Here is a 58,665-nt window from a genome sequence, read left to right as displayed (position 1 = left end):
AGTTTGACAGGATTCTTTATTGGACAAGGTAGAAACTCTTTATATGGCCTGATAATTTATAGTAAATATACTTTTAAACACAATAATAAAATACTTTTTTATAGGTAACAGGGTTTTCATCACATTGAACATTTGGTTTCCACAACCAAATTGCAGAATTTTACTGGAAATGCTCAACCATCTTTAAAAGAAGCATTGTTTCTTTAAAGCAGAATATACTGGAATATATTTTCTTTTCTTTGAGTAAAAATAGAAAGCCATATTGTAAATTGTACAAAATTGCCTCTGTGGACTCCCAAACTGTCATATAAAATTGGGAACAATGTGCCCTTTTCAATTTATGACCAACTTAATGATCTGGTGTTTATTGTATCTATCTGTCATAGTATATATGAACAACAATTGTGAGTATAAAAATAAAACGTGCCATACTTTTATTTTGTTATCTGAGCCAGATTTATAGCTGTGTGAATGTTGTAAGTTGGATGTTTCTCAGATTGACATAGAGTCTTGCTGCAATGTTTTCTGGCTACATGCCAGTCCAGCTGCAGTACTATTCGTCAGGATGTCGCGCACACATGGAGCCTGGACATTTTGCACTTTCATTGCCTACTGTGCCCACTAAAACGGAATTGCTTTGCTGCAGGGAATTTCATATTAAACTGTTAGTTTCCATTAGATCACTTCCTCGTGCAAAGGGGCTTCTGGTGTTTGCTGACCTATATTAGTCTGTGGATTGCAGTGTAATGTCTGTTGCCTTGTTTCAAGTGAGTAAGTGAGGTTGTTTTGTTTTAGTGTAGTTCTCCCAAGCAATACAATTGTTTAGTTGGTACACAGGGTAGCAGTTGGGGGGCATTTAAAACTTTCCTCAAAACAGCACACCAACTATATGAGTGCAAGGATGACGGGAGCACTGCTTAGTCAATCAAGAAAATTAAACCTTCTGTCGCACGTAACCTTTTTATTGCTTATACACAGCTGTATTCAAAACAGAATGACCACTTGGCTAGTTAAATAGACTAAACATTGGGAATGTGACCCAAGTGATTCCATTTACAAATTTAACGAGGTATATTATTTCCCAGATAGATGTACATTTATGCATTTTAAATACTACATCAGTGGATGCCTTAGTCCTTAACAACAGAGAGTAAGGGGTAAGTAACTTGTACAACAGTTTGGCTCAAAGAGTAAAAAACTCCTTGGTTTATAGCGACATTAAGTTGTGTTATTTGGCAGTAGCATTAAAAGGCAGTGCCAGTCATCATGGGAAATTTGAACTGCAACAATGTAGTCTTCTATATAGAAAGGGGGGTGAAAATTCTTGCAGTTTTAATATACACATTCTTTTTCCTTACCTCAACTTTTACGTTTCCATAAAATATGTAGGTAAAAACATTTAAAAGCATTCATGAAGGTACGTATAGCAGTTGCCTCCAGATGTTGAGTTCATTTTTGTAATTCTAAAATGATAACAATAATACCACAAATGTCAATACATGTTCAAAATTGTATTATCATAATGTAGTTGTTTAATTGATCTTCTATTTTATTATTTATTGTGTATTATAATGAAATCTTTCAACTTCATTAAACATCAATTTTAATGCAAAAGGATTATAAAATGTATTTTTTTTAATAATTTGGGCAACAAACAAACTGATGTGTGATTCGAGTCACTGCACAGTTGAATTTGTGGTTTAGTTTTCCTCTTTTGTTTTGCTCACAAAGTTATATCAAGAAATCCTAGACTGATGTGTAGTCACTGGGAGTAATGTGGTTCTTTCACTGAGTTGTTCCAGCTTGGGGAAAATACTAGTTCTCTTGGTGAAATAGTTATTGCCAGTAGTTATCAATCTACTGTACATGTGCCTGTTGATTTACCACCAAGTTGCTGTCTGCCACTCGCACAAAGAATTATCGGCTTCCATTTAACTTTATGTTTGAAGGTGAAGAAAGACACATAGGGTTTGCAGTTGCCAACCAGAGGAGCTTTTAAATGAAATGCTTTCCTTTCAGGTGACCCTTTCTTCACCCATCATGGTAGGTAAATAGATCTCTGACATCCCCTGACACTCTACAATGACCCTGATCAAAGACAGTGGTGATCCTTCACGGAAAGGCAGGTCAAGGTCACGACACTGCCTACATCTTTATCCTTAACATTGTCACCAACATCTGTCACAAAGAATGTAAATAAAGAAAGCCTTGTTAATCTCCTTTATTTAATCCTTATCAAGACAGAATTCCACTTCCTTACAGAGAGTCAGTTTAATACAATTTTTCATGACAACAAGGGAAGGTTCTTCCACCACATGTCAAAAACACAATCACCAAACATACAACAGTGCTTAGAATACTAAACAGAGAACATATCTACATCAGGAAGTGGCTTAGAAGAGAGCAAACAAGGAACGGTGTATGGTTGAATATTGTGCACATGTTTGTTTTACTCACACCTTATAATAAACAGACTAATTTCAAGATCCTGTTATCATAGATGAGCTTTTTATGGTTTAAAGACATGTAAACACATTTTTGAAACTCAGTGAAACAAATTGAACCTGAGAAAAGAGAAAATTACTAGTAAAATTAATAAATCTCTATTTCAATAAATCCTAAAGTGTAGGTTTAATAGGTTGCAGAAATATTATTGTCAATGTGGCACAAGTGTTTAGTGTGTCAGCTTCACAACTCTGGGGTCTTTGGTTCGATTCTAGGTCATGTCCATCTATGTGGACTTTGTATGTGTCCTCTGGTCTGAAGTCAATTGGGATAGGCTTCAGCACCTCCTGTGACCCTAATGAGGATAAAGCAGTTCAGAAAATCCCACTGTCACCATCTTTTTACATTAATTGGCTGAATCTTGGCTCATTAAAAAAAAAAAAACTTCAATCAAAGTCCATCTGTCTCAGTTTAAAGTGTGTTATTTCCAGACTGCACATTTCAACTCCTCCAAGTGATGTTCAATGAGATTTAAATCAGTATTGCAAGAATTCTACAGCGATTTGTTCTTGGCCTCTCACAAAACAAATGGCAAATGTTTTAATTGTAATAATCTAACATAATGGTGAAGGCATGTGGACTAGTTTAGCTTGAATTGCAAAAGATGAGGACATACTATGCATATCCAAACATAGATGTCAACTATTATTTAATGCAGCTGTGTATGCAGTACCTGCCCCCCCCAAACAGGAAGTTTCTGCGTACTACCACTTAGGCGACGCACCCATCTGCAAACAATGTGGGAGCATGTCATACACATGGTAAGTAAAAACCTGAAGGAAAAGCAAATAATGTGTTTGTTAACTCAACCAATATTTCCACTGAAGCAAACAATGTCAGATTTAAATGCTGAAGGATAGATTTGTTATATAAAAAATGTTTGTGTGCCTAGTCAACAGGAAGCTGTCAGTATTGAATTTTTTTCCTCTCAATTTAATGAAACATAATTTAGAGTCAAAATGGGCATCTTTACAAGTTAAGATCAGGGCAAGGAGTTATTTGTGATGCATTTTCACATGAACAACAAGAACAAAAAAATCTGTTGGTTTTCTGCAGTTTGGAGCCCACCTTGCAGCTCATCTCAAACAACAGGAAAATTCACACATCAGTCCACTTCCAACAACCTCCTACCTTTTATTCTCCTTTTTCTACCCTATCTCTAACAGCTGAACTGTTATCAAGTCATTGAGCTCAATGCACTTTTGCATGTAGTCCATGTAGTCTCCACTCAAACCCTGTTATCAATAATAATGAAATATAGCTAAATGCACAAAATCTCATTAAAATATTTGTCTGAATTGATTGTTATAGTTTTCAAAAAATGGTTCAGTTTCCGGAAAAATCAGGTAGCTTATGAGCAACGTGAAGATATATGCAAGGGAATTTGTTGAAAGGGAATATAAAAAAAACCCTGCTAATTGATGAAATTCATTTGCCGTTTTACACTTCAGTGAACAGTGTATCTACCTACCTTAGTGCTCATGAGGAACACAGTGTATTTATACCCAGGGGTCCCTAAACCGGCCATCAAGGGTTGCTGTTGGTCCTGTTTCTTGTCCTAAGTTATCCACTCTTTTGCTTGTGCAGACTTGCACCAGTCTAGATCAAGACCGTAGAGAAAAAGCCCTCCGGGCTGGATCGTCTTTAAAATCTAAAGGTTTCTTTTGAAACATGGATGACCCCTCTCTACTAGACAGGACACTATGTTCATATACCTAGTCTTGATATTGCAATAGTAAAACGTTCTCAATACAGATGTTCCCTTTTTCTATTTTAATATGGACATGGCCGTCTCTATTGTCTTGGTATTGACTGTTTCTGCTTGAGAAATAGTCTTGTGTAGCAGTAGAATGTATGTAGGTATTTGCCTGACAGGGCTACAGTGTGTTCTTCAGAAGCATTCTTTCATTCATTTTCCATACTGCTTATCCTCACAAGGGGGGGTCCTGATGCCTAGCTCAGCCAATTGCAGGGCACAAGGAAATGGACCATTTACGCTCGCACTCGAACCCAGGGGCAATTTGGAGTGTTCAACTAGCCTACCATGCATTTTTGGGGTGTGGGAGGAAACCGGAGTACCCAGAGAAAACTTCAATAGCAAAATGCACAAAAACCATTAATGCTGATAGAGAAGCTGTCAACTAGAAAGAAAAAGTGAGGCGTTTCATTTCCCTCATGTGCACCTGGAAAAATCTTACTGTAATACTGCGAACTTTCACATGATATTGCAATAATTAGCGTACAGTAGCAATAACAAACTGTGATAATCACATACCATTACATCCCTACCCACCACATACTTGCTCAGCAGTTTTTTTTGTGCACTCCTGCTGATTACCAAATACAAGATGGCAATAAAAACAAACTCCTAAGAGGTTCAGCTGATTGAAATAATAGTGACAAAAACATATACAAATGCACTCTGATTAAACGGTGTACTCCTTGTGTCAGGAAATTAAAAAGCTGAGGCTGTCAACATGAAAGTAATATGTCTGTTACTCAATACACATCCTTTAATTATATTCTAATTTGGCTGGTGGCTCATAACAACTGCAATGCTAATCTGAAGAGACAGGAAGACAATTGATAAGGTTAACACTGAAATGAAAGCATGAAAATTAGCAGGATGGACCTCCAGTTGTGTTCTCTCCCTGGCAAACGTAACATTCTATGCTGGTTATCTGCAAATGAAGAGGAAGGTGGGAGCTCCACTAAATGGAACACAGGGTGATAAAGGATTGAGATGTTGTTGACAGGTTGCTGCTCAGTCGGCCAGACTTTGTCTAGGAGGCCAGCTCAAGAAATAGTGTTGACATGTCTTGTTCTTTGAAGAGACAGCTTGGTTCCTGTGTTATGGTCGTTGGCTCTTGCTGTAAAGGAGTATTTGTCAGTGGTAGCAAGCTTACTCAAACACCTTTCTAATAGAAAATTAGAGAACTCTTTTGTTGTTCTTGATGTTGTTGTTTTATCTTCAAATTATAGTATTTTAAAACACCAGAAATATTGTCCTTATGCTGGCACAAGCCATGACAATGACCACAAATTATTCTTGGAGGTGACCCAAAGAAGGCGTCCGTTATTTGATGTACCCAAATCAGCCTACTTGCATTTCTAAATCTGTTGTGTAATCTACGTTATGTTTTTGTACTTCTATCTCACACATATCACAGTATTTGGGAAATTTCATTGTGGCAGCGGCAGGAAGGGGGGAAATACTTCATGCAACTCTAATGGGAATGCCATTGACCATTCACAAAGGTTGTACTGTACCTAATACTTAGGTAAACAGTTTCAACAATTCACCAAGAACAATGACGAACAAACCTATATGACTGGATCTTTTTTCCAGAGTGCCCTTAATTTCGGCTGATTTTTTACTACTGATGAATGTCAAGAAACACAATAGGGTTACACATTGGTGGGCACTGAGTGAAACAGTCAACACCAGGGTTTTAGGGTACAATGGAGCTTTAACACTTACAGTAATGCTCAGTTCTACTTCCTGCTTTAGATTCCATCTCTAGCTTTACTATTGTTACACGCATGCATGCACATAAACGCGCTTGCATGAACACATTTCTTCACTTTTCTAAGATTAGCAAACTATTCAAAACGCTTTAATTCATTCCTAATGCATTTTCGTCTTCTTTTTTTGTTGACATTGATTATTTTATTCTCTTTTGGATTCATATGTATTAGTTAATATTAGATTTTTAATTATATTTACATTATAATTTATTATATATTTCATTTGATATCTCTTTTTGTGAGCCTGGTCCAGATGCATAACCAAAGATTCTGGGGTGTCATATATTACCATTTTTGCAAAATCCAGCTGCATTTGTGGGGGGCTTCATTGATTGTAATTCCTCCCCTCAACACATTATGTACGGGACCACAAGAACAAGTTACTTTAGTTTATAAACAGATGCTAATTTAAATTTTGTCCACACAGTTATAGGAAGTTTACCATTTGTTGTCTTGTTGTGGTTATATTCCAAATTTCCCAGGTCAATCTACCCATTTAAATGGAGCACAAACTAGAGCACACAATAGAGTGGATGCAAGAAACAGGTTGGCGTTAGTGGCAGTATTCTGTGGCTCTCAGTAATAAAAGTTGAGCCGTATTTGAAAAGGCCCTATTGTAGCTTCAGTCTATTTTTCCACATGGGTAACATTCCTCCCAAATTGGACAAAAGAATTTTAATGGGGGGGACTAATGGACTGTGATTAGATACCAAGAGAGAATGAGAGCGAGTTAGAGAGAAAGAGTTCAGGACATTTTAGGTAGTGGTGAGGAGGAGTGTGTGGCTCTAAATGCTGTGATGGGAGTGCTTGAGTACCATTATTGGAAAGGGAGGGACACAGGAGATTACCCTGTTTACCTGCAACATTTGAGGGGACAGTGCGATATGATGCTTTGGAGTGGGGGTAGACTGCAAGGAGGCATATGGGATTCTAATCCAATGGTAAATTCATATATGTGGTAAAAACAGAGAGTGGAAAAACTTAAGCTTTCAACTTTAATATTGAAATCATGCATATATAATCCAGCGAATACAATCAACTAATCAACTTGAATGGACGTAAATATTCTTAAAGGTGGGTCGAATGACACAATTGGGATGTCAAGAGTTTTCAAACCACGCTCACAACCTCTTCACTAAAGTCAAAACATAATAGACAAGGACTCCAAGACGACTAGGCACATTACATTTTGAATAAGGATAAATAAAACATCCATTATTGGTTGCAAGAAGTTAAATGATGGTGACTCTTTGTCTAAAGCAACAATGCGTTCAAATTCAGGCATTTTTTTTATTAAACCCTGATAATGTATGATAAATGTTAATAATGTGGCATAATTCCTAAAGGAAGCTATTCTTGGTGGTGACCTTTTAGATGTGGAATGAATAATTGCATGAAAAATCAGTTCATGGAAGAAAAAACTATTTTGGAAACTACTATTTAAAACAAGTGCCACGTCATGAAATGTCTGTGACATGCTTTCAAAATATGCCATGATCAAGAATGAGATGCACATATTTTCAACATATGTCCTCAAACCATCTGACATACTGCGAGGCAGGCTTTCATGAAAGTGGAAACCAGTGCTTTGCAAAGATTAAAAAGCACATTTTACCATGATGCCTTTAAAATTTTTGTTTACATCTTTTTCTCTGTGGGCTGTAATTCTCGATGAGACGTGCACTTTTTGAAAGACATTTTGAAGGCACTTTGCATGAGGTAACTGCTTCATCTCTTTCATTTGCTTGTTTCAGTTCTTTTCCACACGTCAAATATGATTTATGTATGTACTCTTCAGAATATTATACTTTGATATTTTGGCTTTGTCAATTCAGGATTTTTGCTCGGTTCATTTCAGTTGATACACACAATTTTCTACCAGGTTTTAAACTTTTGACTCACGTTTTATAATGACCTTTTCCAACTAGTGTAAGTTGAGTGGAAGTCAACAGCCAAACCTGATGAGAATGTATTCCTCTTTCTTCTAAAACAGCACCCATTTTTATTCAAAATGAGCGGATCGCGTCTCTTTCCCAGCCAGATACGACATTTTCATTTCCATCTCGTCTATTTTGCCTGCCTGCCAATTTTGCATGAAAGAAATGACCAAATGTATTCAGTTCAACAACAGTCACGCACGCACGCATACACAATTGAACACACAACTCCACACTCAAATATACACACACTCTACTTGTACCTTCATCTCCAATGTAGATGAACTTCCCCAGCATACAAATACATGATGCCATTCTTTTCCAAATTGGATAGAGACACCGCAATGCGATTACACCTAAGTAATAGCAGCAGACTGCTCCAGGGGCCAGATGCTTCTATCTTCCAGTGTGGTATGGTAATTGCTATTTTGGCACACAGTTGCTACTTGTATATGCGTACACCAGTAGAACGTGCATACATGTGTGTATGTGAGTGTCGTCATAAAAAAAAGAAGATTTTACCCTTGTTTTTGCCATTCCATCCTCACTACCTACACTCGTAAATGAAGGTTTTGATGAGTTTTTGGTCCTCTGGGGTGTAGCACAAGCATCTGCGGCAGACAGCTTGATGTTTGGTGAAAGCTTACCACAGTTTGGTATGAACACATGCTGCAAGTGTGCTGCTGTGTTTTTGACCGTTGGCGTGACTGCATTTTTCTTATTGTTCTCTACTCACTCCCCATCTGTGTATTTAGCTGATTGTATGTCAATATGCAAGCAGATGTCAGAGTCAAATGTATGTGTCTCAATGGGTGTGCTTGAGTAAAATCGACTTAGTTTCGGTTCCAGCGATTGACTGACTATCAATACAATTATTTATCAAAACTCTCAGTGACTGCAACTCTAAGGAATAATAAGGGATACAAAGGTTTGAATGTACTGTATAGCACCCCTTTTGACTTAAATATTTTGAATGCAAACCCTGTGTTCCCTGAAATTGGCTGGCCACCAATTCAGGGTGTCGTCTAGTGCCCAAAACCCTTGTGAGTGGTTTAAAATTGAATGAATGATAGTTACATGTTTTCCAGTAAGAATCTTTCCTCACAAATAAGACCATCTGTATTTTATTTTGGTTGTCATTTTGAATCAAGGTTCACCTTTGAGTCATTATTTTGTTATGTTACATCAAGCTATAAAACTAATACTAAAAACATCCCTAGCCAAGAATGATAAGGCATACTGCGTTTGTTTTGTACTTTGTATAATTGTCAAGGCCCTCGACAGCTCGACAGCTCTCTCGCTTCATGCAACTCAATAAGGCCCCGCTGCTGTCACCGTGCAGCAATGAAACGCCATGGCAACCATCCCACCTATAGGTGATTAGCATACTCAGCCAACCCTTGTATCAGAAAATGAGGCAAGGAAGGTGGAGGAACGTGGGAAGATAAAAGAATAAGCATTAATTAAAGGGTATGACTGGATTGTTAAAGCTTGACATGTATTTCAAAGCAGACTGAGTCAAAATATTCAATTTCAATTTTCAATGTTTTATTTTGTCCCCTAGCGACTTGTGTTAACAATCATGACTAAGTAGACTAGACTTGAACCGGATCGTATTAAAACTATTTTGCACACTTAGCTATTAGTCAAATTCCACTTTGCTAATGCCCTGTCCCAATTGAGTTTCTGACGAAAGCAATCATAATTTAATTAATAATGGCATGATTACCGCGTTGGCCTGCCAGTTCTGAGATCAAGGGCTTGATCCTGGGTCCTTACTTTCCTTTATGGTGTATGCATGATCTCCTTGAGCTTGCATGGGTTTTCTCTGGGTACTCTGGTTTCCTCCCACATCCCAAAAACATGCACAATTTACTAATTGACCACTCTAAATTGTCCTTAGGTATGAATATGAGCGTGAATGGTTGTTTGTCTCCATGAGGTCTGAGATTGGCTGACTACCGATTCAGGGGGTCCTCAGCTGTTCCTTCTTTGCTGGGATCGGCTCCAGTACCCCCTGAATTAGATAATTCAACCAGGCTACCATGCATATTTTTTGGAATGTTGGCGGAAACTGGAGTACCCAGAGAAAACCCATGTAAACCCGGCGAAAACTCCGACCAAGAGGACCGACCTGGGATCAAACCCTGTACCCCATAATTGTGGTCCAAGACGCTAACTCAGGGTGTATATAATGACGATAGTTAACTGAGAGGCTCCAACATTTGACTTTGGTGTGGATAAGTGTCACAGAATATGTATGAAAGCACTCCAGTGTATTAGTTATGTTCTTACCACTCCCCGTGCTTATTTGTTGGCCATATCGATTTATTTAATTCAGTGCAGATTATGCCTACATGTACATACTTTACTGGCACAAGACGAGAATTAAAGGACTTCTGATACAGACATTTTTCACAGTCTTTAAATTTGTCGGCTCAGTGAACAAAAGTTTATTGGATTGCAAAGGTAAGAAGATTTGGATGACGTGCAGGGATAGAACCCACTGTTATACACAAAACAAGAGGGGGGCTTTGTATGCCGCTGTTCTATGTGTGTACTTCCAGTCCAGTAGATCTGATCTCATCTTGAACATTCTGCTTAATCATGTCTGTCCTGCGGGAGCTTTGATCTCCTCTCTTTTCTCTGCTGACTCCCACTTGCTTTGACCTCTGGGGACCGCCTTACTCATTGTGGAGTTAGGAACTCTGTGTGACGTTGTAGATCCGAAGGTGGTGGGTTGGGCTAGTAGCCTGGGGGTTGTGGACCAGCAGGACAGAGCTAGGGGCTTAAGAAAAACAATGTATGAGGACAAGGAGCTAGAACAGTAGATCTTACGTATGTGGTAATCAATGTGAGTGATTGGGTAACATTCCAGGAGCTTTTTGACCTATTCAGATATTCTATTGACAATATTCAGCCTAGTGTTTTCTTTTTTGCCTTTTGTGCTTATGTTACAATCAATATCACCATCTTTTAAACATTAATCCAAAAGGTCCTAATTTACTGCATAATTTAGTTGGTATAATATATATATTTTTTTTATTTGTTCCTGTGCTACATCATATTTAATTACAGAATAACTTCAGGCTTTGATTGTCCCTGGCTTTTAAAATTAAGAACCAAACCTGCACTATTCCCAAAAATAAATGCCGACTTCAGTGCCCAAACGAGTTATGGCGAGAATGAAAGAAAATAAGATAAACAGGCAGTTAAAAAAATAAACCTGCTGAAATTTGACTCTAAATTTTCTGTGAAGTTAAGGAAAATCAGGAAAACCGACAACTAGTTGATTAAAAAACAACTGCAGTTCTGATATCCGTTGATCTGATGTATTAATACACATAGTACTTGTATACTTCTCTTACTTTACAAGTTGGATTGTTACACATTGCAAGCAAAGTGAAAATACAAACAAAAATCACATTCATCCAATGGTTGAATGCAGCCTGAGGCTTGTGAGTTAATATGAAGACGCATTTGTGTGTATTGGTTCCAACAAAGGATTGGTAGTCAGTGTGTGTGATTGGCACACAATGCAGATGTGTAGGCTGCAGATGCCATCTGGAGAAACTGAGTGGGCTGCTAGAAGGAGAGTGTGCCCCACCATTAAAAAGATGCTTTGTCTGACAGGAAAATAAAGAAAGTGATGGGAGTGTAATCAATCAAAAACATCGTGACACAAACCTGTCCAATCGTGCTCTGTATAGACCACCTCAAGGGACCACCCCCTTGTATCAGCTGACCTTCAGCTTTAGTGGCCCAAGGCTTCCACTAATATTGTGGATTAAGAAAATTTGCAGAAATAATTGCTGTAGCATTGTCTAACTTTGTACATAAGTCACTTATTTCATCAACCTAGGTATGGTGATTTTACTAAGTTTGTTTTTTTACTATCCTGGAAGGAAGAGACTGAATGCCACATTCCCTGCACCGAAGCATCCACACATCCATCCATACAGGGTCATTTAAAGTAATTTCATGTTTACTAAAACTATTTTCCACTATTGGAGTCTCGAAAAAAAAGAAGAGGCTTTTAAAAGAAGAATTAAACCATCAGTAGAAATAAACACAACAGGGCCCAGTCTTAAAAGCTCAACTCAACTTACTGTACTATGCAAGTAGAAAAGGTAACCGTGTTTACCACAACAAACACACGTTCACGCTTCTGTTTTTAAGTAAAAAGGCATTTCTCACCTGTTCAATTTCAGCAAATTTCTCAGCTAAAAAATCATTTGTTGTTATCTTCAAATGTTGGAGCTAACAACATCAATCAGTCTGGATCTATTTTCATTTGGAAATTTCAATATACGTAATACAAGAAGGGGATCTATGTGATAAACTTTTAGAATGATTATACAGTGAGGCTCAGAGACCTTAGCAATCATATCTAATCTATTGCCGAAGAACACTCAAATGTTGATTATTTTCTTTTAAATTGCTGTATTCATGTGTTCAATAGGCACAACCCAGGAGGCCTTTGGTCTGATGGTGTGGAGAATTATCTGTAGTCAACATAACAGTGACAGACGGCACCCTGACTGCAATGGACACATTTCCTGGTAGCGGGAAGAGGACCACAAAAAGTCGGTTCACCACAGGTCAGAGCTTCCAAACCTGGACATAACATTTTTCATTTTTTTTAACAGTCTGATCATAAATCTTCTATTCTGTGCAGAAACTCATTCTGCACACTTTTTACATTTAAATTCAAACATATTCTGCAGTCTGCACATACCAAAACAAGTTTAACCACTACATATTACACTAATATTCAAGCTAAGCGCATGTTGAAAAGTTAAAATATGAGTTCATCCAGGTTGAAGTATTATCTCAGTAGTTGTTTTCTTTGATGGCAATCCCCTTTGCAAGTTAATTCTTTCTGCAAATGGTAGACTTTAATATTAATATCTTAGAATGGAAGTACTTCCTCCTTTAGTTTTGAATAATATAATTCCTAGGTCTTAAATCACTCAAACCAAGTGCAGTATATAATATTCATTCATTCATTTTCTTAACTGCTTCAATCTCACGGGCTAGAGGTGGGGGATACCCGGAATCGATGGCCAGTCAATCGCAGGGCACAGGGAGACCATGCATACTCGCACCCATACCTAGGGGCAATTTAGAGTGTCCAATCAACCTACCATGCATGTTTTGTGGAATGTGGGAGGAAACTGGAGTACCAGGCACAGCATTTGTATGCCGGCAAAATATTGCCGTGTTCTCGATTTAGTTTTGTCTCATCCTCTGCGTTACATCCACATGTCAGCAATACAACAACAACCTCCAGGCTTGATGCACCATATCTGTGTGTTTGAGTCAAATGACTAATGTATTATTTAAGCAAAAGTACAAAGTCCTTATGAAAGTTGCATTCTGACCGAAATAGGCTTCTGTGGGTAAACTCCTGCACGGTCGGTAACCTAGTGAAGTTGGAGTGTGAGTGAATACTTTATTTTTTTGTAAGATTGTGGAATAACGAAGCTTTGTATCATCGAAGAATGATTATTGACGGATAGTTGGGTTGAAAGGGAAAGAACCAGGATAAAATATTATCTTCAAAATCCATCTTATGCCTGATAACGTGAAATGACAGGAACAAAAACCACCCCGAAATAATTTCTTATTTAGTAACTTATATAATGCAGCTATTTAGGATGGATTGAAATTGGCTGTTATCAGTCAGTCAGTCAAGATCAATCAATCAATCATTGTACTGTAGCTGTCAGTCATGGTTGACCTTCTTGCTCTTTTTTTTTATCTGTAGTCACTCATAGAGGTTAAACAAACTAGTCAGGAGTACAAAATTACATTACGAAGAAAAACACAATGTCAGCCAAATACTAAAACACAGAAGCCCTACTAATCAACTTGTGATCTTTGCATTCCTCCACTAAGAGAATGACTAGTTTTGTCATGAATACTGCACAAACAAAATCTTGGGAATAGATGAAAAGAGTAGCAAGTAATCCAATAAAAACTCAAGTAATCGATCCTAAAATAGACATTGTCAATTCCTCAAAGTGCAATACCGTGTTATATTAAGGAGGTCAGGCTGATGCTTGTTCTTTAATAGAATTTTGCACATAGAACAAGCGTGAATATTCCCACTAGGTGGCGACCTTGATCCAATATGTCTCACCTTGGACCGTCGTCCCCGTTTGACAGCTACCAGACAGCAAACTGGATCAGCAAAGTCAACTACTACATTATATATTAGGCCTGTTACATCCATTTCAGGATTATACAGGCCAATATGCGTTTTTTTTTATAGTTAATGGGCTTCTGGCTACCCATTGCGTTTCCACTGTCAGCTTCAAAGTGAAATGCTTTGTTGACCACTGGGACAATACTCTGCACAGTTTATCCTTAAATGTCAGTCGGTGACCCACCGAATTTTATGATTGTGTGGGAAATGTCGCGTGGAAATGCCACCTCACTCCGTCTCCATCTCCTCTCTGCCAACTGGTGAAAAGAGAGTGACTGGGGGGCGTAAGTACGGATGGGGGCGAGCTGTTTGCGACCCCCCTCCTCATCTCATCCAGTTCCTATTTGGATTGACGGGGGGCGCAAGTCAGTGAAGACCCGCCTCCAGCCTTTGGTGCGCTCGTTGGTGTGTCCACGCTCGTGTCCGCGTTTCTCCCTTATTCCATTGGAGAAGCGGGTGAGGGAGGGTGAGAGAGAGTGAGAGAGAGAGAGTGAGAGAACGGGAGAACCGGAGAACCGGATCGGAGAAAGGAAGACTAGAAAACTAATAAAAGAAAGAATCAGAAGAGAGGGGGAAAACGGCACATTGACACAAATGGCACACATGGCGGAGATTTTGTTCACTCTTGCCTTCCTTGTTTCGGGGATTTCGACACTTGTTTCTCAGTCTCGGACATACCCGGCTAATGAAGGTAAGAGTCCCGCAGGGTTGAATTTTGCTTGAGAACTTGCGCTTGCTCGGATCACTGCAGAGAGTTTCATTGAGGAGAAATTCTTGATAACTTGCGCAGTGATTTTCTAGAGTAAAATGAGTACCACCAAAATAAGCTTATTTTAGGGATTTGCGATGGTTCGAGTCGGTGAGGATACTATATAAGAAATAGTGCGCGTTTGCTAAAATAATACGCATATTTCTCTTTTTTTAACAAGACGTATATTGACAGTTACACGGATTTATCCCAAGTATAACATGACCTATTTATTTTAGGCTTTGACCTCAATACCTTTGACTTTGCAGTTAGGTGCGTGTTTTGGTCATTGTGCGTAAAAAATATTGCCACTGAACAATTATCTGATTCGACAAATTGTGTTAGAATGTAAGGTGCACGCGCACGATGCATTGATAGATACATTGGGGATGAAAAAGAGAAGAATTCTGAAAGGTCCGCTGCCTCCCTGCACGGGTCCCGGGAGCCTTGCGTGGACTTTTAAAATGATAAATCTATGCATCACGCTCCAAACATTAAATGAAAAATAACATTAAATAAAAGAAGTTAATAAGATTATGGATTTTTTTCCACATTTCCCTTCGTACGGTTTAGTAGTCAAGCGCAACAAAGTAAATAAGTTAACATACGCATTGACAGAAATGTTTTTAGGATTTCCAAATTATTTAGATTTATGTTGGAAATAAATGTTGTTTTGTTTTTAGAATTTCATCATTGTTTAGATTAATGTTAGAAATAAATACACCTAAATCAGTTTGTCATTCTCATGAATGATTTACTGTTTTTGTTTTGTGTAAAATATGTTTTGGTCGGTGATTCAACCAGTTTATTACAAGCAAGCACTCAAAACGGAGAAATGGAGAACTGTTTTATTTTTTTTTAATGCTTAAATTTATATTTAAAATGGAAATATATTTTGGGAAAGATAATTACATTCAAAGAGTATGTATATATAATTGTGTACACATGTACAATATACTATGCAGCCTTTAAGTTATCATTATCTATTGTTAACTTTTATTAAAAAAAGAATACCCCCCCCCCCCTTAACCTTGCTTTAGTTCTATATCAGTTTGAATTCCCAAGTCAAGGCCAGAGTGTTTCCTTTCTCTACCCATGCCAAATCTGATGTGTATGACAAGACACAAAATGAATGCTTATTTCTCCTATTCCTGTTTTCTAGTCACGTTATTGGACTCCAGAGCTGCACAGGGAGAGCTTGGATGGGTCGCCAACCCAACAGAAGGAGGGGTAAGAACTGTGCCCTTGTTAGAAGTTTTTTTTTTACTCTTTTATTGACCAAAAAATGAGTCACTCCTGTTCATTAGAAAAAGGGTATTGAACTAGGCTACTGGAAATTATGAAGTGTTCAACATAATATGTGCCTCAAATTTTTAAGGTTTGTGTCGATCTTAGAATAAAGGCATTTTGTCTTGTATAATAGAAACTAAAATGATTAAAAACAGTTGTTTCACTTCCCAAGGCACTCAGGAACACCAGCTGTAGTTATCCCTTCAGACCCGGCTCCCTTTTTTCCTTGCTGCCCTTCTCTGTAATGGTCAGAGGGGCAATATGTGGGCGTCAGGTTTCCTGAATAGACGTTGAATTGAATCGCTCTTTTGTGGAGAAACTTTATATCCTTTTCTACCTGAAAGTAGAAGGAAAAAAGGGGGTTGGTTGATCTGGGATCCGAGCGACAGCGTCCTAAAGAACGAAGGAATACAGGAGAAAGCAGCATAAGGCACACTTTTCGCTATTTTATAAGGAGAATAAGCGTTGCTTTTCTAAAATATAGACATGGATAGGAAATTTTATGGAAGAAAATATAACTTGACAAAATAAAGTGGCATGAAAAGATAATATGGATAAAATATGGTGCATGAATAAAATTCAAACAGCACATTTCCCAATTATGGGACTACTAAAATTGATATTACATGTGCTTATCTGAACATTTTAATGTATATTCTCTTGCTGACTAGAATACGGTATAATCACTTGTCAGGTTTTAAGTGAAGGCTTTCATGTTTTCTGAAGATTAATTCAAATTAGTATATGTTATGTCATTTAATGAATATGAACCCAGGGGAAATGGAATTCCATATGGTGCAGCTGTTGCAGGCTCTGCTCAGAAGCTGTTTTCAATGAATTTGGCCGCTGCTCTGCTCATATTCCCATATTCCCCCACGGTACCCCCTTCCATTAGATCACAAATAAGTGATTGACAGTCCTAGCAGCTTTACCAAGCATGCAGACATCCTCTCATTATAGTTAATTGGTCTCCATACTCTATTGTTTCAATGTTGGGTGGAAAGGTGTGGCCTTATTTCAGTTCTTCTTCATTTCAAAATGTGCAGATAGTGGAATAGCCTGAAGATTTGAGAAATTATGGACATTTTCTGTGGTCATATACTCAGATATGTTTTGTATTAATGGTCCTGCAGCCACAAAATAGGTTGTTAATGGTTCAGCACCACAGAAATTCTTTAGGATTAGCTTGTTATTGTTTATCCCATTACTTGTGTTCTACTCTTGTTTGTCCCTCCTATCTTGCCGTTGTGCTCACACAGCTGAGCATCATTGTAGAATTAGTTCCTGTTTTCTCTATTTATTATGTCAATGGCTAGATTGTGTGCCTTATTTCCTCTGCCATGTGCCTTCGTTACCTCGTTCCTCGATTCGCCAGGTTTTCCCTAGTCAGGTTTGGTTTTGTGATTTGATTTCTAAGTCTTTATTATTTTCCAAGATCCTGTCAAAGTTACTAAAGTTTTGGTATGAGCACCACTTCCCTCATCCTTGCCTGCCTTGCGTCCTAATTCCTTGTATCCTTGCCTTGACGTCTTCCCAAAGACATAACAAAATTGGACAACAAAATGTTACACTGTTGGAAAGTTCATGCTGACAACAACAGTGAACACGTGTTTCTCTTTCCAACTTTCTGACACAAATTTTGATGTAAAACAGACATGCATCACTTTGATTCCAGATACCAGCCACATACATTTTTTATTGCGTGTGTTAGGAGTTATGAAGTGTATGAACATGCACATTTCCTCTCTCACAGTAGAGTAATTATTTATTATTATTCTTATGATTCTCACTGAGTATCTATTTGAACCTAACATGCCTGTTAGGTGCAATTCATAAAATATGCATAAAGTTTTGCCCACAATTAATAGTTGTACTGAGAGCGAAATATTGACTAATATCTCCAGTGTACTCTTTTGCAAGGTATATATATTTCTGGATACTGAGCAACGCATAGTCAAGTGCAAGGAATGCAAAATACATCCAATTAGTTGCACAGTATTTCAGTAATGTTTGTTAACTTTTTTATAAAAATAGACAAATTTCATGGAAGTTTTAATGAAAATAACTTAAGAGAAAATATTTGAATGTTTGAATGCCATCTTGTAACATTTATTGGTTGTGTGTTTTAACCAGTGGGAAGAGGTAAGCATTATGGATGAGAAGAACGTTCCCATCCGGACATACCAGGTGTGTAATGTTATGGAGCCAAACCAGAATAATTGGTTGCGCACGGACTGGATTCCTCGTGGCGGTGCTCAGCGAATCTACATCGAGATCAAGTTCACTCTCCGAGACTGCAACAGCCTTCCTGGGCTCATGGGAACGTGCAAGGAAACCTTCAATCTTCACTACTATGAGTCCAACAACGACAAAGAGCGATACATCCGTGAAAACCAGTTTGGCAAAATTGATACCATTGCCGCTGACGAGAGCTTTACTCAGGTGGACATTGGTGATCGCATCATGAAGCTTAACACAGAAGTGCGTGACGTTGGTGCTTTGACTCGGAAGGGCTTTTATTTGGCCTTTCAGGACGTGGGAGCATGCATTGCACTTGTGTCTGTTAGGGTCTTCTACAAAAAATGTCCTTTGGCAGTGAGGAACTTGGCCCAGTTTCCTGATACCATCACTGGGGCTGACACTTCCTCGCTTGTGGAAGTTCGTGGATCATGCGTGGATAATTCAGAGGAAAAAGAGATTCCAAAAATGTACTGTGGGGCTGACGGAGAATGGTTGGTGCCTATCGGAAACTGCCTGTGCAACCCTGGCTACGAGGAGCGAAATACAGACTGCCAAGGTAAGAAACTGAAACATCTAACATCCATTTAGCAATTAATCCACTTGTGCTCATATAGACATTTCATATATTATCTGCTTTCTCCCCACACTGACTTTGTTCTTAGGTTCCCTTGATCAAAACCGCTTCTTTGACTTGGCACTCTAACGGATATCTTTTGTCTCTTGAGTTCTCACGTTCTCGTCTCCTTTTCAGCGCTTGCTTGGGCAATGGATACAATAATGAGAGTAGATGAAGTAATTAGTGGACCTGCTGTGATGTGTAATGGGATTCGTCCCTTAAAAATTGGTGACTCTTAAGAGGAGGTAGGGAAGTACCTATGGAATATGTAGCAGAGTTCATTGTTTCGAGCAGGTTTGAAAAGATAGAAAATAAGCAAGCTTGAGATGGGGTTGAAAAAGTGATTTCTGGTTGTATTAGTCTTTTGAGGTCAATTAGTCCAGGCTGAACTTGCTGTTATGCTATAATGAGCTCTTTGATGGGGGTCAAAGGTCAGAGGAGGGATTCTCACCGGATTTTAACAAGAAGGGCAAAACTGCAAGCACGACACCAAAATATACACTAACTTTCCCACAGTCTTACGATTTCATTTGATTTCTGTTCATATAAAAAAATGTTGTGCATGTTTTTTAGTTAACGGGTTTCAATCATTATAGCTATGTTCACACTGCAGCCCGAATCTGATTCAACAACATGTATCAGATATTTCTCATGTTGTGAACAGTTCAGTTCAGATTATTTTCAAGTCAGATATTCTTACGTGGTATATATCGGATTGTTGTTACTTTCCTATGCTGCATGCAACTAATATGGCATAAAAAGGTGAAAAATCGTCATCTTTAGAGAAAACAGACAAGATGCAAATGAGAAATGGTATACAAAGTTGGATTTGCTATAGTACCATATGTGATACCATTGGGATAACAAGAAAGGTTGAGCCTTTGGCATTAAGCTCCAATACCTTGGCCTTCATCCCCCCGTAAGCCTGCACATGATAACTTTTTGAAATTGAATGAATTAATGCACTGGTTTCTTGTATTTGAGTAATATTGCGTTGCAGACAGTACAACAAACTTCAAGCCAAGACAAACTAATGCTGATTTTGTCACAAAAGTCTACTGGAACAGCAGGCACAACACCCACTAACTTGCTCAATAAGCAGAGGGCCTCAGCAGTGAGAGGTCATAGGCTGAGCATGGGTGATTAACAAGGGGGCAGACAACGACGCCTCTCCTTATTTATGGGAAGCCTTTATCTGGGACTAATTGCATGACAAACACGACTAGTGATTTAGTGGTAGAGCTAGCTGCTTGGGGAGCCCAGGAAAAGCCATCCAAGTGGTCACAGATGGTTCTGTGTGACTACATATGCTTGTGCTCACGTACAAAAACCAACTGATTTGAGTTGTCAGAAAAGCTGTGTTTCCACAGAGTGATGGATAGATGGAGAGGTGAAAAAGTAGACTTGTGCTGGTATTTAGTTACAGACTTTAAATGAAGGTGAAATAGCTTTTACTGGAATTTATTCAGTTCAAATCAAAATGAGAAACTCGGACCCCATCCCTAGCCCCACTTTGCTCACAGCCTCTAAATACAGTAAATCTCTTTAATTTCACTAGGAAAAAAAATACCATACACTCTAAAAGGCAATAAAGGATTTGGAAACCATGATCATATGAAGCATGTGGCCTCATTATATGGGTAATCTCTTTGCTGGCAGCATTGCTTTTCAAGCCAACATATCCATTAAAGCCAATATCTCTGCATTACTTTTAGTATATTTGAAGTAGCTTTGCCAATTTTTTGGACTCCTTATGTCAGACCAAGTGCATCTTTATGTTTTATTTAAGTAACCTAATATAGTTTGTATGCATTCTTCTTTGCAAGCGACAGAAAGGTTCAATAGGCATCACATGCATAGATTAGTTGTGTAATATATCACTAGAGCAACATTTCACTTCTATTTTACAGAAAGTTTGATATATGAAGGTTGTGAAATCAATTTAGATTGAACACCAACTTTATATTTGTGAGTGTTTGTTCTCAATCGTACTTCTGCTTTGTGTGTTCACCCGGATAATGTTAGTTCAGCTTCTGGTTCCCAGCACAGGATGAATGAGTTTTCCTCCATCTTTTTTTGTCGGCACTATCGGAGCCCAAATGTGGCTGGTGGTACTCATTTGTGTGTTGGGGTGTGCATGGGTGTGTGTGAGAGAGAGCGAGAGGGGGTAGTAGAGCATGTTGGGGTTGCATTCTCCACCCCTGGCAGAGGTCAAAGTTCATCCCTTCGTGCATCCATCTTAGCACTTTGTCTGACAGGGTTGCGGATTCACGATTGATTAAGACATCACGGTTTTGACAGCTGTGTAGAATGTGTGTCTGCATTTGCGGTGGGCCGAGGGTGTCGACTATAGACTAAAGCTAGAGGGGCAAGCAGGGCACCAAGGTCCAAAGGGCCCCTGATTAAAAAAGGAGAGGGCTCTGTATGTTTGCATTTGGGATCCCTTTCCCTCCTCTGTTGTGGAAAGCTTGGGGGTCAGGGTGGGCTCTCGCTCCTCATCTGGTGATGGGGTTCATACTTTCGGACGGATGTTGATGTGCTGATGGGGTGAGGGGAGATTAGTGGACTACATATGTCACTCTAGGCCCAGGGTAATTACAATTTGTCTCGTCAGGAGGAGAATGAATTGCTCTAGCAGCCATTTGGTTTCTTTACCACTCCATTCTTATGATTATATTCTATTTTGTTCATTTTTTAAAACAAATAAGGGGAATTTCTATGCTTATATTCAATCTATTTGTTCCATGTGTTTGTTGTGTACAAAGTGTACCCTTACCCTCGATTAACACATAGTATATACACTTGAGAGTTGTTGTACAAGTAATTTGGGAGTGTATAATAATGTAAATGCAAATATAAAAGTAAATTCCAGGAAGTTTTGTTGAAAATATGTTTGCTAATAAGAAGGGCATATTTTCACTCAAGACATCTGTTAAGAGGCTTAAGGATGGAGGTGCTGACTATACAGACTCTCTCCCTCCATGATGAAGGTGTTAAATATGCATTTGGGAGTATCAATCTAAATTCGCCTCAGAACTCTATTTCTTTTTGCTCCCTGGTGGCTGTATTCAAATAAACACCTCACCTCATCTATTTCCATCCCGTAATATTTATTCACACAAATTAACAATTGTGTCCTCCTTCTGTTTCCTGTTGCACCTTCTCTTTCTCGAGCATCGTTCCTTCCACACACTCTGTCCCAACTGTCCAGGTGATTAGCGTTTGTAAGATGGAAGTGGAAGCTGTATAATGTGATTGCCTTCATTGTTGGAGGAGAGACAAGACCATAGAACATCATTATCACCTGTCATTGTTTCCACAAACACAGTGTGGGAGCAAACTGTTAGATAATCCAAATGCCAGTCAAGTCATATTCAAATACTTATGCCTAAACTAACATCCACCCTTGCATATGTTAAAATGGCACATTGTATAATGTAGTCAACTACCCACATACTTGCAAATATGCACTGCGGACACACACATTAGTATGCGTTTGCACACCCGCAAACACACTGAGAGAAGGACGTGTACTCATCACTCACTCTGCCACCAGAGAGGCTCATTTTCTGCTGCTGAATAGACACAACGGATCAACTAAAAACGAGCAGGAAGTAACAACAGATGTTGAATGGAAGACAAAATGTTTTGCATATATGTTATTTTCCACTGCCGTGCAATTGCAGAAATAAATGTAATTGTAAAATTCATTTAAGTTATATACATGTATTCGACCCTCATGCACTTATATTTTCTTAACTAGTCAAGGGAGGAAGGGTGTCATAGGGTGGTGGTAATTCAACTATCATTAGCTGGGGTGCTGAAATGTTTTTCCTGCATGGGATGCTTCAGCATTTGTTTCCTTCACAGTTCTTGACACTCACCACCCTCTCTTTCTCCTAACGGTGCCCTGTTGAGGGCAGGAAGCCGTCAGTGATGGAGCGTGACCCGAGTTGATAGTTTTGTAGCTCCCGCAGTGCTTTCTATATAGCCTTGAATGTCCATATGCTGCCAACTATAAACCTATTATGCCACAAGTACATAAATTGATTTAAAACATGATTTAAAATAGCTGTTTGCAATGGAATTCATAAAGTGTATCTTCTAATCTTTTAAAACACATTGATGTACAGAGAGATCAATTCCAAAAGAAAGTGTGGCCATCACAGATGAGCAAAAGGTGATTGTTCAAACTTTAAAGGAATCGGGTCATTTGAAATAATCTGATTAAAAATTCAGTTCTATTCTCCCTAACTTTTAAATGAAAATTCAAGGGTATTTACCCTTGATAAATTGATTACTTGTAATAATATATTAATGTCTCAGGTAATTAGCAATGTGCGCACAATTAGTAGCTTACACACAGTAATACATTTCATATCAAACTGCTTTGAAACCCTGTGGTTTATAGTCCAGTGTGGGTATTTAATAGACCCTGTAATTTAGACAGTACTGTCCTAAAGTGCAACAACAGAGTAAAATGAAATATTTAATCACCTTAACTGGATTGATTAAACTTCTGGGAGTGTTTTTAAAGTAAACTTGTGAAATACAGATTGAAGATCTAATCATTCCCCAATAACAATTGACTGTCTTACTGTCATTCATTAGCATTGATGCTTGCATAATTTCCTGTCAGTCAACAGGACTAATTGGCAAAATATCATTTTTATGCTAAATAGTTGAGTCCACAAAGACTTATTAGCACATCAAAAATTTGACAACTTATATGATGGATGTTTTTACTCGAGCAGTAGCTCCGCATACAGTATGCTTGGGCAGGCTCAGAGGAGGTAGGAAACACGTCCAAATTTCACCCTCATTTCCTTTTCTCTCTCCCATCTTTTTTTGAAAAGCATCCTCTTTGAAGCTCATGATGGGAAGGGGGAGCGATTAAAGCAGTCAGCAAGCAAATTAGCATGTCAAAAGGCCCCGAATCAATACACCCGGCTGTACCATCACAACCCTGCAGTTCTTTCAATCCCCCTTCAATGCCGTTCCCCCATTCCTCCGGCTGTTTTCGTACTTCTCCCTCCATTTTATCCCGCACTTGTGCACACTCTCCTCCTTGCTCTCTTGCCCTTCTCTTTCTCTTTAGCTCACATTAAATTTCTCTTCCCCCTCCTCTGCTGAACCCTTTTCTCCCTAATTTGAAAGATGCCAAGCAAAGGTGGTGTTTATAAAGAGAGATGGACTGATGTATAGGCAGAGAAAGACGGACAGAGAGAAGTAAAAGTGGATCCTCTTCAATTTTTTTTTTTTTTTTAGAGAAAGGGCCTCTGCCCTCGTCTTTTTCGACAGGAGGAAGACAAGTCCAGGGAAAGCTGAGATGATGGAGGGAATTCTAGGGAGAAGATAGCTATTGAGACAAAGGGCAACAAAAATACAAAGGGCAAGTGAAGTGGAAAGTGATATACTTGAGTCTAACGACTGCACTTTTTTTGGTTCACTGTTACACCTGCTTTACCTGTTGTCGCCGTCAACATGTTACTTGAAGCTACTCTGTCCAATTGTTCAAATTTCAGCTCACACTGCATGAGTAAATCAATTTGGACAGAGAGTCAAAGCTAACGATTGACCAACGGAGAGCCATGACTTGAATGCTTACACTGTGCATTTGGGTCACTGCTGTTCTACTTTACTATTGCCTTCAGAGTAGTGGTCTCAAACCGATCCTGCAAAAGGCCGGAGTGGCTCCTGGCTTTTGTTCAAACCAATCCAGTGACAACACTTGAGCCAATGAGGTGTCTTCTAAAATAAGTAGCACCCAACTGCAATCAACTGATTTAATGAAAACCTGCAAGCACTCTGGCCACTTTTAAGGTTTGAGACCCCTGCTTTAGAGCATTATAACCTGTCACTTATATTGAAACAGCGTGAAAATAATGCATTTTAGTACAGTTATACATTATAATGAAAAGGAATTAATAAATTTGCGATTGAACTGATAACACCTGCCGTAAAAAGCTGTGTGCATCCACTTATCAAAAAGCTTGTGATGGCATAGAAGCCATAAGGTGATTGGTTATTATTGTTTACATTCAAAGTAGCAGGCATATCTCAAGATATAACATGAACTTCTACTAGTGTCGCAGCCGCACTGGGATCTGAGGCGGGAGACAAAGCAGCCCAGCAGCTCATCAGACGCATGGCCAAGTTTCACTCAGAGTCTGACAATAGGAGGGTGATTGCGAACACCTTGAAAATATTACATCACTCACTATTTCTTTCTTTGACTGATTTCTATCTTAAGCTCTCGCCATCCTGCCACGGTGATAAAGGTGGTCTTCGCTACTCTTCTGTTGTCATTCGTTTCTCTCCTGGGGCAAGATTCAGTGACCAAATCAAAGGCTGCTCTGTAGCAATCAGTTAGGTCTTATGACAAAAAAAAACTTGCTATAAAGGGCTACTCTGTAATCTGATGGGCTCTGGCACAGGACGTGGGATCCATTTTAATGAACTCGGACCCCATTTATAATCATGGAAGTGGTTGAAAATGGTCCATTGGTTAATTATACAAGGATTTGAATGCTAGACCGTTTTAAGATGCATTTCATAACCCCATGTAATCCCCCTTGTGATATCAGATGGCAAAATGCATGGGCATACTGGTCCTTTAACCTTTTAATCAGGTAAAGTAGATTTATTTTGTAATGACAAACATTTCAAATGGATTCCCATCTCTCACTAGCCAGGTGAGGCAGTATCCAATTCTATGTTTTTACCAAGCCAATCAGTGAAGATGCCTATACTAGTTATATAAAAATGACTAATCACCATATAACCAATTTTGCTGCAACTATAATTAATTATGCAAACTTTGATATAATTTTCTACCAGTGTTATTCAGCACTCCGTAACGAGCGAAACATTTTATGGTTAAATAAGCCGCTAACACCATGCACACTTCATGTAACATAGTACGTATATTTGTCTATGTAACATGGAAAACAGTTTTTCTCCCTAATCGTGACCACTAATCCCTCAATTATCCTTCCCCGGGGAAACTGATTGAATGACTGTTAAAAAAAGTATGAGTGTTTACTCTCCATGTACAATATACCAAGAAATACATACTATCCATACTAGACATTTATTTACTAGTAATAAATATGCATCAACCATTAACTTTTCTTTACAAGCTCGCTATAGAAAACCTGAACATGCAATATGGCAATGTGGAAGGCTTTCATCACTGGGGGTCCAAAGCTGCAGATCAGTGGCCAAAGGAAGAGGTGTGTCCATGTGGGGACACGTCTCCGGGATTAGAAACCATGATCCCTTCTGAGCCTCAGTGAGCTGTCAAATACTGCTGGAAGGGGAAGAGGAAAGCCACAATCCCTCATAGACTATGTAGTGTATAAGGAAGAAGGATAAGGAAAAAGGAAAAACTGATTGTGGTTGAGCATTAAAGAAAAAGAAAATGGATGTGAATACAAAAGTTGCATACAGATGTAGCCAAGCGGAAACAAAAATGTGTGCGATGGAGGAAGTCTGGCTAAGACAATGATGAATGGATTTGTGTCTAGTTGGCCTTGATAAATGGTGCGAGATGTGAAAGGTGAAGTGGGGGGGATATGGCTATTGATGGTGATTGCTTTCTGAACAAGCCTGCTGTAGTTGGGTCATGACCTGGGGTAACTGCGGACAATATTACTGTCACTACTGCTACCTGTACCTTAAAGTATATGTAGCATATGTTACATCTTATACAAAGTATTCTTATATCAATATTTTCTGAGCAATTTAACCACAAGTTTTATGTTTTGAGTTAACATCAGAAATACTTCCACTCCCATGCACGTATGCTAATCACTGCAGTCATGTTACAAAATCCATCCTGACACTTCAATGTTTTAGGTGGAAGAGAAAGATGGGCGGGCTGACTTCAAGAGAAGTCAAAGGTTAAAGCACTGACAGTGAATATTCATGTGGGTTGTCATAAACTTTTGATGAACTAGTGATCCAGAACAGTTTTTATGTACAATATGGAACACACACAAACACGCAAATGTGAATACGTGGAGACAAACACATCACAGTCACAATGGATTGCTAAGTGCATACACACACACATACACACACCCACACACACAATAGAAGGTGTTTTGAATCCCCAGACAGGCTGTCGTCTGGGTAGCTCCACAAAGATTACCTAGACAAGTATAAAAATTCACATTTTTCAGCTATAGATTTTACTTGTGATTACATCAGAGACATTGATGTTATTCATCTTTGCTCTCAGATAAAACACACACTCAATGTTTTGTTACGTTTTTCATCTTCCAGGTTTTTTATGTGGCATAATTGTATGATTTTATTCTATAGATTTTGCAGTTGCTACTTTCAAATTCACATTCTACCCGCTCTAACTGATACTTGTAATATTCTGATGTTGTTGATCTTTTAATTTGTTTTGAGTTTAATTAATTATCGATAAATATGGCAAGCAATTCTTTTTCTGAAAAGCTAATACTGGTCAAAAGTAGGTCACAGAATGAACATGTGGGACACATTATTGTACAGTAGGTCACATGAATCAATCATGTACCCATGATGGCCACACAGCAAGGGATAGTTAAAGTAGAAATAAAACTAATCAAAAGTTTGGACAATTGAGACTGTCCATCTACTGATCTTGTCTTTCTGATCTACAACACCCCACCCCACAGATGAGCATATACATATATGAGCATATTTAATCTAAACACAACAGAATCGTGTAACACTTATGTTCAGTTGGTCTTTTTACTCATGCAGGATGCATGCATTTACAGATTGACCAATCTAGATTTGTTTTATTATATAACATTTTAATTAGATATAATTACAATGTAGCCTCACGCAGTAGCCTTGTTAGTTGTGTCAAGTTTATTTAAGGGTCAAAATAAAACCATCCCATCGGTGAAGTCATTGTATTGAGGAGTATAGTTTTTTTTTTTTTGTAGTACAGCTCAACATGTGGCTTCTATTTGTTTACATATGAGGCCCCTTTGAAATGAGCTTTCTATCACTTCCTCTTTCCTTTACCTATTCTTAGTGTGTGATTGTCCATGTTCTAACACATCTTCCCTTTTCCTGGCCCATTATCCTTGACATGCTGTGAGGAGAGCATTTTGGTCGTCTCCATTGTTTGGTGGTCTGTCACAAAATATCTGTCCCCAAGCGTAACCATATTTGCAAACTCATCTACCTCTAACTTCTCTACTTTGTTTGTTTTTGATGAATTAAGATGAACCTTGTTTCATTGTAAACATTGCCAGGAAACCATTTACTTCAGATGCCTAATCAAACACAAATGCACATGTGCAGTCGTCTTTAACTCCCTGGAGCTCTTTTTTGTATGAAGAATTTGATGATAATGTGCCCTCCACTGCTGCTGCTGCGCTCGAATCATTGGTTTTACTGTAGGTGGCCTCCACACTCTCTGGTTATATGAAGTTGTGTAGACACTGTGTCAACACTATTACGCACATGGTCTTATCTTTCACTTGAGTTATAGTCTCTGAGTCATCAGCAGTTCATAAGACGTTTTTCTATAGTTGGCATTCAGCTTTTGGTGATATCCCCTGGAAGATTTACATGGAAGCAAATGTAAAAAATCAAAAAATAATGCTTCTGTTGAAGTGCTTTGAAAGAAGACAAATGTTATCCCTTTCTTCATTCATGTGTTGCTTTTTCTGTTTGTCACTCACGTAAACTTTTATGACCCTGCCTCAGATTTTAGGGTGCGGTCTCTCATGACCATTCTAAAAGAGGTTGGGTCGAATATTTCAGATTTTATGATAAGACTACTGTGCTCGTAATCTTTCTTAGGGCCAGGCTATAAAAAGTTCAGAAGGAAGTAATAAGTTATGGTCTACGTGTCAATACAAAGGTGGAGTTTTTGGTACACAGGAAGTGTTTTAAACAATATGTATTTGTATTTATATAAAAATAAGCATAACAATAGGAATTGGGTCACAGAGGAATTCAGAATTAAATGAAAATAAAATGGAGATTGATGAAGAAATGTTATGTCCACGAAGTACATGCTTCAAGTCAAAGATAACATAGAATCATCTACTTTTTGTTATTTTTATTCATATGCGCTCAATGGCTTCCGGGACTTTCATTAAAGCAGACTTTTTAATCAATCTTCTGAGTTGAACTGATCCTGCTGCAAACTCATTTAATAAAAATAAAATAAATCTAGGCACTAGTTGCTCATAGTGATGCTGACCACAATCAGCAAATTTGCAATAAACAGATACAAATATTGAAGTTGCCAACCTTACTGGGTATGTTGTGGTTGACCTTAGTTAGGGCTGATATTAATATCATCTACATTAATGACTCATTAATTTTGTATTTTAAGACGGCACGACTAATGGCAGGCATTTTCCGCCACTGGGTCAAGGTTAAGACGTGATGTAGAAACTATCATCAATCACGGTGATCAGTTTCGGTGACCGTGTGTCCCTCATTCATCACACTGATAGGTTTCGCTGGCCGTGTGGCTGCAAGTCGCTGTCAGGGCCGAGGCAATTAATAACCCCTAGTGACAGAATTAATGAGTTAACCTGCTCCACTGTCCTGCTGTTCCTGTGACGGATGCTAATACTCAGCAGCTAGTCATCCACACTAATCCCCGCTACCAACCAGCGGCTCGGGTCTATGGGTGTGATTGTTGTATGTCATCCATCTGTGTCGAAATAGACAGCACCTCGTTCAAAGATTTAGGAGAGTTTATTGAACCCAGACAGGAATTGCCATCAAAGGATAAACGGAAAGGAATCTCACCTGCTATAGACCTTTAGAAAAATTAATAGATGAGTTGCAAAGACAAAGATGGATATAGCATAAACAAGGCTTGAATGGAAAGTGGTGACTTCTCAAAAGGAGAGAACCAGTTTGCCCTCGGGTCTTGAAAGATGATCGTTCCACTTTTTTTCCTTTTTTTTTCTCTGAAAGAACAGCTTTGTATTTAGATGCTTCTGCCCTTATGCCTCTCTGAAGAACACTCACTGTCGGTTATGGCCTCCAAAAATAATGTGAACAGGTCTTCAACACCCTACAGAGATATCACAGTCATGAAAAAAGGAATGAAAACACAGCAGTTCAACTTACTATTCTTTTTCTCAACTCTGGTTTTAGTATGCCATGTGCTAGGTGTTAAATTCCAGAGTTCTTTTGTTGTATACTCTTGATCTCTACTGTATCCAGGACTTTGTTGTGTGGGCAGGAGAAAAGTTTAACTCTAATTTGCATGCAGGTCAGTCTTCGTGGGTTCCAATGGATGATTGTGTAGGTTGACGTCTTATTTGGAATGCATCACTGTTCAAAGCCTCATGTGTAGGCTGCCGCCACAAAGGAAAACTAGCTGGGTTATAATTGACTTGCTTGTCGATTCCTATCAACGTCTTCTTCTGTGTCTTTCATGTCCATGTGCTCTTGTCATGATATTTTTTTTCTTCTTGTGCATTGCGACTAATTAGCAGTGGAGAAATGGACACAACTTATTATTGAGTACCACAAACAGTGGCTGGCTCCCTTTCTCCCTTTATCTTACAAACAACTGGAATGTGGATGTGGTGGGAGAATGCATGACAAAAGAGAAAAGATGAAGACTGAAAAGGCTTCTAGGGTAGAAAGGGGGAAGAATGTGATGTCCCACACTATGAGGGATTCCATCTTTGCTTTTTCAGAATAGAATAAGTCGCAAGCCTTTTGTCCGCCTTTGATCTCTGAGCTTAGGGATTTGGTACCTTACAAACCGTCTCTATCTAAAAGGAGCCCTGTAGAGAAAATGCCTCAATATATTGTGAAAGTCAGACAATGACTTTGCAAAATGGTTTTATTAAAAACAAAATGTGTTTTGGATTTTCACAGGCAATGTGCTTGACCCAATCTTATGAAAAGTAAAAAATAAATAAATACAAGAGTGTTGTTGAAAGTTTTTATTTTTGCATGTGCATAGGTTGGCCATGTTGATCTGGACAGTAATAAATCCATTGGCTCTTAAGGGAGATTCCTCCCTAAAGCTGCGGTTTCCAAGACCACCCACTGCTTTAGTTCTCTTTCCTCACACACGTTCCCTCTCTTAATAGGAAGCAAATTTTTACCTTGGACATCAACATCGTTGCTCTTTCCACTGTTCTTTCCTGTAGGGCAGCCACTGCTGTAAACATACCCACATATGTTGACATCCCATTTTTAAACATGTTTAAAAATATCCAGGATTTTAAAACCATGGCAATCCAGTCCAAGTCAAATGGCAAACAGATTTTAAAGTTTGGCAAATAATTCCCAAATAGCCAGCCGGGAGTCAAGGATCAGCCTGGAACAGATTAATAACTGAAGAGCAAAAAACTAATCAACCGTGCACAGTTTGAGGTATCCTGTCTTAAAACTGTCTTTTTAAGCGACTCAAACCTGAAGTCTGTGAAGCATGGGACTCAATTAACTCGTTCTTGAGCTTTTAGCTGAGAGCCACCATTTCAAACAGCTGCTTGACCCAACTCGAAACTCAAGACACTTTTCTGCTCAGTGCACATTTACAAACTTTGAAAGCTGCAATGGCTTTTGTCACCTGAACTGTCCGCAACCCCTGGTATAACCAACAATTCCAAAGGCTCGTTATAGCTCCTTTAGTGTCGATCTTGGGCGTTAAAATAGATAACAAAAAAGTACCTCATGCCTAATCCCTCCTCTTTTTTTTGCAACTATGAAGAAAAGCAATACAAGCTTCACGCACCCCTGCAGCCCACAATCAAAGAAACTTTTTGCTCAACTCTAGCAGGGATTTACCCCCAATGAACTGTGTGGGAGTGGGCAAAGAATAGCTCAGCAGGTAGTACCTAACCCACCTCACCATCCTACGCTAATCCAGTAGTTGAAGAGAAGAACCAGCCCAATAGAGACTTTATTGCGCTCTCAAGAGAGGGTCTTTCCACAATTTTTGTTGTGTTAGTAGATGTAGTGTTCTAGTTCTATTTACTAGACATTTGTTATTGATAGAATTTTGTGGAGGGGTAGAGGAAGGGTTAAAGCGAACTTCTTTCCAATGGTGTAGATCCCAATGTAGATTTAGGGCAGCAGTGACTCACTCAGTAAGTACTTGGTTTAGCTCCACAGGCACACAAATCAAATCTTACTGTACTTAAAAAGGACATTTCAATTAGGTATTGAAGAAATTCTAGTCAACAAACCAGCCCAAATTACATGTACATACAATTTCTTAAATCCAAACCAGTAATCTTCTCTCAATACTCTCCGTTGCACATGGCAGCCTCCTGGATCGACAGGTTATTTGGTCCTATCGCTGTTGTGACTGTTTCTGCTGCACCTTTCAGAGAATTGTTCCTTTGTCCGCTGACTCTGGTGCAGCACTCCGGGTGAAATATAAGATCAGTTCACTCCTCCGGCCATCATACAAACTAAAAGACGATAGTGAACTCCTTGAAAGAAGAGCCTCCCACAATCAAAATGTCATTCAAAAGAAAGGACTGCACTGTCGCCAAATGGAGTGATACTTAACTAATCATGTGTGGTGCCTGATATATGAAAGCTGCCCAAGAATTGACAATTAGACATCATTGTCTTTTAATTTCTTGGTATATCTGCTAAAAAATGACTTCATAGCTACAAAACTATACAGTATGGCGTCAAAGGAAATGTATTTGCAACTGTTGCTCTGAAACATTTTGTCTTTTATTCTTACTTTGCTGATCTACTGTGTTGAATTGCATGGCTCAACTTCCATGTTATATTTATCTGTGAAGTTTTTGATTCTGTTTGACTAGATGTAAAACGACTACACATCATTCATAATATTTAACCATATACATTTTGTTCTTTCTTTTACAGCTTGTAAAATTGGTTACTATCGTGCTCTGGCCACTGAGGGGGCCTGTTCCAAGTGCCCACTCCATAGCTATTCTGTCAGGGAGGGCTCCACGTCCTGTGCCTGCGACAAGGGATATTTCCGTTCTGAAACAGACCCAGCATCCATGCCATGCACTCGTAAGTACAAATAATACATCCTTGTTGATTAAAGCATGCAAGATGTTGACCTAAATTATGAGATTAATGCTGTGGATATAAAGTTACACCGACAAGAATGCCTACTGTTGTTTGCAAACTATTCAATGCAATGTTAACCTGGTCCAGCCAATGACACATTGATGTTTCTGCATTAAAAAATATTCTGTCAGTCAAAGTATTCTATATCCCAATTGGGTACAGGCAGATACATTCCAGTGTTATTTTTCCACAGTTATTACAGGAGATAAGCCTTAGAGAGAGAGAGAGACAAACCAAGAACAAAGTAAAATAGATCCCTTTCTCCCTGTACGGTTCTTCATTTTTCTTGAAAAGGCAGCATGAGTCAGTTTTTGTTTTATTTCATGCCAAGCACACAATGATTGGCCTAATGTATATCACTGTAAATCATAAATTCTACTGATAGTCTTTTCTTTTGAGAGTTCTTTTCCCCACTGGCTCATGGCATGTGGGGTTCATATTGATAGAAAAGTACATGAAAAAAAAGTATCAACCCACAAAACAAATGACCTCTTTCCCTTGCTGTACAGGAAATAACAGCAATTTTACTTCAATGTGACAGATGTTTATGTGTAACTGAGTGCATATGTGTCATAAAACAATTTCTACCAACCAAAACATCTGTTAAGATGCTTTGCTCATAGCCGACTCAACATTAAGCCTTAACAACCTGTCAAGTTCCTGTGGATTCATCAGTCAGCTCAGCACTTTATTGGATCAGACAAAAGGCAGATTCCTATACTTTCCGAGCCAAAAAATGAAAATTAAAAAAATCACAATGCTTAAATTCTTGTCTGAATTGTAAAATCATATTTTGGGTCAAGGTAAATATCTATTCATATGTACGACTTATTACTTAAATGGTTTTTATATAAATGTACATTTTATAATGTTATACCTCAAAATGATTAAATGAATTCCGCAAATCTTTCAAAGCCAAATAAATGGCCTAGATTACTTTTAGCTTTACATTTGGCTGAGATCATCCCTATTGTCCTGTTAGTCAGTGTGGCTTTCTACTTTGGCTGCTGCGAGCAACAGCTGCCACGGCTAATTACTTGGATGCTTTTATTGGACCTAACAGCACAATCTTTGGTGTTCCAAACTGCATCCGACCTTTGCCCTCTGTTTCATTGGGTACTAGCCATTTGATCTTTGAACTAGCCATCCACCGTTTGTCTTCTGATCCGTTCCTCGTGCACTTGGGTGTTGCTTTTTAGCCCAATGGTTGGGCAGTGTAATTGCAGCTGTCACTCAAACTCTTCTCTACATCCGACAATTTGCCGCTTTCCTCTCAACGGTCACTCAGAATGATCTTTTTCCCCTACTATTGCTCTAACTGGGAAAACAAATGGACTGAGGATCTGTCAACCCAAAATGATGACACTGAATAGAGGAATATATTTTTTAATTAATTGCATTGCTGATATTTTAACATTTAACATTTTAGTACTGGCAGCAAATTAAATGACATTTTGTAATTCTTCTATATTGTTACTCCCAAGACATCCCTTTCTTGATAACCATTTGAAATGTAACAAGACAATACATTTGCCTTTCTTACATTAGTCTCCTCTCCAAAATAAACATTAAGTTGCTGTTGAGAAAAAAAACAGTTGTAGCAATGCTTAGAGTACATAGAAATGTACATAAAACTACACATATGACCGTCACAGGGCAGCAGTGAAGGCCGTAGACACTCAAGAGAGTTGGTTGTTCTGATGCCTGCTGGTTACAATGATTGGCGTTGTACAATTCAGAGTTTCTTTTGGCCCTTGATGTATTTCTCAGATTTTTCCTAGTTTTCTTACCGGTAGTTTGGCTTAAAAGAATGGAGTTGAATGGAGAATCCCCAAGGGGGGGAATTAAATACATGCCGGATAGGTTGCAGTAGTGGACTCTCGGCTCAATTTTACCCACACACTACCTTGGACCTGCATGACACTCAACCCGCAAATGCTGATTGGAAGAGACAAGTAAAAAAGTTAGACAGCAAAGAGAGGTAGGGGCATGTAAAGGGAGACATTTAAGAGTAAAAACGAGAAAGACAGATGAAGCATGGGCTGACAGGAAAGAAAGTACTAATGCTTGGAGAAAATTGCCTGCCCATAAACGGATGGAAAGGGGAGGAGGAGGAGGAGGGAGCCTCAGCCTAAACTTTATTTTAGCCAGACTTTACTTTTAAAAGTGTGACTATTCATGTTAAGATTTATTGAGTGGATGCTATTCCAAAATCCCATTCCTCACTCCTCACACTCTCTTGGGATTAATTATAAAGTGCCACTCACAGCCAGCAGCTCTCCCAGTCTCCCTTGCACCCATTGGTGCATTCTGAGAGAGCAACAGGTGTAGCTGAAGTTGGTTGAAATAGCATTTAGAAGAAGTGACATATGAAGCAAGAAACCCTACACATCTGTCCACTTCAAGTTGTAAAGTTCAGATTACAGTACTATCCATTCATTCATTTTCCATACTGCTTATTCTCATAAGGGTGGCGGGGTGCTGGAGCCAATTCCAGGCAACTCTGGGCACCAAGCTGGGGACACACTGACCACTCATAAACTGAGCTCCACCTACAGTGCTATTCCACCAAAATAAGTAGATAATTGAATAAGAAAGTTAAACAAGCTCACTACTAGGAATATTCACATTCGGATGTGGTGACCTTATTTTAGAAACAGCATCTCTAACTCTAACTGTGGTTAAGTAGTATAAGGGAATCGGAAATGTGCAATATTATTTTAATTTTATTTTTTGGTTGTTGCTTAAGGCAGCTGTTGAATTGATGAACAATTTCACTGATGCCGTTCTCTTCGATCCTTTTCCTCCACACATGGCCCAACAATATTGATTCATTTTCAAGCCCAGCACACACTGCCTGCTTTCGGCATTTGCTCAATTTTAGAACAAATTTTATGATGCAAATACCTTTACATTAGTCTTGTAAGTTTTTTATTCACTCAGCAATAATTGTTCACACATACTATAAACCCACTCGAGGCATTTATAGTCTCCCACTGTGTGTCTCAGTGACATCATTCATTGTCATTGTGCTACTCCAAAAATAACACTGATAATTAATTTCCTTTGCAAAATGATTAGTCTGCCAACTGACTAGATTTCATATTTCAGCATGCATCGATCCCCTCCAGTGCACTCGCCGGCGCTTCATTAGTCAGAGGGAGATGGAGCGAGGGCAGGGAGAGTTAAGTCAATTACAGAATCTTACATTTGAAAGCAACACACAAAAAACACATTCATTAAAGTAGAGCTGACATGTAAATTGAAATTGATGATAAGAGGAGTTTGTGCCAAATCTGCATTGCTGCTTGCATATAAAAGCAGAGTTTTTAGATTTAAGATCAAAGCAGTTGTGGTGATAGTAGGGGTGCTTAATAACATGGTCCAACACAAATATGCACTGCAGTTATTGTTGGCAGCCATAAAGGCAGTCCCTTAGATACAGACTGACTTTTTGCTGTCTGCTGCATATCCAATACAAAAAAAAATCATGGTGGATTGAATTTCATTCACAATGCAGGGTCAAAATTGGAAACCTTTTTGATAGAGCAGACATCAAAAGATATTTAAGATTTGTTGTAAAACAAATATTTCAACATTCCTATGTTTTTACTGTGATTTGTCATTGAATTTACCATTTATCAACTCTGAATATCACATAAAGTTCAACCCGCTAAATTAAAGCTAATTATTACAACCTATTTTTGATGGTGGTCGTAGTAGAATGGTACTGGAGGTTCCCGATTCCTGCAATAATACATCATTAAAACATGGTTATCTCCCTCACAAAGTCCCTCATATATTTAAAATTTTGAATACAGTTTTGTTCAAAATGTGTAACTACACGTGGCATGCTGATATATTATGAAAAATATTTTTCCCCAGCTTTCATGACTGACCATTGTGTTAACCTGATGAAACCATAAGGTGGCATGAATAATGTATTTTTTCCACTTTACCAATGGCCATAAGAACATTTTGCTGTAATTCAGAACCATCTTAGAATTTTGCAAATCATTGTTTGTTTTCATCACCAACGTTTTCCTTTTCCGCTGTAGGGCCTCCAACAGCACCGCTACACCTAATCTCCAATGTGAACGAGACTTCGGTTAACCTTGAGTGGAGTGTGCCAAGGAGTTCAGGTGGACGCCAGGATCTCACGTACAACGTAGTGTGTAAACGCTGCGGACCCGATGGGCGACGCTGTCAACCTTGCGGCAACGCCATTCACTATAGCCCCCAGCAATTGAGCCTAAAGGGAACCAGAGTGTCTATCAACGAGCTTCAGGCCCATACTAACTACACCTTCGAAGTGTGGGCGGTAAATGGCGTCTCGCCACAGAGCCCCGGGCCAGAACAGGCAGTGTCTGTGACCGTCACCACTAACCAGGCTGGTAAGATAATCAAATTTTCTCTGATTGAAGTTGTGGGAGGAGAATGTTATTAAAGAGCCACAGGGAAGTGTACACTCTGAGCAGTGGTATTAATGCGAGTACTATGATGTGTCAGCGTTGGGAGTTTGTGTCTGAAATATCCTGGCAGATTCAATGGAAAGTCAAGCAACATTGGCAGTTAGTATTTTACAGATTAAATCTATAAAAATACATTAAATATTATATCACCTATAACAGAGAGTACATCGAGTTTAGGAAAAGAACCTCCCAGCAGCGTAATTGGTAGTTCTGTAGTATATCTCATATTCAATCATTCTACATTTATTGGAATGTAATTTTGGATGGCAGTTGTCTGGTTTGGAACATGATTGCTTCCTTTTGGTGTGAACTTATTTTTTCTAGTTTTACACAAAAGTTTTGTATGATAAAGCAAGTGAAGCCAGCAATGAGGCAAATGACAGTAACATTTATATTGTAATATTGTGTTTATCCTTTGAAGTGTCATTATAAACACTGGTAGAAATTGTTTAGTGATTATGAGAGCTCAGTCCATTTGCAAAAAATCTTCTCCTGAGCACCAGGATGTTCCAGAGCTTCCCTTTGTTTAGTCATTTAGCCATATTGCAACTGGTTGTTGTGTAAATGGATTTTACGACCACGGTTCTCGTCATCCCTCCCTACTCTCCACCACTTAAAACTGATCATTACTTTGGCCTTCTTTACTGCTCTGCACTTGGGTGGCAAGCTAAGTGCCCTTTTTATGTCACTTTTTTTCACTGATTTCCATGCCTGGGAAAGCTGAATGCTTTGAATGCAGTTTAAACCAGCAACTTAAGGACACAGTGGTTTGATTTATCAGCCGGGTTCAGGAAAATAGAGATGAATGGCTGTGCTGCCTGTGGGAGAGCTGAGCACTGCCAGAGAGTCATGTGTAAGAGCTGTTATAGAGTGCACCTTGGAGTCAAGGCCACGGCTTCGCAATAATGTGACAGGGTGGTCGCTCTGGCGATGGTTGCTCTAAAGCAGTCCAAAAAGTTTGTTTTTACACGTGGAATTGAACTGAAGTGGCCAAAGGGACATGCCTGTGATTTAAGGAGAATCTGCTGCCTCCAGGTTTTACGATACAGGCGTTGCATTTGGCTTGTCACTGGAGCTTGTTCCACAACTGTTTCATAGAGGTTATATGGCACTTGAAGTTTGAAGTGTGTGTTTGTGCGGATGTGAATAGTAACATATAGAGTGTTTATACATTCAGAGACCATCCACATTTGCCCCGTGAACAATGTTGCCTATGTGTCCGTGTCTCTTAGTATGTGCGTGTGCCTGGGCCTGTGCCCATGTGTGTTAAAGAGGATATCTTGAGAATGATTGGATTTCTTTCTGCTAATGCTCACTAGAGGCTTTGGAATCTCTGGTTTCAGCCGCTGGTAATACAGCTCGTCATCTGCGGCTGTCCTTATCCCCGTGCTGCCTCCCCTCATCCAGACACGGTGGATTACGCATTTATTATGATAGATTTATTAGGATTTATAACTGCTGTGGAAAAGACAGCCCAGCCTCTGCTGCTCTCCATTAAAGTTCAGATTTCAGTCACAAAGGAAGGGGGAGTTGTGTGGGGGGGCTATGAAGTGCGGATTCAAGGAACTGTTCTGGATTTCTGACAATGATGAAAATGAAACACTAAAGGAAAATTAACACATTAACACTTTTGATCTCACGTGCCTGAATCTGTGTATGATTAAGTCTGTTTCTTTGCCTCAACATGACCACTTCCAGTGGCATAAATCAGTGGGAGTGTAACCCTATCACCCAAACCGAAGGAGGAGCAGGAGGCGAGGGTGGGGTTCAGTTGTTGGGGGGGAAGCTTTGAACTGACCCCTGGCTTTAAACGAAAGTGTTTTTCCCTTTTGTGGATCAAAAAAAATCTTTTTGAGTGTCCCTGCTTTGTGACAAAGAGAGAGAGAGAGAAACACCCATCTAAAATAAAGGTGTTTACAGATTTTGCAATGATACATTATTTGCAAATTTAGGTGACAAAATGTAAATGAGAGTATGAGAAAGTGTGCTTGAACGAGGTTTTTCTGTGAGTGAATATGTCTTTGAGTTTCTATTTTGCTAGCAAAACAGACATGTGCAAATGTGTTTGGGGAGATGGAAGAAGCCGTTGCATGGTGTGGGAAAGTCGGTTGTAAGCAGAAGTCGTTTTTTGACACTGTAAAATACAGCTCCCTCCCAAGCATTCTTTCCCCCCTTGGTCACAGAAAAAAAACTGAGGGAGTCCCGTGTGGGAGACGTACTTAAACGGGCAACCAAAATGTGTTTTTTATTATTATTTTTCTATAGGTAACAAAAGAAAAACAATTGACTGCTTTTTCACATGTGCCAACCACTTTGTATCCCTGATGCACAAACTACAAATGTTTAACATCGTTGCAAAATCAAATGCTCCCAAAACATAGTTTTGAAAAAGAAATAATTGAGAACAAATCCAGAGAAAACGAGAACGTCCCCTGTAATGTATCATTACTTATGTCAGGTTGTCTATGGCCTGGTCAAATTACTACCTGAAATCCAACTAACTTCTCTTTTGAGGAGCGTTGTGTTTGGGTTACATGTTTTTTTGTTTTTCTTTTTTCTTTCATTTGAAATATTTGCCTTCAATATGTCATGAAACATTGCTGTCAGGGCTGTATGTAAATTTGTGGTCTCATGTAAGGAAATCTCAAGAGGCAGCACTCAAAAGTTCAGTCATCTTCATCCTCGCATTAGTTGAGAGGGAAATAAAAGTGCTACAAGAGAAGCCGAACACAATTAAATTGCCATATCTGTCATCTTTGGAGGAAAGATGGATGTGCGGATTACCTGAGTGGAACGAAGGTCAGCGAACCTCCTGGGTTTTTTCTTTTGTAGCTGGAGTGTCCTCAATCAGTCCCGCGGGGGTTTCAAAATGGCCCTCTCTGGCTGGGCAAGATTGATCGAGGGATACAAATGGCTACTGCCTAATTGTTTAACAGAGATGCAACACATTAGGCCAACACAACCTTGGGTTAATCCATTTACCAAGCGATGTCTGCAATCCTATACCACTTCATCTCCATCTCAGTTCCCACCAGTCCCGTTGAAAATGCCCCCTCCTGCTTCTGCATCGCCCGCCTGAAATTCAATCTGCAACTGCTGCTTAAATTCCAGTCCCGTTTGAACTCAATCCGCAGCTAAAAGCAGGTTTTTGTTAGCGTAAGCTTAAATACTTGGTTCCCTGGAGCCTCTGGTCAAGGAGATGAGAATTCACATATATAATGTCATAGATAATCAAATTGTGATTGGTGGATTGTGAACCCCTCATTAATCACTCCTCTGTAATGTTTTAAAAGACAGATTGTCTGATGTCTGTCCAAATGGCTGAGGAACGCAGATACCAAAACTTATTCTCTCTAAACCTGTTTTGATGAAATACTGCCGAGGCAAAGAGAAGGACAGTTGAGTTGGCTGATGAAAAGTGGCTGAAATGTTTAATTTGCAATGTTAACACTTCTATTTATCTTTTTACAGTGGTAGTTTTTCAGTAATAATCATCAAGGGTTTGGGTGAAATTATATAGACATCGCAGATTTCATGTCTACTTTCATTGTATAGGTTGACCTCCATTGACGCTCTTTTGCATTTCTTTCCATTACTAAATACATATATTTCCACAAAGTGTGTACACAGCTCTTAAAGACTAGTTCTTTTATGGAACTGGAAAAAAGGGGACCAAGATAAATATTTAATATTTGCATATATTATTTAAATCATTAATATGACCTAGACTAGATCTTAACCTTAAAATTTGCTATCGAAACAAACTTAATATCCAAGGAAAGGCAATAAAACAGGTGTATACGCCCTTATCATAACTTATGATGTCTGTGTTAAATTAGAGTGAGCACACACACTTAGAACAATCTCAAGATTATATTTTATTAAGGGCCCTCCAACGAAATTTAATCTGATCAAGCGGGGTTTAACTATCATGTTTTCTTTCTACACAAGACTGAAGTCTTTTTTTAATCTACATTAATTAGTATTTTGGACTCTTCATAGTTTTTTTTTTTCACCTTAAGGCAGCAATCACATCTTGAAGAAAAATAACCTCAATGCATGATTGATGCTAAGAATGATGTGCTTTGGGTGATAAAATATAATTTTAGAAATACAGACACAAAGTCTTAAAAACCTATTGGCCAAAATTTGAGTTGGTGTTTTCTGCAGATAATGGATTTAACTAATAAAGTACATTTAAATCTAACTTTGTTACTTTTAAAAACAAGTGTTGTATTTTTCAGGCTATAAGGCACAAATTCCCTTATTCTTTTACCCAAAATTGACACTGTGCGGTGTGTAAATAAATTGATTAAGGGCTATGTAGCGATGACTACACTTGCACACGCAGACTTTTGGTTCATTGTTTTTTTAGGCCTGACTATAAATAGTTTTGTTTGCAATCAGTTGTGTGCTGTTTGAGTAGGAATAGCAGGAATAGGCATAATTACCAACTCCCATACAAATATTATAAACATTGCCACCACATTTTGTCAATTGTTTGCCTTTGCTAAAATAATATATCTTTCAATTGCGATGTTCTTGATGCAAGTCACACCAATGGTTACTTCTGAACTTAAAAAGATTTACCTTTGTCTCCCTTTTTTATATCCCTAAAAACACCTGGCATTTTAACGGTAGTGCAAAGACTTCTTATATCCGCTGAATGACCCAGTTTTAATGTTGGCACGCTCTCTGAAGATTGATTTGTGTGTCAGTGACATACTGAAGGGAGGGTTCTAAAGTGAGCCATTATCTGCGCTTTAACCTTCACATGTTAAATGCGGCCGAATGCACATAGTTCTGTTGCTTGAATTATGGCCTTATTATCAGCTGCTGCAGAAATGGCTCAGGATAAGATCGTTCAGTGGCGCTTTAATGAAAACCAATTGATTTGCTTTCTTACAGACAAAAAAGGCAAAAGCCTCGGGCTCATTTTTGTGCTTTTCTGGGGCATACTTTGTAGCTTTTCCCAAGGTGACCTGCAGATATGCAGAAAATCAAGGTTGTTATTACTTTGCCACCTCTAAGGCGTGAGTGTCATCTCGAGAAAATTTGGATCAGTTGTATGAATTTCAAGCATTGTACTGCTATATATTATTTTTCTAATCAAGCCATGTGTTTGCACAACATAACTTTTTCAATAAAAGCCACACACAAAGTGAATGCCTTGTGGTGCCCAGGATAAAAGAGCAGAAGATTTAAGAGGGGAACAGAAACAGACGTATTGTCTCCAAGGCTGCAGCGTTAAAGACAAGTAGAAAACAACAGTTCAAAATTGCTTTTTCTCTTGTATAGCTCCCTCACCGGTAACATCTGTTCAAGCAAAGAACATAACAAGACACACAATCTCGCTGGTGTGGCAACCTCCAGAGAGGGCCAATGGAGTGATCCTTGAATACGAGGTCAAGTACTATGAAAAGGTAAGTGGATGAAACATTGGCGAATTTCCCAGTATTGTTTTCTACTTGTTTCTCGTGTCTTATTGGACTTTTACGTGCAGGACCAAAATGAAAAAAGCTACAGGATCATAAAAACCTCATCCAGGAACGCAGACATCAAGGGTCTCACCCCCTTGACGTCTTATGTGTTCCATGTGCGTGCACGCACAGCGGCTGGCTATGGTGAATGCAGCGGCCCCTTTGAGTTCATGACAAACTCTGGTAAGTTGAACCACACCAACATTTTCTTGTGTTAGATTCCCATTTCAGAAAATCTTGCAATGATAGCATCTTTTCAGAGGTTCATTTATCAAAATAGCTGTTGTGTGTAAAATGACAAATGACACCATTGCCGGCGCACCTAACTTGCAATTTGAGGAGTCACCATTATTCACGATGACACTGGTCGCTGTGGGTAAACCAGTAAAAGTTCAATCTTTATGATATTTTTCATAAAAAAAATATTATTTTAAAATGTGTTGGTTGCTCGCAACCTTCTTGGGCAGACCTAAATGTAACGATATAGCCTCCAAAAGTCAAACTGAACCTCAAAGGTACATTCACCAAACCCAATTAATTTATATCTATATGTGTATATGTATAGATATCTATATAAATATATATTGATTTATTTTTTATTCTATTCATTTTTGCGGTCAATGTTTTTATAATTAATCAGATTACGTGTACATGAATTAATCTAATTACTGTTTTTTATAATGATTCGACAAAAGCAATTTGGTTAAGGAAGATATGTTGTACTTTTGCATACTGATGAAATCAAAAAGCTAGCAGTTTTTATTGCTTCCTGAGTATTTCAAGTTTGACAATGATATAGTCAATAAAATGTTCTACATACATATTATAGCTACAAGTAGGAACTCTCTCCATAATAGTTGAAATTATTTATTATATGTATATATTTTTTCCAGTGGCCTAGCGGCCAAGTGGTTAGCACTTTTCCCCACAGTTCTGGGCTCATGGGTCCGATCCCTGGTCGGTCCCCCTTTGTGTTCTCCCTGGGCTTGCATGGGGTTTCTCCGGGTACCCGGTTTCCTCCCCCAACCCAAAAACATGTAGAATAAACTGATTGAACGCTCCCCTAGGTATGAGTGAATGTTTGTCCTTTGTCTGCTTGTACCTTGCAATTGGCTGGCTTCCAATTCCGGCGGCCTTAAATTGTGTTTAGACAACTTGTAACATGTCATCGATGGTGATCTAAGAGCTGAGAGTGCAAGCAAAATGGGAAAAACTGGACGCCATATTATGGCTGGCATGGTTATAAATGATTGAGGGACCAGGTGTCCCTTTTGTGATGCAGATCCAAACCTCAACGCGTGATAATGACACAGCCAGGCACACAACCTAATGGGCTGTCATTGTCTTGACTTTATGGTGGAATCATAAAACAAAGCGATGTCTGTGAGTGGGGGGAGGATGTATACACAACATTTTGGAGATACCAGGAGAATGCATAAGAGGTCAATGATTGACACAGAATTTACTGTTTTTTGTTTTCGTCTTTTAATGATTTTATTCTTCCCTGTTTCAGTGCCAGCTCCTATAATCGGTGATGGAACAAATTCGACGGTGTTACTGGTGTCTGTGATCGGCAGCGTTGTACTCCTACTTCTACTCATCGGGGCTTTTGTCATCAGCCGAAGGTGGGCTTCATTTCTCTGGCTTTTCTGTTGTTTGTTAGTGCGTGTCTGCTCTTTGATGAGCGATGTCTCGCTCAGCACCAGGAAAAGTAGCTGTCAGGGGACGGGCGCCAGTCGAAAAGACACACACGCACACACAGGGCATTATTGCACCATGCTCACACACGATGAGTGATGACTCGCCACACCGGAGACATGACTGACAGCTACGACAACTGAAGAGATGCAATCAGCGACCCCTCGATCCCTGTCCTCTGCTGTATCCATCCTCGCTTCTTATCCCCTTTCCTCTGGTTATCCCGGAGTGACTACAATCTGGACGGCTGGTTATTGTCTCCTGCTGTGCCATACTTACCGAGGTGAAGAAAATGAGAGTACGGGAAACGATTTAAGAAAAGACGGAAAGAGGATAGCGGTGGACAATGAGAATCATGAAATGAAAAGTAGCAGGCAAAATTGAGAGAGTCAGACAGAGAGGCATCAGGTGGATTTGTGGTGACCCAATCTCAGGGTGTTAACCAGAAAGCAGGACAAAACGCCGTCACACAGATGGGATTCCATGCAGATGAGGCTGCTTCAATTCAGGGTCCTAACCATTTTCAGTCATTTAGTGTTTATGTGTGTGAGTCCAATTTTACTGTAATAGAGTTTTAATGTTTTTTTTAAGTCATTACAATGTGTATATTTTTCTTCCTTTTGGATTTGTAGCACAAAAAAATGGGTGTTTTAGGTAATAAATTAGATTTATTGTGATCATTTAGTGGTGCTGGGTTTGCAAGTGATTTTTCCTCTTTTACAACCAAGCAGGTGGTTGCCTTCTTCAAACTGTATGCATGAGATGACCCGTGTCATTGTGTTGCGGCAACCATCCACTGATTGTGGGGAGGGACTGTAATCACGTAGCTGTTAACCCTCATTACACTACTGCAGAAGAGGCCAATGTCTCACACGTGGTCGTAGACATTACCGCACCATAGTAATCCTAAGGGATTCTAACACAATGTTCTATAAAATTGATTCATGGCTCAAACCTCCACTTGCGGTTGATGCTTTGTCCCTCAGTGGCAGAAAATATTGTAATTGACAAGCATGGTTGCAAAACATTTGCTAAAAGCACGTATCAAAGGAACTCCAATTAAAGTGACAGAACAAATATATAGTGATGATATTTGGTGTGCACGCTATTTTCTTATATAACATGACACAAAACCAATTTTCTTGGTGTGTTTTTTTCCTTTAGAAGAAGTAAGTACAGCAAGGCCAAGCAGGAGTCCGATGAAGAAAAGCACTTACACCAAGGTAAAAAAAAAAAAGTCTACAAATTCTGTAATTGAAAACAAAACATTTTTGGTGACATGCATGCTCTACAACCCACATTTGGGGTGTATAATTAAGAAGGGGAAGTTGGGGGTTGTAAACAATTTTGAAGTTAATATATTTGCATACTAGCTTACTCCAAAAGTATCATTATCAAGCCATTCGCAGTGGTATCGGTGTCCTTAAAATATTTCATGTTAATGAGATTCATCTTCATCAGAGTGAACCATAGAGAAGTGTGGTATAGCCTGCAGCATGAGGAAAATAAAGACCAGATGAAGAGTTTCTTCCTGACTGAATTTTACACTTGCTTTTTCTCAGGAGTGAGGACCTATGTTGACCCCTTTACATATGAGGACCCAAATCAAGCTGTACGAGAGTTTGCTAAAGAGATTGACGCATCCTGTATTAAGATTGAGAAAGTTATTGGTGTCGGTAAGTGGAAAAGAACTTTAGATTATTATGTTTGAACTCTTTTCATTTGATTTCATTTTTTTGATCAAGTAAGTCCATGCTGAAAAAACACACAGTGACACAATAGCTGCAACAATATTGTTTTTACTATTCTTGTAGCCGAAGAAAAGTCATGCAATGACAAAACAATAAAGAGTAGAATCAATATCCATTTCTTTTCTTTTGCCCTTGCCACACTACTGGCTGCTTGAAGGGAGGAATAAGGGATTGGAAACCCCGATCAGTGTTTAAAGAGGACCACTTCCAAAATACACACTAAAACAAACAAGCACTGGCGCCAGGGAAATGTACTTCAAATAGTACTCTGTTTGTTTCAGGGGAGTTTGGTGAGGTCTGCAGTGGTCGTTTGAAAATGCCTGGCAAGAGAGAGATCTGTGTGGCCATTAAAACACTGAAGGCCGGATACACTGACCAACAGCGGAGGGACTTCTTGGCTGAAGCCAGCATCATGGGGCAGTTTGACCATCCCAACATCATCCACCTGGAGGGAGTAGTCACCAAATGTATGTCATTTTTTTCTATTTAAACTCTGACACCAGAAGTCATTTGCTATTCAAGTAACCATGACTTCTATGCAGATTTCTAATTATTTCCAACTCCCACAAACATGCTTTGGATAATAAGCCCAAACTACTACATCTTTCCGTCCATTTACATTGCCACTCATTTCAAAATATATCAATCCAGGTGACATTGGTGGAAGGTTAAGGTCCAGGTGGTAGTCATGCATCTGATAATACTTTGTATGGTTTAGCATCGTCAGTTTTTCCTACAGAAATGTAAATGATTCCATTAATTGAACCTCAAAAGAGTGATGTGGCAGGAATTAGTGTCCCCTGGTATTGTCCGAACTCAAACTCTGTTCCCACATAAAAACATTAGGTATTGTAAGTATTTCACTTTCTGTCTTGCACCGGGTGTCTTTTTTTCCAGATGGACGGGTTTCATTGTCAGTAGGAAGGGTGAGGGGAAATAGAGCAAGGTGGGCAAATGGTGAGTGGGGGTGCTAATGGCCCAGGAGCAGTCCCTGTAGTCCAGCACTAGGCTCATTAATCATGGTGTCAGCTCTAAATGTGTTTGGGGTTAGGGAGTGATACCCTATCCCTCCTCTATCTGCTGCTGCATGGTCACAAAACACTGGTCACATCTCCCTCCCTCTGCCCTTGGTGTTATCTCCTTCATGAGCACCCCCTCCTCTACCACCAGCAAGCTTTGCTCAACCATTTACCCCTTGTCCAGATTCTGTTTGTTAGGATTGAGATGCTCACGTGTTGGTGAAACTCTTGTCAACACTTCTGAGCACATCGTGTTCGAATGGGCCGCAGGGTGATGACCAGCTTCGGTTTAGGTTAGATGGATGAAGTGCCTTAATGTGTCGTGACATAGCAGCAGCCTGGTTCTATCTCTGCATGATAACACTGCCTCTGACCCTTTTATGCACACAACAAGAGACAGATGCATGAACGTTGGACACATATCTGAACGCGAACAGTTGCTGAAGCAGAATTTCTTATCTCTTCCGCCACCTATCACCCCCCATGTGACCTCACAGACCTTAAAGAGTATTCGTGAGAAAGGCAAAGAAAATGCAGACAGATGGACTTGCGGAAGGAAAAAAATCAGAGACAAGCCAGGGAAGGTACAAATAGAGATGCGGTTGGAGGGTGATGGATGGGGGGGAGATAGCGAGAACACCAATTGTACGGACAATGAAAGAAACGAGAAGGAACGACAACAAAAGAAAAGCGGGGCCAAGAAAGTGAAAGAACCTAAAGCTGAAAATGACGAAATGTTTGAGGGTTGGTTGAGAGAGACGGATGAGACGAGCTGTTCTGATAGGCGCCAACATGAAAGGCTACTGAGCCTTAGCAAGAAGGCCATCTGATAAGTAACACTCTGCCTTCTTCAATTTTCCCTTCAGAATTTGACTCAAGGTTTTCGGTTAAATGAGTCCTTCACACTTGAGTGTCTCTGTGTACATATTTGAATTGTACTCCCTTCTTTATTTCCATAAAGTTACATTCTTAATGTAGGATGAACTAGTTGGCATATCTAACAGAACCAGTTAAGTCACATTAATTATAAATACAGCTCGATGGGCTTCTGAAATACATCATTTTAAAATATCCTTTCACTGATAGCTACCAGAGTGCAGCAAATATCGATGCCGTCAGATTTTATTCATGTCTCCATTAAAATGCGTAATCTACATAAAGCAAACCTCTAAATTAAAAAGAGATTAGTAATTGAAAGATAGTCTTTGCATTTGAGTGGGCTTTTGAGGAGTATTGGTCTGTTGCTTCCCCAATATTGTCCCTTTGTTGCCTAATTCTCCCGACCCAATTTCGTTGGCAGCTGATAATCAGCCCTCTTTCAAAATTTCCTGCCTGGGGTTCAATGCCAAGGCAGCAGGGTGTATTCAGTGAACATGGAATTAGCATGCAAATAAGATGGAAGGAATAGGGCGGGGCTGAAAAGGCGAGAGTTTAAGGTCGCAGGTCAGACACTCTTCAGACTGGATTGCTGAGCTGTCAATCACTGGCGCCTTGAGGGCAGCGGAACTCAACAAAGAGAACAAAGATGGCTGACAGAGCGGCCCCTGCTATCCCCCAGATTTAAATCCACTTCCTCTTTTTTGGGGCATCGTCCGGGTGCCCTGTGATTAATGGCGTGCCAGTCACGCAGCGGGTGTAGGTGTGAATGACGGCCCTCTGGCATCGCAAGCACACTGGTGTGGTTTGGAATGTTACCTCCAGGACTTCAGCTGTCAAGGGCTCAGTTCTCTGTTTCTTTGCATATTCTTCAAGAGCATATTTGAGATTTTAAAAAGGCTGAACTTACACTTCATATTGCAATCAGCCTGTAGTTTAACTTAGCATCGCAACATGAAATGTAACGCAAATTGATCTCTGAGATATTTGTTGTAGCTCTTTTGCCATGGATTGAGAACAAAGACAGAGTCCCACCATGGGACGGCCACCCTATCCATTGCCGACACCATTCAGATAAAGGCACAGATGCTCCCAAAAGAGAGGAGGAGAGGGCAAGCTAGGGAGATGAGTTGAAAAAGGCCAGGGAAAATGGCTTGGGTCATGGGGAAAGAAGAATTACACAGCACAATGAGGAGAAAGAGAACTATACAACACAGTTTAGTGATGGATGTGTCAAAAGTTGGCAGGCAGATGTCAAAGAGACTGTAAAGAGTCAGATGGATTGGTTGGGTGATATTGAAAATACATCAAATAATTTGTTTATTTTTTGAGTCCAAATGCAGGTGTCTCTATTGTGAATGAATATAGTTTTGTTTGTGGAATAAATACATTTTCTTGGAAAACAAACAGGAAAATAAACTATTACCTCAAAGCAGTTTAATCTGGTCTTAAATTTGAACTATATTGTCATATCATAACCAAAGTCAATCAAAATTAAAAACACTATTGAGCAGTCACTAAATACTATTGCATAATTAATTTGTCAAATTTTTAACTATTCTTCAACTAGTGACACCTTTGTTTGACTTTCGTAACCTGTCCGCCGATGTATGCAAGACAGATGCATCACAATCCAAATCTGTTGACACATTGTGTCTTAACATGTGAAAAGTGATTATGCTGTGGCCATAGGAGTGACAGGTTCAATCAGTGGGTTCAGGAAAGCTCAGCATTTGGTTCAGACAATAGGATTTTACAGTTTTAGCAAATGAGAAATTCTCAGACTCCCTGGGGACAGAGATAGATGACCTAACACACAAATGCACGTGCAAACATACACTCTTAAATCCCTCTGGGAATTTGCTGGGCTTGTCATGTGCATCATTTACTGCATAATAATCTCCCTTTCATTCTTTCAATCTTTCCTTATTCTCCTTCTTCCCTGTGTTCTAGGTAAGCCAGTGATGATAATCACGGAGTACATGGAAAACAGATCACTGGATGCATTCCTGAGGGTCAGTCAAGCGTTTCTTTCCATGTTTGAGAGAAAAAGAGAAAGAGAGAGAGAGAGAGAGAGAGAGAGAGAGAGAGAGAGAGAGATTCACAGACATAACTATAGTATACTGATCTGCTTTTCACCTTAACGTCATTCCCCCAAATTACAAGCGTTTGTTTGCCAACATTCACTGTTGTAATCTTTATCCTTTTCCTTAATCATATTAACATCATTGTGACAAGAATTTACTCAGGTATTAGCACTGTGTTAACATTCTCAGAGCTTTACACTTTAGATTTTCATGTTTGCATGAAACATTCTGAACAAATTGTCTAAGTTAAACAAAAGTCCAGTTTGCACTAAATGGTATAGTCTAAGTCGCTACACATATTTTTGTATCTGTTATGGTATTTTGATCTGGATTTACAAGGTGATGCGTGTACAGAAAATGTGGATTTGATATAATAATAAACCTTGTAGCAATTCTGGCACAGATACAAATTGGGAAAAAAATAATGCCTTATGTATTGTATATAAAAATATTTGTGCATTGAGGTACCACATTTAAATCTATCAACAACTTGTTTCTTTTATTTGCAGAAGAACGATGGCCACTTCACTGTGATCCAGCTAGTAGGCATTTTACGTGGTATTGCATCAGGCATGAAGTATCTGTCAGACATGAGCTACGTCCACCGTGACCTGGCAGCTCGAAACATCCTGGTCAACTGCAACTTGGTTTGCAAAGTGTCGGATTTTGGCATGTCTCGTGTGCTGGAGGACGACCCCGAGGCTGCATACACTACCAAGGTTTGTGTGTGTGTCATGAGTGGCGAATGTGTCATCGCTCCTGTGTGATTTGTCAGCCTTTATTTATCAGGCTATTTTTGATTAATACAGGGAGGAAAGATCCCTATCCGCTGGACGGCTCCTGAGGCCATCGCTTACAGGAAGTTCACCTCATCCAGTGACGTGTGGAGCTATGGCATCGTAATGTGGGAGGTGATGTCTTATGGCGAGCGGCCTTACTGGGACATGAGCAACCAAGATGTAAGTCGTAATACTACTTCAAATTCTGGTGGGGTGATACAGATCTTGTTAATTGCTATATTTTTAGATATCTGATAAAGTTAATCATTTGTCATGACTTTCCATCTAGCTGGAAAACATGGGGATTTCATGCTGAGCTTCATATTTTATAGGTGATCAAAGCTATTGATGAGGGTTATCGGCTGCCCCCACCAATGGATTGTCCTGTGGCACTCCATCAACTCATGTTGGATTGCTGGCAAAGAGAACGAGCGGAGAGACCAAAGTTTGGCCAGATTGTCAACATGTTGGATAAGTTGATCCGCAACCCCAATTCTTTGAAAAGGACTGGTGGAGACAATGTTGTCAGGTGAGGAAGAGCAGTGTTACACACATTTAGTTATGTGTTGTAAAGATATAAATGATGGCCTGGTGACAAATGTTTATCACTGGTAGTAGTAGTAAAGTATTTGTGAAGTCAGAGGTGACTCATGGGCTGGGGGGTCTCACATTTTCAAAAGGCGTATGATGGGGTTGAGTTCATGGCTCGCAAAAGTCATTCAAACATGTCTTCAGGAACCTTCGTTGTCTTGGTATAATTTACTCGGTCTTTCATCTGCCAACGCCATAAAATGAATAGAAACATCAGCTGATACATTTTGGGTCATTTATTCTGGCAAAGAAATCATTGCCTCCCATTATTTAGATTTTTTTAAATCAATATCCAATGTACAACAGTCACAATGTGTGCCTGATTTGAGCTCTAAATGCCAGGATAATAGATTCATCTTCTTAAGTTTATTCTAAATTTTGTTTCATGCTTTGCAATGTTGCAGTTAACCGTGGGGAGAATTATGATGTAACCTTAATTGAAAAACAAACATAGGTTTACTGTTCCTACTCTATTACTCCTGAGTGGCAAAATATGGCAAGAATGACCTACATGTGTTTATAGACTCAGTGGAGTCTGGTGAAAGTCTGTATGAATTTAATGAGTGTTTGAGCACACACTTTCATGTTCCCCTAATGGGACACAAGAAGTGAAAGGTTCTCCATGTTGAGTCATTAGTGCAACTAAATTTAATAAATATAGTTTTAAAGGTAAACAGGTAATTCATATTCAGATGTTTGAGCGACAACCAATAGATTTTAAACGATTGAAGCAAACTGATTGAGCAGAAGGAACAACATGTTTTGAATTAGTCATTCTACCATTCAGATAATCATAATAATACTAGAAGAACTTGTTTATTTGGCTGAGTGGGAGGAAGAGGTTGAAAAAAAAAACTTTCAAGTGGTGCATAATATAGTGAGTGTGTCAGTAAATAACTTACACAAACAGGATACTTTTTCTTCTTTGTAGTCGTCACTATTTTAGAAGTGTGCTGGATCAAAATGATAAAAGTGTAACATACTAACATTTCGTTACTTTAAATCCCTCTTTTTTCTGCTGCCGCCACTCATCAGGCCCACCACCACCCTGTTGGAGCCCGGGAGCCCTGAAGGATCCTCGGCTGTGGGCACAGTAGAGGACTGGCTTCAGGCCATTGGCATGGAAAGATACATCGACAATTTTACAGCCGCCAACTACACAACTCCAGAGGCAGTAGTCCACATGACACAAGAGTGAGTAGGAAGGAAAGAACCGGTTAAAGAATAAATATTTACATAGGCAACATGGTTAGGAAAGTCAAATATTGTGGGTAATTAAACTAGTTCACTGATTATGTAACCAAGAGTACAAAGTCAATGACAGAGAGATTTTTTTTTTCCCTACTTTTGAAGTGGTTTTCTAACTGGTGATTCAATATTTCACAAGTGCATCATTGCAAAACACACTAGCCATCTAATTGTTTGGAACAACGATTACAACAATGGCTTTCCAAAAGTTGAAACTAAAGAAGTTATGTTCTTACACCATTTAGTCAACAAGTACTAAAAGTAGTAGTGATAGGAATAGTAACCTTTTTGAAAACTTTTTGGTCATTCAGTTTTTCTAAAACACATTACACTCAAGGACTTGATTAACAAATGTAATTTACTTAGATAAACATCTACACGCAATTTATTCTTCAAAGCCAATTGTTATATTGTAGTAAGGAAATACTTATTCCAATTGTTTTTATAATCCCTTAAAATGACATGATGGGGATTCTTGTATTGGCCTCTACATTTCCTTATTCGGCAATTTAACTGTCAACCCAATTCAAAGCTGCAAATTCCATTCTGTGGATCATTAGTCTTTTGAGGTTTTTTTGTCTTTTGTTCTATGAATTATTGGTCCTAGGTGTGTCCTTCCTCTCCTTGCAGGGACCTGACCCGCATTGGAATCTCCTCAGCAGCACATCAGAGCAAGATTCTGACAAGTGTCCAAGGAATGCTCTCGCAGATGCAACAGATGCAAGGCAGAATGGTTCCTGTCTGAGATTCAAAACTGAGAAGGAAAAAGCAGCAAAATGACTCAATTTCTTATAAAACAAAGAAACAAAAAGAAAAAACAACAAAAAAACTACCATTGAAAGGAGAAAAACTATGATGAAATAGTTTACCTCATCTGTGCACTTTAACTTTGGTCTGAAAGAAAACATGAAGCAAAAAGTGGGGACAATGGCACTTTTTAAAAGAAGATAAATCAGACTTTTTTTCTGCCCTTTTTTATGTTGTTTTTGAGAATGCGGCATTTGTGGCAAGAGGCTGGAAGTGCCTCTGAGAGGCCAATGTGGTGTGCCTTTATTGGATTGAAAGGAAAAGCAAGGCAGATGGGAAACCCTTTCTCCTTCTCATGGGCAAAGTTTTCGTTTTGGTAACTTTGTTGTGGAATGATGCACAGCTCAGATATTCTTCCTTCTGGTGACTACATTTATCGTACATGCATTGTCTCTCCGGGACTCACAAGCTGCCCTAGATACCTTTGTTCCGTCTCAGCTGGATCTGTTTGATATCGCACTCACAAAATTGAGGATCCCCTCTACTAGAGAAGCCCCATTTTGGCTTTGTCTGGAAGGTGGTGATACGGCTAGACTCATTTTCAGGAGATCCGTGTTGTTCCCCAATACTGCCCCATGGCCAACCACCCCAGCCCCCCAGGATGTTGCCAAGAATGTTTTTAATGTCGGGTCTTCCCAAAAATGTCCTCCATCTCTTTTGACCAACACACAGTATGGATCATACTTGGCATTTCTATCAGAATGCGAGCCCTGGTGGACTCCTGTTCTTGACACAGAACTTCCTCACCATTCCACGCCATTCTCAGTGGGCAGTTGTTTTGCTGGATTTAATTGGGTTTATTCATGCAGCAAGACTAAGGACCATATGGTGGGATTTAATCAAAAGGATGTATGCAACAAATGTAATATGGATATTGAGTGAATCACTATCTTCACCCTCCACTGAGGATTTATCAAGCTGTTATCAAGGTGAGAATTGGTATTTGTTTTTCATTACTATACCGAAATTTTAATGTGATAATGTCATGTTAGATACATTAGAGGAAGGGTCCCAAAACTATGGCCCATGGTCAGACTGTGGACCGTCAAGTTCTTTTGACTGGTTCTGTACCCTTTATCATTTAAACTAGAAGTATACGCAAATAACAATTCATAGCAAAGTTTCCTCAAATGCTCTACTTTAGGTTTTTGATGATTGAATTATTTGTAAGATATCAGAGAATGGATATCCAGCTCAAACCTTTGAGATCGACAAACAGAATGACTGATGTATCTTCTCTTTATCTTTCATTGGACCCCCAGCTGCTGTCATTCATCCTCAGGATCCTGCCTACACTTGCCACCTCCCGATTTCCTTTCTTTTCTCATTGTCTTCCTCATCTTCTCTATACTGACACTGAAACAAGGCTCGTCCTACCATAGACTTGTGCTCCTCCAGCACTGCACTGGAAACATTTGAATGATTAGGTGCATCGCAAAAGACTATAAGATGAATGTAATATAATCTACAAGTCCTACTCTAGTGGGAGCTGAGCTGTTTTTTTTGTTTGTTTTTGTATGTATGTTTGCTTGTTTCTTTAGTTTTAAATTCAGGATTTCTGATCAATTGTTTTCCTCGCTTGCATGTAAAATAAGAGTGTGATTTGAGTGTGTGAATGAATGCACATGTTTGTATGATGTCCGATTTGCATATGTGAAAAACATGAACCTTGTCCATTCATTCACAAATCACTATAGAGTCTGGTTAAAAAAAAAAACTTATATTTGTTTGCTCAAAAAAACAATGTACAATATGTTACTTCTGTCTCAACAGTTGACTCGGTCAGTTTTCTAGAAAGCCATGTATCGGTAGTTTTGCAGTAATTTACAGATTATATTTGGATACAGGAACACCGACAAGTGAGAAAGACTTTGACTAAGGTTTGAATTCGCCAAACTGGCGATGACAAAACAGTGTCTGGATATGACAGGAGGACGTCCCATGCATTACACAACCATAGGACAAGATGTCAAAGAAGGGAAGAATGTAATTATTCTTTTTACTCCAGAATGCATCATAGATAGTTAGAAGATAAGTATAATCGAATGGATTCCATTTCCGCTGGTTCCTTTATTTTCTTAAACAATACATATGTCAATGTTTTGAACTTATACTCTAAGTAACACTTCAGAAAACACCTCCGTCCTTAATACAGAGTGAAGGCTCTTTCCTCTTGGCAATGTGTAACTTTTGGGTTTTAGCGATCAGAAGAAAAAGGACCTGTTTGGAAATATGCAAGACATGTTGGTAAGGAGACAAGAATGTACTGTAAAATATGTTTTACCTTTACTTCAATGTCTGATAATTTAGGGAAAAACTGAAAAACAAACAAAAATAACAACGCAGTGAAGTAAATGTTTGTAATTGTATACCCTCCAATGCCATAAGATCTAGTCATGTAGCTCTAACATTGATTTTATTTTTTGTTCCTTTTTTGACATGATCACAATTGTTTGTTCATCAAGGAAATATAGGTACATGTAAGTTATGACATTTATTTATGTCCTTTTATATGTAGTTTGTAAAATAATAGCCTCAAGTGAAGAAAATAAAGGTGTGCCGAAGCGCACTTAATACAGTAGAAATCAGATCATCTCTCTGTATCTTAATTATTCACATACACGCAAACAATTGCCTTGACGCTAGTGTGACATATCAATCTTTTGTGTGTTTGCCTTTAGTAAACGTTTATGAATATGCTTTATCCTTACTAGGGTCACAGTTTTGCGGGGGTTGCTGGAGCCTAATCCAGCTGTCATCGGGTGAAAGGCAGGCTACACCCTAGACTGGTCGCCAGCCAGTCGTAGGGCACGCAGAGAGACAAACAACCATTTGCACTCCTAATCATACCGCCACCAGAGGGAATTGAGCCCGCGCCTGCACCGAAGTCAGGCGAGTGAACCTATACAAAAATCAAAATTCGAACTATACTATAAACCATAATGATATATGATGCACCTTTCCAAGTTATTTTACTTCAGACCCAGCCTTGATACCTAAATTAGGAACTCTACTGATACTTATGTATACTATTCCTTTACGATTATTCTTATTAATTTAGTTGGTTTATGTTAAAATTGCTTAAGGACGATCTGCAATTTAACTTTATGTACTTTCCTCTATTTCACTGCAAAAATGCAGCATTATACATGATTTATTTCAACAGGCCACAGAAAAACATGTGGTGGGCCCTTTGGTGGGAACTTTTTGTATGAACTGTGTACCTTACTGTATTCTATTAACGATCAAGGAGTTATTGAAACTTAAAAAGAAACTTTTCCTATGAGGTTGACCAACAGCGAGGAAAAACAAATATTGTGCTAAATTTAGTTTTGTTTTCTATGCTAGTCAGAGAGATTTGGCACACATTTCGATGTCTGTGTGTGTGTGTTTAATCAGAATAACATCTGCTTCCTGTGCTCATTTACAGCTGGGATAACCACTGATTGTACAGTCTTTGATTTGATAAGTACAGAACAGAAGGACACAAAGAAGGAGGGGGTGGGGGGGATGATAGTTTTAAGAAACAAAGCTAAAGTGAGTGTATGCAGGTGAAAAAGACTATTTCAATACATTATAATATATCTGTATTGTGTATGAGATGTACAGAGATCATGTTCAAAGGAAAATACTTTAGATAAAACAAAGTTCCGCTTATGTAAATGTACAGTAAAATATATTTAAAGATTTATCAGCCATTGTGTTACTAGTGAGAGCAACACTAACTATAATGACCTAAGAAAATTGAATGCACAAAAACAACATGCAGTCACAAGATATGTATCAGCAATTGTTACCTTACCTAAAATACAGGAACGAATACTACCAATTCTTCAGACCGCCCAATAGTTTTCTTACTGTGAATAAAATGTGACAGTGTCAATGGAAAATAGGTCAATATCGAATAGAATACATTATGATTGTTTCTTGTATATATGAATGGCTGTGAGAACAAGTGCCACCAAAACAAAAGAACAAAGTATAAACAAAAGACCTATAAAATGGCTGTGATCTTTGTATTCATCTGAAATTATAGACGACTAATTTTAAAAGTCATCATACAAAGAAGCACTGCTACGTCTCAGTCATATTTATTGGTGTTACAACCTGAGAAGCAAGTTTATTGTCAGACGAGAAAATATATTGAATTTCAAATATTCTTTTTGTTGTCCAACACCAAAGTTAGATAGTATCATCAAAAACCTCCAATAAATGAAAGCGGCTGTGAAACTGTTCATGACATCCCACCATGAAGGTATGTTCTTTCTCCTGTGAGTATTGAATGCAAAGAGCACCCATGTTGCCGTCAGAAAACTAAATTCTTAGATTGAAATTTTAGTTTGGGATGAGTGATGAATATTGTGCTAATGACAAAGATATTTGTTATCCACAAAAGAGTGAAAATGACAAAGCATGGATTTTATTTCCCCAGAAATTGTTTTGTTAATACAGCTAAGGACAAATTAGTACGAAATTCACATTTATTTTTGGCAAAGGTCAGTTTCCTTGATATAGCCACATTAAAAAAAATGTTTTTTTATTTTGTATTGGCTCCCATTTGGTGCCGTACCAATTATTTTCATGTGTCTATGAACAGGTGCCTGTAGGACGTTTTTGTGATGAATGTTTCTGTTGCTTTTTATACTCACTGGAGGAGTATGATAGGACACAGAGGATTCATATAAAATCTTGTGATGGGGGATCTGGGAGAAGAGCA

The 58,665-nt window shown here is 39.0% G+C and overlaps 1 protein-coding gene across 3 annotated transcripts; it reads left to right on the top strand.

The window, feature by feature from the left end:
- Positions 1-14,568: 14,568 nt before the first annotated feature.
- On the top strand, positions 14,569-56,536 carry epha4l (eph receptor A4, like). Of its 3 annotated transcripts, XM_077722152.1 has the most exons (18): positions 14,578-14,872; positions 16,092-16,159; positions 18,353-19,016; positions 32,925-33,080; positions 37,199-37,534; positions 42,911-43,035; positions 43,116-43,275; positions 44,606-44,717; positions 45,955-46,013; positions 46,353-46,466; positions 46,823-47,008; positions 50,390-50,451; positions 51,033-51,242; positions 51,333-51,482; positions 51,635-51,831; positions 52,929-53,087; positions 53,772-54,877; positions 55,211-56,536. In XM_077722152.1, the coding sequence occupies exons 1-17, from the start codon at positions 14,776-14,778 to the stop codon at positions 53,884-53,886; spliced, it is 2,970 nt and encodes a 989-aa protein (XP_077578278.1). In that variant the 5' UTR covers positions 14,578-14,775; the 3' UTR covers positions 53,887-54,877; positions 55,211-56,536. The 3 variants fall into 3 exon arrangements, with proteins under 3 accessions (XP_077578280.1, XP_077578279.1, XP_077578278.1); XM_077722153.1 differs by lacking the exons at positions 45,955-46,013; positions 46,353-46,466; positions 46,823-47,008; ... (5 more) ...; positions 53,772-54,877; positions 55,211-56,536 and adding an exon at positions 44,793-45,201 and having other exon boundaries at positions 14,572-14,872; XM_077722154.1 differs by lacking the exons at positions 32,925-33,080; positions 37,199-37,534; positions 42,911-43,035; ... (10 more) ...; positions 53,772-54,877; positions 55,211-56,536 and adding an exon at positions 24,345-24,737 and having other exon boundaries at positions 14,569-14,872.
- Positions 56,537-58,665: the final 2,129 nt, after the last annotated feature.

Source organism: Stigmatopora nigra, chromosome 8 (assembly GCF_051989575.1).
Source record: "Stigmatopora nigra isolate UIUO_SnigA chromosome 8, RoL_Snig_1.1, whole genome shotgun sequence".
NCBI lineage: Eukaryota > Metazoa > Chordata > Actinopteri > Syngnathiformes > Syngnathidae > Stigmatopora > Stigmatopora nigra.
Note: the sequence above shows the minus strand (reverse complement) of the source record. Positions and strands in the feature narration are given on the sequence as shown.

What these genes read in the sequence shown, in the direction of transcription:
- epha4l (XM_077722152.1), top strand. Translation starts at nt 14,776, where the DNA reads ATGGCACACATGGCGGAGATTTTGTTCACTCTTGCCTTCCTTGTTTCG. An exon ending in GGAGGGAGTAGTCACCAAAT is followed by an intron (nt 47,009 to 50,389) that starts GTATGTCATTTT and finishes CCTGTGTTCTAG; the next exon opens with GTAAGCCAGTGATGATAATC. An exon ending in GTAGTCCACATGACACAAGA is followed by an intron (nt 53,088 to 53,771) that starts GTGAGTAGGAAG and finishes CTCTCCTTGCAG; the next exon opens with GGACCTGACCCGCATTGGAA.